The sequence below is a fragment of the Armigeres subalbatus genome, chromosome 3 (genome assembly GCF_024139115.2).
Source record: "Armigeres subalbatus isolate Guangzhou_Male chromosome 3, GZ_Asu_2, whole genome shotgun sequence".
Lineage (NCBI taxonomy): Eukaryota > Metazoa > Arthropoda > Insecta > Diptera > Culicidae > Armigeres > Armigeres subalbatus.
The window spans coordinates 248262720-248334808 of NC_085141.1; the positions used below are offsets into that span (position 1 = coordinate 248262720).

At 40.1% G+C, this 72089-nt stretch overlaps 1 protein-coding gene across 1 annotated transcript; it reads left to right on the forward strand.

Moving 5' to 3' along the window:
• The first annotated feature begins 2028 nt into the window (after positions 1 to 2028).
• Positions 2029 to 45733, forward strand: LOC134223270 (V-type proton ATPase 16 kDa proteolipid subunit c). Its single transcript, XM_062702422.1, has 3 exons — positions 2029 to 2330; positions 22996 to 23185; positions 44065 to 45733. The coding sequence occupies exons 1-3, from the start codon at positions 2252 to 2254 to the stop codon at positions 44267 to 44269; spliced, it is 474 nt and encodes a 157-aa protein (XP_062558406.1). The 5' UTR covers positions 2029 to 2251; the 3' UTR covers positions 44270 to 45733.
• Positions 45734 to 72089: the final 26356 nt, after the last annotated feature.

Consider the following 72089-nt stretch of genomic DNA (forward strand, 5'->3'; position numbering starts at 1 on the left):
TTTATCTTTTTTTTATTACTTCAAAAAATCGAAAACGTACTCTTACCCCACGCGCACTCTTGCCCCACTCTACTCTAATGTATTCAAGCAATGTTGCTGCTATTCCCCGAAAAGTTTGAATTTCCAATTATCCTGATTATCCGAAAAAAAAATCTATAATCCTTGAAATCCGAAAAAAAACCTCGGCAAACCCTGAAATTTCAAGGAGAGGTAACTAAAATGTAAAAAGACAGGAACACCGTCTTTAACCAGAGGTCATACAGACTGAGCACTTAGCATGAGACAACGGACAGGACACTTAACACCCAGTGGACCAGTGGAGAATTTTTCGATCACGAAAAGTTTTCTCCTCACCGGGGGGAATCGAACCCATACTCCCTAGCACATGCGTCTAGACAATTTACGTCGCTAACCGCACGGCCATGAACCCCACAATTACTTGAAATTATTTCTAATGGATATGTAAAACTCGAAAGTCTTATGTATCTAAAGCTCTTAAGTTTTTTATGTATCAAAGTTATTGGGAATCCCACGACATTCCTAGATTTTTATGTCAGAGCTGTTCAAGTCGTTACTGGATGTAAGAATAGAAAAAAGTTAGCCCCCCCTAGATTTTTTCCTTAGTTACGCCAATGCATAGATGGGTAAAATTTATCCGCAGTGCAAACAGCACGTGCTATCAAAGCATTCACCGTCAGAATCCTCCACGTGGTGGCCAAATGTTCAAAAATATCATAGTTTTCGTTGCGACTAAAAATTAGCGGAAGAGCAGCTTTTATTAAATATGAGCGGTACAATAGTAAAGTTTGAGGTGCGTTACTAGACCTGTTTTGAATTGACCTTTTCCGTCAAAAAAAATATTCGCTCAATCGATTCTTTGAAAAGATATTTTATTTACAAGATAAAGCATGTCGCTGCGGTTCCTTTTGTTGTTCTGTCCGAAACATGTTGGGTACCGAACTGTCAAATCATATGTATTTTTTCTTCATTGACATTTAGCACCCTATCCTCGACAGCAAAAGATGTTCCGGACAGCGACGACAGCCACAATCTTTATCTTGTAACTAAAATATCTTTTTTTTTATCTTTGGCTTATTTAAGGTCAACTTTTCCAAAGAACCCACGCCTCTAAGTATTTTTAAAATTTAAAACAAAAATCGAAAAAGTGTTGTTTTTTTAAAGATTTTGAACGAATTTTGAACGGGTGAATTTTTCAGGCCGGTTCACACGTGCAGCACTTTTTCGGTTTTTGTCGATTTTAAAAATAGTTAGAGGCTTCAAAAATATGGGTTCTTGGAAAGTTGACTTAAAATAAGCCAAAGAATCGACTGAGACAATAAAACGAGATACAATTTTTGACGGAAAAGAAAGATCCGGTCAAGAACTGTGGTTTTACTTTGTCGGTGGTTTTACAGCAGTTTTATTGTTTGAAAGCCCTCAAAAACAGACGGAAAGGTTAAAAGAAGTGTTTTTATGCTTTCTATCAAAATTTTTAAAAATCTAGGAATTCTTTTATAATTACCTATAATTGCAAACGCTTTTTGAAAAACAAAGTAATTATTCTGAATCTGAATCTGTTGGAAACGTCCACAATTTAATTGTAATCTCAAAGTTGAAAGATTTCCTTTGCGACGTGACTTTTGGGCTCGTCAATTTTGCCCAATATTTTCTATGCATGCAATTAGTGTGCGACAATAATCACACAATGAATTTGTTTCCGTGTCGTACTATCTTGTTGATTGCACGCTACCAAGGAATTTTCTTATTCTCAAAATTCCAACCAATCAACGAACGGCTTTTATCCGCAGCGACCGTTTCGTCAAACTGATCATGTGACTACATTCGTGTAAAATGCACCCACACTATGCTGCTTACGTCCATCCGTACGCTCCAGACGTCGCAAATACTACAGAAACCGTTTACTACGTTTACGACACCACAGCAAAATCGAATCGCTTCGGCAGCGCATTCTCATACGTCGTGTCGCACACAATCACACAGCTTTGTAGCGAGATTGTTCAGCGGTGGAATATTTGCTAGACTCCGCCAGCCAGTCCAGTCGGTAGTTCATTCAGTTTTGTACAGTGAGTGTGTCGAGTAAGTCATCTTTCTCCGAGACCTCTCGCTCTCCTTGGTGTTGCACCTCCAGAGACCAGCAGCAATCATCATCAGAGAAGCCAAGTTCCAGCGGGACGAACAGCACTCATCTTAGCAAACCAGGAATCACCCAGCAACCAACAACCAATCAAAGATGGCCCTGCCAGAGGAAAATCCCGTCTACGGACCCTTCTTCGGAGTCATGGGAGCAGCTGCTGCGATCATTTTCAGCGGTAAGCCTCATTTTCCAATCTGAAAAATCGTTTTTTCCTCTTCGACCCGTGATGACTGGCGGAACAAGGTTACAACCTGTTCCTGGTCATGTGTCACGGATTGCAAAAGATGAGCGCCGATCGCTAGGGCGTGTGTTTGTGGAAAGCCAGTTCCTGCATTGTGGACGGATTTCGTCATGCCCCGTGATATGGATATGAAAAAGGCTTGCTTTGATGTGCGAAAAAAGTGATATTTTCAGTGTTTCCCATGTCTGGTTCGGCTACTTTTCCACTTACATTTTGGGATTCTTCGCGGAACTGTATGCGTGTGGAAAGTCGATGATTGCCAAGTAAAAATGACTGCTAGATCGCTGTGAGTGTGTTAGTGTGTTTGGACGAATGCGAACCAACATCGCAGAGTGTGGGGTTGATTATTATTGATTTTGGGGCTAATGATGGGAAATGATGGCTAAGGAACTCCCAAGGATTACTACGGTGGACAATGCTCCTGCGGCCAGATTGAATGTGATCGAAGAACGGTGAAGTGATGGGACTTGATGATCACATGCACCGATCTTCCGGTCACGGGACCCCTCATGTGGGGGATTTTATCATTGACGAGTGTTTATGTATTTATGAGGAATATTTTTCTGGTCTCGTGACCACTGCGACCTTAAACATGATGGTGTTTTTGTCATAGCCTTGTGCTGGATGATTAACCCCCGCTGGAGATCACAGCAGTTGCAACATTTTGAAGCTCAAGAATTGGATCATTGGGGCGTTTGCAAGTGATGGATGTGGGGTTTTTTTCCCCATCCAGTACTCTCGTTTCTGGTATCGATTTTGGATGCTCCCACACTCATCTTTTTCATCTTCTTGCTCTCGAGTCGCTGGGAGCGAACGACGTAAAAGTGGGAGTTTTTATCTTGGGAGTGAATAATATCGATTTTTGCCGCATAATTCGCATTATCATACATCTTGGCTTGAATAGAGATATTTGCATTCATTGACGTTATGAACAGCTGTGACCAAGAGAACTCCAATAATTAACAAATTACGAAATCGCAAGACAAATGGGTACAAGCTGCATAGTCGGAACTGCATGATAAAGACGGAAATTCTTGGAATTTGTCTCCTTTATACAATACATATTAATTGTAGAAGGGCATACTTGCAAAACTTGTATTGCGAGTACGAAATAAATATATACACCATGTGACGTCATTGCTTGATTGTCACTCTCCCTCGACTAATGGTAGCTTCAGTCGTAGGTACTTCATTCACTCCCTCTACTAACTTAGTTATAGCTGCAAGACTATTGAGTAGTAGGTAGCGGGCTTATGCACATAAGTGCTGTTGTAGGTACATGAATAACGTGCAGCTTATCAAAGAAAGAGAACAGCCAAGTCTCTAAAAAACAGACTACTATGATAGTTTTCCTTCATAATGGGATTCCCGCCGCACATTATAATGTCGAGCTAATATCGAGTAGCGTAGAGTTCACTCTAAACTAATGATTAGGCGAATACCTCAGTCCGGTAATTTCAGAGCCGCCACTTCCCTCACCTGTCGTGTGTGGTTTAGTCCGGCGAAGGTTGTGTGTGCGTGTGTGTATTGAAATTAGAAGATTTGGGTATGTACTGGGGAGCTACTGTTGGTGTTCATGTGACAGACCACAAGACCAGAGTAGCCAGTTATGCAAACTTGTTCCGTTGATTAATAGGAGCTATGTTTTTAGTAGCGATTCATTCATAGCTCAATAATAATTTTGTGGCTTTTTTATATTTAATATTGGAAGGGTTTTCTTTATTTAATTCTTTAATTTAAATGTCCTCAGATCAGTTGTGATTTTTGTACCCAAATCACATGACTTGCACTGAGCTTGATTATGGTGTATATAAACTTTTAAGTAAAAAGCGTTTGGTTATTTCTCTGTACAAATAATAATTTCCCAGCTTTATGAGTAGTACTTGCTCCACATGATACATATTCATGTAATTGGTGGGCATAGAGAGACTTTCATTCAATAACTGGAAATGCTAATAGGACACTAAATAAAGCATACCAAGTTCGAGTTGGAATATAGAGCCATTGAAGAAGAAGAAAAAATCATCGTTTTCTTCGAATCCTAAAGTGGTGGTTTGAGGACTTTCTCGGGTTAGATAATTCCTTTACACCTTTCGACATGAAGAATCGGAGTGTCAAATTAAAAAAAGACCATTTGGGCAGTACCCCATATTCCCGTCCGCAACGGTTTGATTTGTTGTAGGTCCATACATCACTACAGGAAATCTACAGATACTAACCATGCATCAAAAACGTTACAACGGGAATAGAGAGTCCTACCCAGAAGGCCATTCGTCCTATATAGCTGGCATCGAAAGATTTTAATTACTGGAGAAGTGCATCAACAACAAGATTTAAAATATCGACTAGATGCTATTTGAAAGTAGCTTTTAGCCCAAGCTAGCTCACCCTGCTTTGTCACTCCCCGATTTTGTCTACCCCCTAATTTTATCTCGTTTTCAAACCAATTTTATCACGTTTTTGATCCAATTTAGCCAACCAGAAAAAAATTAAAAAAATTTAGTCATTCATTCTTGTAAATTATATCGCAAACAACAATAATTTTCATTAAATAACTTTCACCGCCAGTGATTTATTATGAATCATTTATAAGTGCCTGTCAAGTTTTTTTCGACAATCACCCCAAATTTCACCAGAAGGGTGACAAAATCGGGATGTTATTGTAATAATCGAATATTAAATAGCGACCCGACCAGTTAGTCATAACAAATTTTATCACAATTATATCAATATGTGTTACAAATAACAAAACTTGTAATAATTTTGTTATAAATTCTCTGTCAAAGTTGGAGGAAAGAAAATTTCATAATCGTCATAACATGATTATAACATAATGTGTTATGTTTTTTTCGAAAAAAAAATTGCCTACATTTTTGGTAGATAGGAATGGAAAAAACGAAGGTACCACACCAAGTATAACTTGAATCTACATTCAAAGTTAAACCAGCTGGACAAAGTTAATTGCCTACATTATGGATAATCATAATCTTTTCAATAACATAATTTGTTATAGTATAAGATATTTTCACCGCTTTTCATGTAACACATCGAGTTTTTGTTCGATTAATAACATATTTAGTAAAGTTTGTTAAAACTAGAAGAGATTTTGTTACATTTTTTGTTATTTTAACTACTAATGGTACATGTTTTATAAATCTGTTACTATCTACTGGCCGGGGAACTTTGTTGTGCATATTGATAAATATGATATTAAATCATCGATTTACCATTATCAAAATCTTCAAACTGGGAACAGCGGAAAAAAGAAGGGAATCTAAAGGCACCGCGAAATAAACACATTTTTTTAAATGATTTGAAATTGATAAAACTAGTGAACTTATTGTCCCTGGGAGCGGCTAGCGTTGTTTTTTGCGTTTTGGGACTTACATTTATTTCTTTTGAACACTTGTGATAGTTTAACTTTGAGCCGGTTATTTACGTTAAGAAAATTATTTTGAGCTTTTTAGTGGAATGTCTTCACTTGTCATAAGACGAGTTTGTACAATCCCATTTAACTCCACCACTTTATGTTATTTATCTCGTTTGAGTGGTATTTGAATGTTTGTTGCAGTTAGTAATCTGCACAAAACACTAAGAAGGAAATATCTTTTAATTAGTTGATTGAGTCGATTCCTTTTGGATTTTATCTATTCTTAATTGAGTATTCCCTAATTGTCAGTGTAAATCAATGCACATTTTAAAATTTATTTAAACGCAACAAACTAACTGGATCAGAATAAGTTGTAATCATACATGAGCTATTGAACATAAAAAGTGAAGACAGCTTCGACATGTCGAACTGATAATGAAGACTTGCTATCTGATGTTTTGTCTTTTGATTCAAAAGTTTATCATTCAAGACACGTTTTGTTAGCTTTATTGAATACTTTGTGATCTTTATTATACATGATCTAAATCAATTTGGGGAAATTTATTGTTAACACACGCAAGAACATACATTGTTCTATGCGACGAACGTCAATTCACTGTTTTTAACGATTTTAACAAAGGAGAATTGAAGGAAACCTACGATGATTCAACTCATGAGTTCTTGGGTGCCCGCTAGAATAAACGCGTTGTGCGATGTGACGCGACGCGCCTCACGTAAAAGAATAACAATTATTATCAATGAACTGTTGCGTCACGTTGCATCGCGCCGTCGTTTTTACTCTGGCTTCACCCTTAGGAGCTGAGTTGGGTGCGTTTCAACTCATGATTGATTTGAATCGTTGATGAGTTTTGAGTTGATCCAAACTTGTTTTGCCTTTCTCGTACAATATACTAGTCCTTAATCGATTTTCTTGCAATAAGTCGCATTCAAAATGGGATGAAGCCTAGTTAATAACTATAACGGTTTTGTCAACGTCGCATGGCAAACCTTTTGATTTTCTTTTGGCAAAATGTTCAAGATTCGTTTTTTTCTGTGACAACATTCCAAAGAAAAGATTTTTAATTTGACCTTACTGTCAAGTGGAACCGCATGCAGAGCAAGTCTCCAGCCAGGATGGTGGCTAAATGACACAATCCACGCACTTCTACACCATGGGACCAAAATTTCAAACTAAAAATTAGGATCCAATATCTGTAGGACAGGAAAACATACATATTGAATTACAAGAAAAAACATTTCTTCCACTGAAAAATGTTTTCGGAACATTGTTTAATAGCCAATCAAAGTAGCAGACTTTTAGTATAAAAAAAGACTCTTTAATCATTTTTTTACAAATGTGCTCTATCGCACCTATTTGGGTGAAAATGTATTGATGAATACGTAATTAAATACAGTTTTTAATGATCTTTTTGTGTGCACATTGTATTGCTTCGAAAATTTTAGTTTACATGAAATATTTGTAATTTAAAAACAGTGACATTGAAATGGTGTCGCGTTACGAAAATAGTCGTATAATTGATACTTGACAAAAGGTACAAACATTGGAAAAGTAATATTTCGGATTCTCTTAGTACTCGTCAAGAGCTTTCTTTTCGTGTATTAAGATCCAAAATCGGACCATTTTCCATGAAGTTACACTAGGTACAAAAATATGGTGTCGCGTTACGCGAATTGAATGCTTCTGTAATAAGGCATAAAATGCTTTCGGTTTATTGCCCGCATAATCATGGACCATACGTCGACCGCATCTGTTATAATTGAAGAGAATAAGTGTTATTGTAGCGATGGTCTCACTAATAGTAGTCAACCATAAATGGACAGTCTCATATACTGTTTCAACAGTACCTCAGATGGTAAACGGCCAAACGACCATATGAGTAATGGGCGGTTAAGTATAATTAACATTTAAATCCGGTCGTTTTTTCGAACTAAATTTTCGATGTACCATACATCAGTTGGGAGATGTACAATTGAAGAACTATATAATTACACATCGACAGCATGGTATGTATTAACAGTAGGTGTTGATGTAGGGTTGGTATGGTGAATCAAGCTTAAAATTGTATGCTAAAAATTAAGCGAATAGTAACAATATATCTTATAACGCATATGTAATTATGACTGCATGGTATGTCGTTTTTCATTATGCGGGTGATACAGTATCACAATGGTTTCTCTCAAGTAATTTAGGGCTTGTACATGAATAGCGTAACAAAATTGGGGGTGTAACGGGGTGCGCCATTTGGTAACTCTCCATACTACAAAAAATAGGTTACCATACAAAAATGTTACGGAGTGGTGGGAAATTACAAATGTTTGGTGTTTGGTGACCCCTTTGAAGTCGTCCGTTAATAAGTCACGTGAAATTGAGTTTTTTTTTCGAATAAATTGTGAGGGTTTTTTAATCCTCTCTCTTTTCCACGCAATATCACAATAATGCCACTCATATGAGTAAACGTAACTAACAGTTTGCTGACGAACACGGTTTCCTTCTACCATGTCACGAACCGTCAAACTTGTTTGTGGATGCCAAGTATGATTATATTTTTTTCAATGGTTCATTTATTTGAAAGACTCATCTGACGTGAAGCGTTACGGAGCCGGAGTTATTTTTTTAATACAAGTTTTATCTTGATTTTCAAACATATTTTTAGCTTTGAGGAACCGAAAGACTCGTGTTTTGATGATTTTTAATATTTTAGATAATTTTTCTTTCGTTCGCTCTCACTAGCTCGGCATTTTTTATTCTTTGATCGTCACAGCCGAGTACGTCAGCGCTCGAAGAAGATGCCGTGAACATACGTCAATTTAGTCGATATTTCATCTTAAGAACTTTAACAGAGATTTTCACAGTCAATATCCGTGAAATAATTTAAGAGTGTTGGTCACCGGTAGTCGAAAATATAATGAATATCGTCAGGCAAAAAACTTCACCAAACCAATGCAAGAAGAAGGGCCTATAGAAAAAGGTTAACAGAGAGTTGCTGAGTGATAAATTGAAAAAAAAAAATCCATTTTATGTTAATCAAGATGAATTAGCATTGGGCTGGTTCGTTAATAAAGACATATTATATCAGGTATCCTAATGAACCTGGCTTTGACCTGAATGAATATACAATAATAAGACAATTATTTTACACCAGGATATAAACACTATTTTCAAAATTGAGTATTTATTTTCTGAGTAGTGTTGTTGATAGCGTAAAGATTGAAAATGTAGTTAAAAGTAGTGCACTCAGGGCACGACGCATACGTTCTTGTGATAAACATTGGTTGAGACATGAGACGTATTCCAATCTTTTCGGAAATAAATAAAAAGTTGAAAACAGACAACGTTCCAGTAGAAACGTAGAATAAAAAACGACAGAAATATTCCTCTTCAACATTGCTGAGCTTCTTGGGCCATCATCACCTTTCAAAATGGTTAACGTCGAAAAAAGACAATATAGAACTTTTCAGTGTAAAAAAACTCACTTCTAGGGGGATCGATCGTCTGACCACGTACTTAAAAACCGATCCGGGTCATACTTGTGTGTGATATGTGATATAAAAATAGGAAAACCCATTACCATTTAATTTGTTTCTAAAACTGAATATGTGATACGAATGGAATTGGTTCAGTTCTATATTTGTGCCGGTTAGTCCCTCAAACTTTAATAACTGAAACTCCAGATCGTAACCACCAACTCGAACTACATTCAACGATAGATAATGTGATAATATTCTGTGTCGAATATAACATGTCGCATCGAAATCGGCTGAAATTACGTATTCTATCAACGATAAACACGTTTGCGTAACGCGACACCATTTGCAGGAGACTGTTTGTCGATCAGCGTAACGCGGCGGTGTTCATATCAATTCAGTTATTTTCATTATAATTTCCGTTTTTTCCTGCGATTCACAGCCTCATTTCTGTTGATGTATACGAGAAATGCTTAGAATAAATCGAGACTCCAAACCGTATACCAGAGCTGAAAAACGCAATTGCATTTCAAAATGCGAAAAAGTGCAATTCAGCGATGGTGTCGCGTTACGAAATGCAGCGCGCTATATTTATCATATTCAAAGCGAAAAATCTCAAAATGAATATTCTATCAGAAAGGAAATTTAGTGAGGATAATTTTACACCTGTTTAATCATATGTCCCCGAGGCTAATTTTCGAATGCAGACCTAATTTCTCGCTGAAAGTCGGCTCCTCATGGTGTCGCGTTACGCTGGAATGTGTCAAATACATACATACATTCCAAAGAGAAGATTTTTTTCGTTTCGTCTTCGAAATAGTTTATTGGATTTTCTTATGACAAATTTCCGATGCTCTAATCTATAAATCCCTTCGTTGAACCACAGTTCCAGGCAGATGGACACTTCTTGATCAAGCCGGAACAACTGTTTAGGACGACTAATGGTCACACTGTGATCTCTCCCGATGATCGAACTACTACACTCTCCTTAAGCCAGCATTTTCTGAAAAAAAAAATGCGGATAAAACTAGCTTTTCTCTATCAGATAAGGGAATTGGTTTTGGAGAAAATTGCTTGCATTTTTCGGAATCGATAAAACAATGTTTGTTAACAAAATAAATTACGCACAAATCGCTATGTAGTCCCGATCCGAGTTCATATAAGATACTAATTGGGAGGTAACATGCGTCCACATTGTATGGGGAAGTATGTACATCTCCTTATCATCGCATATCGCATATAATATCTGATATGGCATTGTTTTGACTGGGTACTTTTTTATCGGCTCTGAACTCTGGCATGTCACTTTTCAATCTTCTGTCTTCAATCTTTCAATCGAAAAAGGTGATGATTGAATCTTCGTTTACACTGGGGATGGGGGCGACCCCAAATGGCATAATGCCATTTGGCATAAGTCCGTTTGGCTTAATGCCTTTGGCATAGCGAGTTGAATAGCCAGGGTCCATTTGGCATAACGACCGTTTGGCATAATAAAGAAAAATAATCAAAATGATTTTAGGGCCATTTGTCATAAAAATTAAAAGAATTATAAAAACTCTAGGCAGAAGCTCGATTTACATCTGTATTATTGACTTATTCTGGGCATATGCGTGTTTTAAGAAGTGAATTACTTTTATGGCTAATTCTGCCGATTGAAAGCAAATAGAAAAACTGCTGTCTTGAACCTACTACTTATCGTGGCGCATCGTCGTATGCAAAGTAAGCAGCATTTGATTTTCGCGGAACATGGGAAGAGGGATTACAATTTTTCGCACCACCGCTTGTGCCGGAGTTTATCGCACTGTATTTTATCCGGATAAAATGGATGGTGGAGCGATCTGTTGTCGCGTGAGTGAGTGAGAAATCCGAACCCTGCATGCATGCTTTCTTGTTATAAGGAGAAATCGTGTGCTTTAAAAGATGGAATCATCAGCTCATTTGTCTTATTCCGTTCGTATGCGTTGAAAAGAAATCATATCAGCACCAACATTTTAAAAGGGCGGTAAACACGAGCTTCTCACGTCGCTATTGGGTTAATTTGAGCCCACCCACGCTATCAGACACCACTGATGGAAGCAGCGAATCCCCTTCTTTCATTAAATGCCGCTGAATTGCGTGGGTGAGCACAAATAAGCCCATCAGAGACGTGCAAAGCTCTTGTTTACAAGAGCAGTTTCGCCCTTTTGAAATGTTGGTGTCAATATACGCTTCGACTTTTGCGTTCTTTTGAAACATGGGTAATCTAGTTTTCTGCCTTCTTCCTTAAAAAAGCGTGATTTTTAGGAAGGGGTCATTTAATCTTTTGCCTTTTGCCGGACAAATGCGTACTTTTAAAGAAGGAGTCATCTACTAATTTGCCTTATTCCGGGCAAATGCTTGCTTTTAAATAAGGAGTTGTCTACTCTTTTGCCTTATTTACAGGTAAATACATACTTCTAAAAATGGAAATCATATATTCCCGTCGTCGGGGGTGACAATGGGTCAAATGGGGGTGATAATGGGTCACTGTTTCTGTACTTAGAATGCTTGTAGAATAGATTGAATGTATCTGAGGGCAAGAAAACTAAAATATAAGAGACCTTTTTGGACGATTTTGTTATCTGTCGTTATGCCAAACGCCCAATGGTATTTGATACATCTTTTCAACGATTATGCCAGAAGAATTTCTTTCACTCATGCATTTTTGCGACAGAAACATTCACGTCGTCAGTAACTTTTGTCAAACCTCAATCTTTTCTGGAGGTGTGATAAATGCGTAAAATTGCTATGCACTCGGTTCAAGACCAACAGTCTTGAATAGATTCAACTACTCAGAGCCTAGAACATAATCACGCAGAAATCAGAAAGGAGATTACGAAACAAGGTGAGATTGCTAATTTGTCAAGATGAACCGGTCCCAAACCAATTGGTTTTCGGAAGATAGATGAGTTACCTGTTCCTCTCGTATTCTTGTACATATTAGAACCGGAGTCAGTTGAAAAGCTGGCAAAGAACTGCATTCAGTGCGAAGACTCAATCAATGCGACACGCTTGTGAAAATAGGATCTGACATCAATCGCATGAGTTTTATCTCCTACAAAGTTAGAATGGCTCTCAGAAACTTGGCCCTAGAGTTATTCTGTTCCATGAGTTCAAAAATATGTGGAAGCCGCGCTTGAACGATTACGATCTCCCCCACTATGGGATCCTCGCAGCTCTTGACGTCCACCTCCGCATTGGAAGCCTACCAACGTTCGAACTAGTAATTTTCCTATCGAGTTATCCACTGCGACGTAATCTTGCAATTAGCTCCGAGGAAGCCTTTTTCCTCTCAAAGCAGTCGAGTCCCTTCTGTCAGCAATCAGCAACTATCTCGGTCCTGTGTCTGACTTTGGCGATGAGGTCTTCCGAACCACCTACAATCAGCGTCTAATCGTTATTCTACCTGCCAGTGTTCCGTTCTCCGGATGATGCAATCTTCAATTGTCCCATCTCTACGACATAATCGTGCTTGTAGATATGTACTTGGCTGGATTATAGAACGCTTTCTGGTTACGTTTTGGAAACGACTAGGTACGAGGTATTTCGATATGCCGCAACTCAAACATTAGCACAAAAGCTATAGGAGGCGGCGTGCTTGTCGCTGTTAGTATGGGAATAAAGGCGGAAGGCATCGAGAATGACACCCGCAATTCCGTTCGACGGGTTTGGGTAGAATGCTCCCAACATCATCAAAGATTCATTTATGGCATTTTTTACTCATATTTTTGTATAGATAATCACGAAATTATAAATGAGGAATTGGTATTTGATTCGATTTTGTAATTAGCATCAGCGTAATAACAATTAGACTTTTAGTCATCGACTCAACTGCGATGAATAGGGCTTCCCAAAACATGCTGTAAGGCGGATCCAGGTCGCTGGTGGGAGGAACTCGATTCTGAGTGAGGTGGTCTTTTTGGTGCAGAGACAAATAGTCTTGCAGTCATTTGCCATACATTTCCTAAACATAAATTGTCTCTACGTATTAATACCGCATTAAACTAACAAGAATGACTCAACGATCATTCTGCTCAAACATCTACCCGCGCACCTAATTACACCTGGCACAAGTATTATCATTTTTAGATACCTACCAGCGCAAGTCCGCCGTGCCGGCCTGTCGCTAGTAACGAAGCCACTTTAATTGCTTGCGTAGGTATATGGCCAGTGATAGCACACCGATGATTGGAGTCTCTTCACAGGTAAAACCCAGCGACGTTCATCCGCCACTTCGTGAATCTCTCGGAATGTGTGCAATGTGCTTGCCTATGGGTGTTTTACGTGTGTTTGTTATGCGACGGTCACCTGCTGTGCAGTGAGTAAAGTAAATACGAACTTTATCAACCCTAGGCACCACATGACGGGCGACGACGGCGAGATTTTTATTGTTTGCGTATGGAATCGTGGAATCGCCGCGAAAGTCATGTGAGCCCGAGTGGCGGGGGAGAAATGCGAACAGTTTGGTTGCGAATCAACAATCGAGTTTCGTACCTGAGTACAGATGTTTTATTCCGATTTCAAGGCTATTGTTATTGGTTTTGGGTTGCAAAATTATCACATGATCGCAGTTTGCATCGAATACGAAACGAATTAGGCACCTCGAGACGATGTGACGATGGATGGTCATGTGGTGCTTAACGTACCTGTGCGTTTATCAACCGGCGATAATTGTGATCACCTGGCCTGACGCTTCTGGTTATCAGTCGCTATACAAAGTCAGTTTGTTTGAAAATTGAGTTCATCACAACTGATATAGTTGGGAAGTAACAATCGTGTGGGACGAATTGTTTTTTCATGGCTAAGTGAGAAGAGCAAGCAAGATTACTTTAGACGGTTATCGATTTTTTTTTAGAGATGTTTCATAGAGAATGTCGGGTTCGGGTCGGGTACGGGTTTGTGAGATGATAAAATGTCGGGTCTGGGTCGGGTACGAGTTTGAGAAATAAAGTTTTTTTTTATTATTTTTATTCGTTTCTGGTAATTTTAAGGCTTGTTTGGGCCTATACTCTGGTTCGTTGTTTGGGTCTATACTCTTTTGGGTGTAAGGAGAAATATAAAATATCTAGTTTGAATTTTCCATCTAAAACATAGTTCGGGTCCAGCTCGGGTTTAAGACTGCAAAAATTGTCGGGTACGGGTCGGGTTCGGGTTCGATAAGATTTTTCATTCCGGGTTCGGGTCGGGTCCGGGTTTTAAAGGAATTTCCAAATCGGGTTCGGGTTTACAAAATGTGAAACCCGACCATCTCTAATGTCTCATTGGTATTGTTGGATAGCATCAGTTATTCTCATAATCGGATGATTTTGAAATTCCGAATTGTCATTTTTATGTTAAACTATGTAGTCGAACCTGCCCGATCTTGCTCGGGTTTTTATTTCGACCTAACTGTCAATCGATTAGTTGATTGCAGCGTCGATTCCCGTTCAAGCTTGATAGTTTTCTTCAGAATTCACGATAACATATTATTTTCACATTTGTTCAACTTTCTCAGCAAAATGTTCTATCTTTTTATTAATATAACAATAATATTTTATTAATATAACACAGCTGATCCCAAGACGAATCGATTAGTGAGGAAATTTTGCAAATCGGTCCATCCATTCACGAGTTATAATGCCTCAAAGGAAATGTTAACTCATTTTTATATGTAGAGAAGAAGAAGAAGAGAAAGAAAAGACAGAAGAAGAAGACGGTATATTTCTCGCTTAACTTTTCAAAAGGACCTAAGTAACCTTTTTTCATGAATTAATTTGAATAGTGCAATCAACAGTACAACATGAAAGCTTTTGATTGCAAAATTCAAATTAATTCATCAAAAAAATGTTACTTAGGTCCTTTTAAAAAGTTAAGCGAGATTTAATTTAATTCTGGAAATGAGATAGAGCCTAGTATAATACGTATTATATGCGAATGTTCGCTCCTGAAACCAGACCCTGTTCGATTTTAGCAACACGTACGTAACATATGTTGCCAAAATCGAATGGTTTTTATTTTATTATGATACCTCATATAAGTGAAGTGAAGATACTGTGAGAAAAAAAATGTGTTGCCAAAATCGAATGGCGTCTGTACATAATTTACAAATCAATTCAGGTCAACACTGTAAGTGTGTCTTGGCGCGTAAAATATTCTGCCTATTTTTTAAATCTTATTCTATGCCTAATTCCCTAAGATAATAGAAAGGCCGCTCGGAGAATTGATCAGGTTATTAAAAAAAGTTAGGTTGATTACACGAGGTGATAACAAAATTACATGAATTTCAAATTTTTTTTTTAAGAAATGCGATTGGTTTTTTTAATGTTATAAGGAAAATCATCCACTCGAAGGACTAGGATATATTTTTTAAATAATATTTGTAAAGGCTTTATTAGAAAAAGAATTTAGATGTAAACATCTATTGGTAGCCCCTTGGATACTTTCACGAGCTCAGAATTACATTTTTTTTCTGAGCCAAGATTTGTAACGTAAAGTACCAAGGTCGCAAAAAACGTGGAACGGCAACTTTGAGCATCCAGATCTCAGCCGTTTTTCATTCAAATCTTTTGATTTTTTCACAGAACAATCTTTGGGATGTTGATAATCGGCTACTGAATGCAAATTACATTTTCATGTAACGGCCACTGAGAACCAGCCGGATAGTTCCGTTCCACGTTTTTTGCAGTCTGTTTTTGGCTATCCAGCATGTTGCATGCAAGTCGTACCACACTGCTTGTATGCAACATTTTATGGAACAGGAGAAACGTTTGGATAAACTCCCATGAAAATATAAGGATTATTTTGTGATTTCAAAGAATATGCGGAAACTAGAATCCCGGAGAATTTACTCGACGATTGACGATTTTAGATGTTCTATGCAAATATCGTGACGAAGGGAGACGGTGGTTTGAATATTGCCTATTTTTGCCTTTGTTTTGCGATGAGATGAATATACGTTCAGTGAGATGGAAATCGGAACAGTTCTCCTTCGAGTCCACGACTAAGGGTTATTTATAGAGTTCAACACGTTCTTAGACCCTTTGAAGAAATTTTTTGAAAAGTAGGTATTTTCCTGAAGAGTTGTTTATCCCGGGCAGGATTGAAATATGTCAAAGTCCATGCAGTGAAAAGCATGGATTCAACATTCTCCGGTCAATCTCATCGCCGCCGCCGTGAGTGCGACTGTAGGGCAGCCAAAAAATCATTCCAGCACCAACCATTCAATTTACCACTCAACCCAATACAAGTCGCTCTGACAGGCTGCTCAGTTCACGTGTTACCGCATGAATGTGAGAAGCCCATTTAAACGCGTGCTGAATTTTTGTCATTTGCTGGGTGAATGCTTATATTTTATTGTGGTGAATTTCATATTCGTGGCGCACTAGGTGATGTGAGTTCTGTTGTTTACGTCTCTCCCTCTTCGGGAATGTGAGATCGATTTCATGGAAGGAAAAAAATAAAAAAATTAAATTAAGGTTCAAATGTCATACATCAAATCGACTTCTTTTTCTTGCTGTTCGCTTCTTTTTCTTTGCGGAGAGCCTACTCATTCGCTCAGATCTGATTTTGAACAAAGTACACAAACATTTCATAAGGTATCAAACTCTATATATTTCCACAAAATATTAACGTCCTTTTCAATACCTGTACAGCGCATAGATTATGGAGATATGTATAAACAACCTCAAAAATACATCTGAGATTGATTTGATGTGCATCCTTCTCATAATTACAAAATTTTCTACATGCATTTTACATGAATGTAAAATTATGATGCAGTTGACTACCTTCTCAAATGTTCGTCAAGATTCAATGGATTGTTTACATGACCATATGATCGGTCTTCTCTCTGTGTACATGAAAAGTGATGCCGTTTTAGCAGCACTACATTATCAACACTTGAATTATGAAAAAATAAATAACCTGCGTTGCTTATGAATGCTTGCGTTTTCACAGTTCTAGCTCACATCCAATATTTAGTGTCAATGTGTAGCATGAAAAGCAACATTTTCATAGATTATTGCTTGATGTTTACGTACATATTCGAGAAAACAAGCATAATATATAAAACAAATCAACACGCAACACTGAACGATGATTTTCGAGTATCTGCAAAGTATAAGAGAGCGTGAGAGTAAAACGACGGTTTCCCCTCCTGGAAAAATATTTTTTCAACTTTGCAATATTTTCTGCAAAATGCAGTTTTTTCAAATAATATTACGAAATTCATCCAGATGAAGCATCCCACGGATGTATTGATGTCACCACTATATGTTGATGTAGTTTTAACACGAGAATGCTTCCCCGATTCAGCTGGGGAATGCATTTTCTCCTCGGTGGGCGGATTTTTTCCTGGGGGTGGTACAAGCACGTGGCTGGTTTTCTTGTCAATGACTGGATGTCGGTAATTTGGGCCTTAAAAAAACATCACGTTCATCCAGTGCTGCCGAATACAGTAATATCCCGATTTATCCCGATATTATCATGAATTTTGGGGTGATAAAACAGGGTATGTGACAAAATTGGAAAAAAAATTTCATTTTTTTTAATTCATTCCACAAATATGAATCATTTTATGCCTTGGAAAGGCCAAATGCGTGAACGGTACGCGTTATTTCTTGTCGAAATTGCTTACAGAATATTTCCCAGGTTCGTAATAAACTACAGGCGGTGAAAGTTATTTCATGAAAATCAATTTTGTTTTTGGTATTATTTACGAAAATAAAAAGAATGACAAATTTTTTTGGGGTGACATAATCGGGTCGAAAACGTGACAAAATCAGGACGTGATAAAATCGGGTCGAAAACGTGATAAAATCGGGGGTAGACAAAATCGGGGAGTGACAAAATCGGGTCAACACTGTATTTACAAGTCTGATCCCGAGTCACAATAGTATCCAATAGTTGCTTTCTAGAGGCATCATTTAATATGCAGAACCAAATTTTGTAATCGATGTAATCGTAACCCCAGAATTCATTAGGAAACCTCTAGGAATTCATTCGGAATTCCCCCAGGAATTCATTCGGGATTCCCGTAGGATTTTGTTCTGAATCCCCTCAGAAATTCGTTTCGAATTCCGTTAAATATTAATTCTGAATTTCATGCTGAATTGCCCCAGACTCCTCTAGGAATTTATTCTGAATTCCCCCAGGAATTCATTCTGAAATCCCCCAGGAAATCATTCTGAATTCCCCTAGGCGTGAGTTATTAAAGAATTCCTGAATGAGCTCCTGGATTAACTCCAAGATACGCTTTTCGAGAGACACAAAGATGATTTTTTAAGAAACTTCTGGAGGTATTCCAAAAGATCTTGAAGGAATTACTGAATAAACTCCTGGATGAATTACTTCCTGGAGGAATTCCCGAAGAAAATTTAAAAAGAATTCCTAAAAGAAGTCTAGAAGGAATTACTGGAAGAGCTCATAAAAAAATCCGAGACAAACTCCTGGAAAGAGTTCTTGATGAACTTCAGGAGTAATTTCTGAAGGAGCTCCAAGAAGAATTTTTGTAGAAACTCCAGGAAGGATTCCTAGATGAACTCAAGAAACAATTCCTTGAAGAACTTCAGGATGAATTTCCAAGGAAGTCTAAGAAGAATTTCTGAAGAGACGCTAGGTGGAATCCCTGGACAAATTCCTGAAGGAACTCCAGGAGGTATTCCTGAAGCAACTCAAAAAGTTAGCCCTGCAGGAACTCCAGCAGGAATAGCTGGATGACCTAAGAAGTAATTTCTAGAGGAGCTTCAGGAGGAAATCCTGGGAAAATCCAGAAGAAATTTCTGAAGGAACTCCAAGAAGGATTCCTGTAGGAACTCCAAAAAGATAACCTGGATGAACCAGAGGTAGATTTACTAAAGGAACTTCAGGAAGAACTCCTGGATGAATTCACAAAGGAACTCTAAGAAGAATTGCCGGAGAGAGGAGAAATTCTTGAAGGAACTCCAGGAGGAATTCCTGAAGAAATTTCAGGTGAAATACCTATTGGAACTCTAAGAGGAATTCCTGATGGATCTTCAAGAGGAATTCCTTGCGGAACTATAGGAGGAATTTTTGGAGGAACTCCAGGAGAAATATCTTGTGGAGCTTCAAATTACTGGGTGATCTCCTGGAAGAGCTACAACAAGGAAGCTCTAAAGTAACTCTAGAAGGAATTCCTGGCGGAACTTAGCATGGATTCCTGTAGAAAGTCAGAATAAATAAATAAATATAATAGTAACTGCCATTCGTTTCGAGTAAATATTTTATCAAATTTATAACAGATATGGATGAATTCGTGGAGCAACTGAAGCAACTACAGGAAAAACTCCTGGAGCAACTCATTTGTATTTGTATTTATTTAGTGAATCCAACTGACCACTAAGGTCTTATTGAAAAACTTATAACTAAAACATAATAAAGCTCATTAGCAACAGATTTCCTTATTGTACATTAAAGTCACAAACTTTACAATTCACAATTTACAATCAACTAAACTACAATCTACAACCAAAGAAGGAATCACTGAAGAAGTTCCAGGAAGATTTTCTGAAGCAACTCTCAAAAATCTTAAGTGAAGAAATTCTTGGAAGAATTTCATTAGACATTTATGGAAGAACTCCAGGAGAAATCTCTGTTGACACCTCCTTAGGGGTAATTCCTTGGTTAAAATCTTGTATACACTTATTTTTTTCTCGGATCTCGGCTGTGCGCTTCTCGGTTTAAGTTCTTTTGCTGAAATGTCAGCTGAATGAACGTATGCTTACGGGCCGCAGTAAACAAATTATTTTTTCAGCTGAGTTATCAGAAGAAAGTCAGAAACGGATCTCGGCAAAGAATAAAAAATGCCAGTGCGGATTTCGGCAAAAGAATCAAAAAATGCCGAGCTGAACTGAGTGTGTAGGATTTTATAGAAAGGAAGTATAGGAAGAACTTCAGAAGAAGTTTATACAGGATGCATTTCTGGCGGATTTTCAGGCATTTTTTAGGTATTCTTGGAGGAACTGAAGAAGGAATTTCTGGAGAAACTCTTTAAGATATCTTAGTAAAGTTCCTGGAGGAACTCCAGGAGGAATTGCTGGCTGAATTCCAGAAGGAATTCATGCAAGAGCTGCAGGAGTAATTCCTGTGGGATTCCTGGAGGAACACACGAATGATTCCTGGAAGGCTTTAGGCTGAATTGGGTCCTAAAGCTCTACCTCGTTTATTGTTGCAAACGATAGTGCATCGGTCAAGAATACTTGTACAGTTGTTATAAAAATTCTGGTAAATTTCTAAATCAGTAAAAATAATATTTTTGTGTTTAAGACATTTTAAGGCAAATTTTGGGCTGTGCAACATTTCAGAACGAATGAACCATCAGCCCAAAACGTCAGCCCCATATATTAGCTGTCAAAGGTTGAGTCAAGTGCCCTGCGGTGTTTTGCTACTGCGTTTGAATCCGTACGTCAAACAAGACCGAAAATGTCGAGGAAGCATTTTTCATCTATTTTTCAATTTCAAATTAAACAATGTTCTTTTCGATTTTTGAGTCTAAGGAAAAACTGACACGTTTAGAATGATTACCTTCATCGTTCCCTGAAAGAAAATCGAATATCGATTCTTCATTTTAGGACCCAATTCTTAAACGAGCTTCATTAAAACTTTCTGGAAGAACTCTAGAAGACTACGAGATAAAATTTTAAATTCCAAAATCCCTCAACTCACAAATTCCTAAATGCATAAATTCCTAAAATTCAAAATCCATTTATTCTCAAATTTCTATGTTCATTTCATGAATTACTAAACCCCAAATTTTTAAATTTCTAAAATCGTTTATTCCCAAGTTCCTAAATGCTCAAATTTCTAAATTCAGGGTCGCACGCTATTTTTTATGTTCCTATGTTTCTATATACCCGAATTCTTCAATTCCTTGATCCCTAAATAAATTCTCACATTCCGAAATTCCAAAATTCATCCTGGCCCTTCTAAATTCCTAAATTCCTTATTTCTAGACCAACATTTGAAAAGGGCGTAACAGCCAAAATTTATTCCTTCTCGTCCACATATGAAGAATCAGAAGGACCGCCATTTTCAAATGTTGGTCTAGATTTGAAACATATTTTGCGATCGTGATTATGGTTGATTTGTTTATCAGCTATGGCAGGCCTGTCTTGGCGTGGTGGTTTCCATAGCACTAATGCTACGTTTAGACAAGGCAAGTGAATTGAGCAAGTCGCTTGAATCGAACGCGAACTGAACGTGTAAACACCTTAATTCAATTCACTTGAACGAAAAGAAAGTTGAACATGTTCAACTTTTGGCAAGTCAATTGAATTCAACTGAGTTGTTCAGTTCACTTGCCCTGTCAAAACGTAGCATAATGCTACTTTTAGACAGGGCAAGTGAACTGAACAACTCAGTTGAATTCAATTGACTTGCCAAAAGTTGAACATGTTCAACTTTCTTTTCGTTCAAGTGAATTGAATTAAGGTGTTTACACGTTCAGTTCGCGTTCGATTCAAGCGACTTGCTCAATTCACTTGCCTTGTGTAAACGTAGCATAAGCAAGCCGCTCACAACCACAACCGTTATGCTACGTTTAGACAAGGCAAGTGAATTGAGCAAGTCGCTTGAATCGCACGCGAATGGAACGTGTAAACATCTTAATTCAATTCACTTGAACGAAAAGAAAGTTGAACATGTTCAACTTTTGGCAAGTCAATTGAATTCAACTGAGTTGTTCAACTCACTTGCCCTGTCAAAACGTAGCATTAGGCAAGAAGATTCACGATTCGATTGTGTGCTATTTACTTGAAGATCTCTATGTCTCCCTTTCACATTCTGTCGCTTCATACTTGTCCGCACCCTAGCGGACAGCTTCCAATCTGTTGATTTTTGAATAATTACTTTCGATTATCTACTCCCTCATACTTTCCCGAGCGACACACGTGTTGCCCAAAAGTGTATGTGACTCAAATGCAATCAAATTTAGTCACATTTGAGCTGCTGGCCAAATTTGTCTGGATTGTGCTGCTAGGGTTGAGGAGGACTGACCGATAAAGCCGATCAATAAATCAATCCCCAAACAAATTCCTGAATTCCTAAACTCACTTGTCATTATTTTTTTTATTTTTTTATGGTTTCAATTTGAACGGCTTTCAAGCAGTGTGGTACAACATAATGCGACTTGTAAGTGTTGCAAAAAGCGTGGAACGGAACATTCCGGCTGGTTCTCAGCGGCCAATGCATGGATTTACAATCTTTTGTCACTAACGAAGTCCTGATATATAACTGGAAAGAATAATAACAATTGAACTAAAAACACCTGAGATATATCGCGACAAAGTTGCCGTTCCACGCTTTCTGCAGGGGTTGATATTTGCAGTACTAAAGGATGCTTGAGATCTGGAAAATAGGTGAAGAAATACTTTGCAATAAAAGTCTAATTTATTTACTTTCTTCAAACATTTTCGTCTTTTCCATTGAAAGGGTCATTTGGGAAACACTGCTCTCCTTTATCACTGTCTCGCATATCCAAACCATTTTCGCTTTGAACTGACCAATCTTCCACAATGCGGTTCAAACCGATTCTTGTTTGGTTTCTGCTTTGCATATATGTGTTGTAAAAGTATTTATTAAATGGACGATGGTTGTGAGCGCCTCGGGATGACGCATACGAAATCTGTCCACGTTGCAAAAATATGGTAGTTTACTATACCACTTCAAGTCAACAAAACAACTAGCCGTGATGACTAATGCTGATTGTCTTTCTCTCGTTTTCCTTTCCAGCCCTCGGAGCCGCCTATGGAACGGCGAAATCCGGCACAGGTATTGCCGCCATGTCGGTGATGAGACCTGAGCTGATCATGAAGTCCATCATTCCCGTTGTCATGGCGGGTATCATTGCCATCTACGGTCTGGTCGTTGCTGTACTTATCGCCGGTTCGCTGGACACGCCAACGAAATACACGCTATACAAGTAATTATCATCCCTCACTATCCCAATGTTATCCATCTAGCATAATATCGCGATGAACTCGCACACGATGAACGGCAAACGGACTGACGAAATAACAGAGTCGCAACGCAATCAGACGGGAGTCCGACTGACCTGACGCCTGATACGACAACGAGCGAAAGCAATCGACGATAAACAAATTAGGCGGAGCAGACAAAGAGTTGAAGAAATTAAATCTCTCCTCGACGTCACACGCTTTTCCCTCTTGCGTTGGGTCGTGTTTGTTGGTTTGCCTGGCATGTGTACTTTGCATACATTGAAAATTTCGTTCATTCATTCTTCGATCGGAGAAGGAATGAAAGCGTCAATCTCGCATAGTTGAAAGTGCCGTAACTCAGCAGCAGGGTTGCCATTTTAGCAGAGATGAAAAATGGCCTACAATAATGAGTAGAAGAACTATCTCAAAAAATTAAATTTGCGCCAGGTAAACTTTCGAACAGTGGGCCACTTTTTGACTTCTTACTTACTCGATATTTTATCCGTTAGTCGGACAATTTCAATGGTCAAATAATTCAGTTGTGAAGTTGTGAATAATTGTGAACCAATTTAAAATGTGAATTCTTGATTCTTGATTTATCATTAAATTGTAACTGGAACACGACTTATAATTAAAGTTCACTTTTTTTGTGAATCGATGCATCTCGTGGCCGAGCAAACTCCAAATCAATAGTTCTGTGCCACTATCGAGAACCCTTTCTTTCGCTGACCTTTCGACGATGAGAAAATCTGACGGTGCCGAGATGAATCCGGTATTATCACAACTCCTATACTCGGCAACAGAGAGTGCGAGAGAGAAGACGAGTATGCGCAACACTGACCCCTCGGGCACGGCAACAACGCTGCCGAACAGCAGCGCTCCCGGAATGGTAGGATTTCACACGTTCATTGTGGACATCGTGGCAGGACAGCACACGTCAATTATTGAGCCGATGATAGAATGTGCGTGCGAGCATGTGTACACACTGAGAGTGTGGAGCATATGTTAATCTTTTGTGGGAGAATTAATTTTGATTTTACTAAAATAGCTCAATGTCTGTTGTTGGATCGATTTATTGTCCCGGTACGTGTGTTTACTGACAATAATTATCATGGAATCCGTACGTGATATAAAATGCCGTCAACCTTGTACGCTTTCGAATGACAATCGATTCATTCGGATTTATCAGAATCAATTGGAAATCAATCTTGTCGCCAATAAGAAAACTGGTGATAATTGTTTGTTTCAATGACTAAATCTAAATATTGAGTTAATAGATAGATGTTAATCAAACTGTTTTGTATGTATCTTTGATTCTATAACATTCCCCAGAAAACCGTTCCCCAGAAATTGTTCCTAACGGGTGGCAACTAAAACCGGAATGAAAAGAATGGCTCGGGAAAAAAACTACAAAGAAGTACATTTCAATCTAATATATCTCATACAAAGAGTTGTTCTTAGTCTTCAAACTTAGACTAATGAATATTAGCATAAGGTCCGTGGTTCGCCATGCGGAGCAGCTTTCTCTTGCTGGTGTGACATGATCGCTGTACGACTCTACACTGATTTTCAGAACGCTGCTTCTGATCCTGCTTATGAGTTGCTTCGTGCCTTAGGCCTTACTATCACCTTTGTTTACAATGGAGCTATCGTAAGTAATGTTGGAGTGAAAGTGGTGTGCAACAATTTTAAGGATTCATTCTAAGAATTCATTCACATAAAGTCATATCTCTGTGAAAGCATTATTATTCTGATAGAAAAGTATTGAAGTCATTCCAATTTTTTAGTTGCCAATCGTTATAAGCTTGAATCAATCATTGAATCATTATTATATTCACGCCGTTTTTCGAATGACATGAATGGTCGCTTCTAATTGATATAAGCAAACTTCTCAGGAACAATGTAGAATCTGCAATGAAACATTAACTCTTTATAAGGCAGTGGCAACTATATTGCCACCAACAAATAATATGTTTTTCTATTTATTAACAAGAGCTCTACTTATTATTTCACATGTAGTGACTTTATTTGCTTCCTTGTAACACCCCAGATGAATTTAAGCCATAAAAAAAATTGAAATGTCAATTTGAGAACAGTTTTTTTACGAACAGATCGTAAGTTTCGAGTGGAAGAAGGATTTTCAGTTATAATTCGTTAAAAAAACGACAAAGATATATTTTTTTCCGTTGGTATCAATGATTTTGAATCTCCTATGCTAGATTACTACGTGATTAGCGTGAAAAAAGCTTTGCCTTTCTGTATATTTGGTTTTTGGATTTTTGACGAAATTGTGTTTTTTTCCCAAGGGTCCCCCCTTGGGAGAAAAAACGCGAAAATTTTTTTTTTTTACTTATAATGCGTTTTCTGACTATGACTCTTCACCAAAAATGTAACGTACCTTGATTTGACTGGTTCTACGTAAAACCAAATTTTTAAAAATCTTTTTAAATTTTTGTTGTTGCCTGTTTTCCCGCTTGCCGGGCAGTTGCAACTATATTGCCACCAATTTTTCAATGTTTCTGAACTGTTTAATGTATAACAAACATACATTTGAGTTTAATACCATGTCAACATTGTGTCCTATTGTTGTTTTTGTTAATTTATTGTTTAGATTCGTCTGCCTTATAAAGGGTTAAACGCATGCTGTAAAAAGTTTGAGCAAATGTGTGCTTCTCTAAAAGCGTTCAATTATGATTCGCCTTATTCCCGGCAAATGCTTATAGTAACTTTTATGTGGATTCTCTTATATTTCTTGTCATAAGTCCGTTTGGCATAACGAGGTGAATGGCCAGGGGCCATTTGGTATAAAGACTATTTGGCATAAAAATTAAAAGAATCATAAAAACTCTGGAATGATCTATTCATTACAGGCCTGGTAGCGGATTACTTTTTAGTGACTTGGTCACTTTTTTCAAAAGATATTTTAGTTACCAAAGGGAACCGAAGCGACAATCTTTATCTAGTAACTAAAATATTTTTTCTTTTTTCGGGCAAGTCACTAAAAAGTCTCTTTTTTCGACCTCAAGTCACTTTTTCTCGCAAAAAGTCACTATTTTCAACTATTTTGAAACTATTGACTAAGATCGTCGGATGATTTTTTGATCATGGCGAAAATGAAATTACGGATCTTGGAAAAATGATCGCTCTGAAACTTCGCCAGCCATTTAGCTCGCTGCTTTTATTGGCATTTCACCAGTTTAGCTAATTGAAGGTGTTTAACGTCACAATTTATAAATTGGTATACAGTCATGCAAGCAATAGATCTGCCGATTCCGATTTTGTTTTAAAGCTCAAACTTTATAGAGTAGGGGAAGGAGGGAAGACTTGTTTTATTGGAAGCACTAATTCTCCGCTGTTTTACCTCGAGACAAATGATCGTTATGTGGCGAGCTATTTTTTTTTTTTTGATTGGCAACCTTATTTACTCTATGTTTTACTGTGTAATGTCCCTCTTAAAGATATTTTTAGTGGCCACGCAATATTTTTAACAACTTCTCCTAATATTGACAAAATGCTATATTTTTTTCATAGCACAAAGACGTAAATATGCTAAATGATCTTCACTGATAAAAATGACAACATTACACCACAAATTTAGGATAATTGGATTTTGTGTTGTTGCCACAATATGAGGAGACTTGATCCTTGAGAATTGAGAAGTTTGGCAAAAAAAATTCAAGAAAATATAAATTGTTCTCAAGCGGCTATTTTTTGCCTTTCTCGTATACAAAGTATACGTAAAGGCTATATGTTCGCTCCAAAAACGAACTTTTTATAGGAGGCCCGGAGACCCATAGCGTTGTATACCGATCGACTCAGCTCGACGAATTGGAGTGATGTCTGTGTGTGTGTATGTGTGTGTGCGCGCAAAAAGTCTAGCTCACTTTTTGGGCACTTATTCTCAACCGATTTGCTCGCAACAAGTTGCATTCGATGCAAAATCCTATCTCATTGTTTTCTATTGAAAATTCACCCGACTATGGGCTTGGAAGTTACGGCCAAAAAAAATTTTTCATATAAATGCACATTAAAAAGTCTAGCTCACTTTTTGGGCACTTACTCTCAACCGATTTGCTCGCAACAAGTTACATTCGACGCAGAATCCTGTCCCATTGTTTCTTATTGAAAATTGACCCGATCGGACTATGGGCTTAGAAGTTATGGCCAAATATTTTTTTTCATATAAAAGCACATTAAGTATGTATTTAACCTTACTGATGTATGACAGTCCTTAAAATATTGTTGTTATTGATACATAATCGATTTTTAGAGTGCTGTCAAAAGTCTACTTTTAAAATATTCGGGGGAAATTGATCCCTCTTCAAGAGCTTGCTTTGTTAAAATTAGAAAGGTGCCCTCAGATTTTTTAAATATTTTTCCTCCAAAACACGCGAAATTTCCGAATTGCTGTGCGTATACATGAACGATTTTTGTTATTGAATTCGACAGCATATGTTATTTTTTAATTTGGGGAGACTTGATCCTCTTTCTATGATATCTACCCAAAAAATAATGTTTCCTGTCAATCCTTCATCAAATCTGTCAAATCTACAAAAAATCAGAAGCCTGAGAACAGATTTATATTTTTTTGAATTTTTTCGCCATATTTTTGTATGGGTGACTAATGGGGGATCAAATGTCCCCACATTGAGGCAATAACTTCAAATCCAAATATCTTAAAACTTTGATGGAATGTTGACATTTCCACCAGTACAAATCATTAAGCACATTTATGGCTTTGTGCTGTGAAAAAACGAAAGCATTTGGTCATTGTTATGAAAAGTTATTCAAATTTTGCGTGGCCAATAAAAAAATCTTTAGGAAGGTCAAAACATACAAACCGCCCTGCAGAATAAATAAGGTTGTCAACCCAAAAAATAACTCACCACATAAAGGTCATTTGTCTAGAGGATCTATACTAAAAAATACGCTAGAACAAAACTACTTTAGTTCTCGATAAAACAGGGGGTGTTCAAGTCTCCCCGGGGATCAAGTCTACCCACCTTCCCCTACTTGAAGGCTATTAGCCCGTAGAGCCTTAGTGTTATATACGAATATACGAATTAAAGTGATGTCTGTGTGTGCGCAAAATCATCTCACTGATTTTTCAGGCACTTATCCTTAACCATTTCATTTCTTAGGCATTTATCCTCAACCGATTTGCTCGCAACAAGTTGCATTCGACGCGGAATCTTGTCCCATTGTTTCGTATCGAAAACCGGCCCAGTCGGACTATGGGCTTCGGAGTTATGGCCCGTTTTTACAAGAAAAATTATTTTTCTCTATTTAGGCACTTACTCTCGGCCGATTTACTCGCAACATTCGATGCATAATCATGTCCCATTGTTTCCTATTAAAAATTGGCCGGATCGGACTATGGGCTCGGAAGTTATGGCCAAAATACTTTTTTTCATACCAAAAGTGCGAAGAAATTACTCACTCACAAGAAACGAGAAAGGCACTATCACCGCTAGGTGGATTAATCTGGGTTTTTTGTAGATTTCACAGATGTAATGAAGGGTTTGCTTTAAAAAAATATTTATTGAGTAGATATTATAGAGAGAGAATCAAGTCTCCCCAATTTTGAAGATTGCATGCGCTATCGAATTCCATAGCAAAACTCGTTCATGAATACGCACAGAAATTTGGAAAATCTGCGTATTTTGGAGGAAGAATATTTAAAAGTACAGAGAGCATGGTCGAGCGTTCAATGTTGTTCCTTTTGCACTGAAAATTCCAATAACTTTCGTGGCACCTATGACAAATCGTACAGTTCTCTGCATCTTTCTTAAGTAGGTGTTCAGCTAATCCAGTGAACGTAATTTTCACTCATTCTCACGAGAAGAGAATGCTCATTCACGAAGATTTTTGCCTAGAAATCATCTTTCGGAAAAGAAAAACAGGTCTTATGAGTGCCATGTTTCGCTCACTTCCAGTGGCGTAAACATTTGATTTGCTCGCAAGACTACTCATAGTTTTGAGTAGTCCTGCTTTTAACTGATATTTAGTAAAATTTCCGTGGGATTAAAAGAGAGGGCAATACAATTGTTACGGTTGGTTTTATGTTGTTCGAATAGTTGTAAATATTCGATCGAGTCTGTATCATTTGTGCTATTTTGTGTATGTTTTATTTGTTGATTCAGTGTCTGGACTGAAGAGGAAATCCTGAAAGTAGGCAATAAAATATTTAGTTGTGATTTGTCCCAAGTTTGTTCCAGACACAGACATTTAATCGTTGATGCCAAATGGCATTAATTGATTCGAGGTGCCCAAATAGGATAAGAATCCTTTACAAAGGCTCAGCTATGAATACAGCAAACTAATTGCTGTAGACAAAAAGCGCAATACGCAATAAAAATATGTTTGCGGGATCCGGCTGATGGACCAAAATCTCATATGGAACTTCGTCATTTCCCGAAGTGGGCACCACCAAGAAAAAAATCATTGTACGCTTCGACTTTTGCGATCTTTTGAAAAATTGATCATCTAGTCTTCTGCCTTCTTTCAGAAAAATGCGTTCTTTTGAAGGGGTCATTTACTCTTTTGCCTTTTTCCGGGCAAATGCATACTTTTAAAGAAGGAATCATCCACTCTTTTGCCTTATTTCGGACAAATCTGTACTTTTTAAGAAGGAGTCATCTACTGTTTTGCTTCATCCCGGGCAAATGGATACTTTTAAAGAGAGAGTCATGCTCTCATTTGCTTTATTCCGATAAAAAGCATACTTTTAATCAGGGACTCATCTACTTTTGCCTTATTCCGGGAAAATGCGTTCTTTTAAAGAAGGGGTCATCTACTCTCTTGCCTTTTTCCGGGAAAATGCGTACTTTTAAAGAAGGAGTCATCTGCTCTTTTGCATTGTCCCGGGCAAATGCGTAGGGTATGATGGGGCAAGATGGGTCGCCTAAGGCGAACCCTGAATATCTCAAAACAGAAACATTTTAATTCAACTTTTCAACATGGATCTATAAAAATAGCTCATAATCTGTAAGCCAGTGGTATGAGATAACAAAAACTCCACTTTTTATTCCATTTCGAGTCATTAAAGTAGAAGTCTATTTTTCTGTCAATCAAAAAATGGCGGGGTAAGATGGGTCAAACAGCGGGGCAAGATGGGTCACCTTTAAATACTGCAATTAATATTGTTTTTATTCTCAATATTGAATTACACACAGATATATAGCTTTATTGCCAATGATTATATTGAATAAAAATTAATTTTCAAGCCTTGGATGAAGAAATGGCTCTACATTAAAAAATGTCTCCAAATTTTTATGAAAACAAGCCGTCCAAGTATAGCTTTCTTAAAAACAAAAAATAGACATTTTCAATAAACAAATTAACATCATTAGGTAAAAAGTAACCTTAAAATGATCAAACCAGCAATGGAAAATATGTTTTGAATACGAACTATGCCCTTCAGTATGTGCTGACCCATCTTGCCCCATTTGTAAGTTCATGTTAGAATGTCTAATTTTGGATCAAATTTATTTATTTCAACGCAGTTAGTATAACATCACCTACATTACTTATAATACGTTCACTATGTTACTAAAAATGTTTAAATTTTACATTGCTCGACGAGATTACACGTTTTATAGATAGTGTGTTTCGCATAAGAAACAATGCTGAAAAATATTTTACCTTGCCATACTCTACCAAAATAAAATTTTATCATCAAATCGAGTGATAATAAAGTAGAACCAAATTATTCCTCCTACAAAGTCATAATCTCCACATTAAAATGTACACAATGCTCAAAAACGGCCCTGACCCATCTTACCCCGTGACCCATCTTGCCCCGCCTAACCCTACTTTAAAAAAAAATGAGTCATCTACTCTTTTGCTTCATTCCGGACAAATGCAAACTTTTAAAGAGAGAGTCATATACTCATTTGCCTTATTCCGGGCAAAAGCATATGTACTTTTAAAGAAGGAGTCATCTACTCTTTTGCATTATACCGGGCAAATGCGTACTTTTAAAAAATGAGTCATTTACTCTCTTTTTTGGGCGAATGCATACTTTTAACCTTCCTAGTGCATTGGGGTCCATTTCGACCCTAGCTCACCTAAAACAATGCCTTAACTTTGTAACGCAACGAGATAAAAATCTGAAAAATTCTGACTTTTCCTAACTTTCGGAAACTAAGATTTCCTGAAAATATCAGTTTCCAGCGACATTTCTGAGAAGCGCCACAAAAAAAGTGACACATTGTGCATTGGGGTCCATTTGGACCCAAGATTTCATCACGATCACAAAAACTCAAATTTCAACCGATTTTAGATCTTTAGGCACCAAACGAAAGCTGTAGGTTTCTAGAACAAGCCCACGAGGTGATTCATCCAAATTGAGCTCTCTAGTCCCCGGGTAACCTGTACTAAAGAGGTACTGTTTGAGCTCCTCAATTTGGCACCTGATTTTCGAGTTTCGTATTATGAAACATAACATTGATTGCAAATATGTTCTCTGATGATCCCAACTGTATTTGCTATCTCGTATATGCCATTTCTGGGCAAATTAATCCAAATGGTGGTATTCATCATCAACACACAGATAGAAAAGAAAAATATTGTTTTCTGAGCCTTCAATGGGATATGGGACCAATTTTCGGCATTGTATCGACTTTTGTCATATTCTACAAAACCAACGGAATTTTGTCACTTTTTTTGGCTTGCAATAAGCCCGTTTGATGCTGTATAAAATATTAATAGTCATATAAAGGGTTTACCTGCACGTCATAGACAAATGGACGCAACACAGTTTTCCTAAAAATATCAAAAAAGCACTATTAACTTCTGGTGTTGAAAATTCACTGAGTAGAACTTATAAAACCAGCAAAGGAGGGTAGAACAGATTCAATTTGCGTCATATTGTGACATCAACGAAATGGAATTTCATTTATTTGATATATCATTAGGATTTCTTTCATAAATATAAAAACGTATTGTGACAAGGAGTTATTTAACACACTACTCATCTACCACGTTATGGTTAAATCTATAATTCGCTTCTATAATGTAGTAATGTCAAAATTGTAAATTTTGAACCCCTTCTCTTTTCACTGCGTGAGACGCTTTTTATATGATAGTTGATTTTTTCTTGAATTAGGCGCAACGTTAAGACATACCCCCCTCTTAAAATGTGATGTAAAATGTGTTCGCAACCAATTTCAATTAAAGTTTAACAAAACACCTGATTAATCCCCCTAGCGGTAATGTTATCTTTCTCGTACAATATAAGAAAATGTAATTTTTGAGCCCATAGTCCGATCCAACCTATTTTAAATAGGGAGCAATGGAACAACGTTCTCTGACAAATGAAACTCGTTGCGAGTAAATCGGTTAAGAGTTTTTGATGAGATAATTTTTGCTCACACACATACAGACATTCACACACACGTACACACAGACATCACCTCAATTCGTCGAACTGAGTCGATCGGTATACAACACTATGAGTGTTTGGGCTTTCTTTTAAATGCTTTTGGAGCGATCATATAGCTTCTACGTATACTTAGTACACGAGAAAGGCAAAAATGGGCAATTTTTCAAATTCATGTATCTTACAAAATGGTGAATTTGGGCAGAATTTTATTCATGATCCTCAAAGCTTAAGAGTTCAATAGTGTAGTGCATGATGTTTTACTGCGGGGTATTGCGGGGTACCAAACTGTTTTGTTCGTTAAATATTGCGTAAAATATGCTTTTACAGGGTGTCTACTACCTAAAACCTGGAATTATCAGGGAATTTCTCCCCACCTGGAAAAAACCTGGAATTATCAGGGAATTCCTGACATAATCAGGGAAATTTCAATACCCGGTGATCATGAGTGAAATTCTCTTAAAAGATGAAAAAATCCTTAAAAATATTTGAATAAATATACCAATCAAATCTACTGAAAATGTAGTGAACGTTAATGGATCGTTGTTCCGCAAAAAACGTTTTGCCATTTTCTAAAGAATTCCTGGAGAATTTCCGAAGCTATTCTTGGTGAAATCTAGGAATTTATTCGGGAAATCAATTAGGGATTGCTTTGTAAATTCTTTTGAGTATCCCCTCGGAATTTTTTTAGGAATATTTAAAAATACTAAATTAGTTAGGATTTTTCAAAGCAATTCCTGGAGGAACTTCCGAAGGAATTTCGGGATCAGTTTTCCAAGGAATTATTCAAAGAAATCACTAAAAGAGTGTCCTTAAGAATGATTAGCAAGTTTCCAAATTATTTCTGGCGGAATTTCCAAGACAAAAATGGAAAAGAATTCCCGGAGGAATTTCAAAACGAATTTCCGGACGTTTTTTCGTATGGTTTCTTTAAGAAATTCCCGAAATGTGCCTAACCTGAAGGGATTTTCGAAAAAAGTGTGTAGGGGTTTGTGAAGGATTTTTGCTAAAGGAATTCTTGAAAGAAAAAGCCGAAGGATTCCCGAATGGATTTTTCAAAGAAGTTTCTAAAGATATTCTCGAAGTATTTCCAAAGAATTCTTAAAAGCAAAATATCTGGAAAAACTCCTCCAAGTGTTTTCTAAAGTTTTCCTTAAGATACTTCCAACGATGTTATCGATCATTTAGTAGTTTGTCAATAACTCATTCCAGACGCTAAATTTCAAAATGTTATATGGCGGACTTCTAGTGCATAGGTTTATCTTCAACTATGCCTAACAGTTCGTTGTTTGAATTTCACTAATAACGGAGCTATATCGCTAGTAGCAGTAACTCAGACTAAATGATTGCATATTTTATTATCATTTAGTATGAGTATAGCAACGAGAACCGTAACTCCTTTAATAGTGGAATTCGAACATCGACCTGTTAAGAAGAGTTGTAGAAAAACCTTCGCACTAAAAGTCCACCATACAATACATTTTGAAATTAGGCCTCTGGAATGAGTTATTGATAAACTACTTAATGATCGAACGCAGATTACCAAATAATCGATAACATCCTTGGATACTTCTGAATGAGTTCCTAAAAAATCCCAAGGAATTTCAAAAAAATATCTGAAGCATTTTCCGAAGGTTTTTACAGTAAAGCAGTAATAGAACGCTAGTAACGCTGTAACCATTGAAATTATTCTGCCAAAATTTGCTTCAATAAGCTTAATAGCCTATTCAGATTACGATTAGATTATTTATCGTAATAAATATCGTGTTAAAGCGGAAAATTGAATGTATGGAGATGGCATCAGGTTGTTGTTTATCATGATATTTATGATCATAAATGGCGTAATCTGAATAGGCTATAACTTGGCCGTTTAACACTTATCATATAGTACCGGTACCTTGGCTGCTAGGTCCAAGCTATCAGGTATCAGGTATCAGAACGTCGGCTCCAGGGGCACGTTCACCTCAATTCGGGAGATTTGTGCCATCGCCTTCACAGCCTTTCTCATCACGCACCTGACGGAAAAGGAAGTGAACAAAAAGGAAAGGAATATGGATGGGAGAAAAATGGGAAGTTGAGGAAAGGTACCCTTGAAGAGGGCATACAACGTATACAACACGTACAAAAGCTCATAGCTCCTTACTACAACGGGTTATGAACAACAGAATGCTTTGAAGGTTCAGGTTTCTGTAGTCAATTTCACTTAGTAAGTGTTTACCAAATATTTGGAAACGCAGTTGCGCATAAACTGGGCAGTTACATATCAGATGATAAGAAGTTCCATAATCGGATTCACAACCATCACAGACAAAGGATTCAACACGTTGAATATTTGCCATGTGATAGTTGAGTCGGCAGTGACCTGTCAAGGCCTTGACTAAGACACTGCAATTCTGTTTAGACAGATTAGCTAAATAGTTAGCTACTACCGGAGATGGCTCTCGGATATACAATTTTGTTTGTCGACATGAATCCAAACTACTCCAATACCGTTTGTGCTGAGTGGAAGCCCAAGAGCTAATCAAACGCTTCACCCAACACTTAGATATTGGAATAGCTGGCTCAGGACCAAAAAGTCTTGTGATGCTCCAGTGCGAGCTAACTCATCAGCCAATTCGTTTCCAGCTATGGACGAATGGCCAGGTACCCATATAAGGTGCAATGTATTAACTGAATTCAGTTCCTCTATTTGAGTTCGACATGCGATTACTAACTTCGACCTTGAGTTGGCCGAAGCGAGGGCTTTGATAGCTGCTTGACTATCTGAACAGAAGTATATTACTTTGCCCATTATGTGTTTCTGAAGTGCAGATTGCACTCCACACATAATGGCAAATATTTCCGCTTGAAAGACAGTGCAGTGTCTACCCAGTGAGTGTGACTGTTCTAATCTTAGCTCACGCGAGTAGACACCTGCACCCGCTCTACCTTCGAAGAGGGAGCCGTCAGTATAACAAACAATGCTGTCCGACATACTTCTCTCCAAATAGCCAGATGTCCACTCATCCCGCGAGGGGAATTGTGTTGAAAATGTCCTATAAGGAAAACTACTAGCGAGTGTGAGATCACTTGGAGCAAGGACTGTTCTGTCCCAATCAACCATGAGTTGTAACAACGAAGTGTGTATAGAACTGCGGTTTACAGGATTCTCTTCCAAGAAACCGAGAACCCATAATCGGTAAGTACAAGAAAGTGCTTCTTGTTTGAGATGTATGTGTAGTGGGACAACGTCGAGAAGAACCTCGAGAGCAGCCGTGGGAGTCGAAGAGAACGCACCAGTCATTGCCATTAGGCACATCCTTTGAAGATGGCCTAATTTAGACTGAATTGTCCTCACTTCACCCTTTTGCCACCACACAAGACATCCATAAGCCAAAATTGGTCGTACAACTGTTGTGTAAATCCATTTGATATATTTAGGTTTAAGACCCCAAGTTTTACCAAAAGTTCGTCGGCATTGGCCTTTTTGACTCTGAACTCAATGTTAGGAGTCCAGGAGAGCTTGGAATCAAGAATTAGTCCCACATACTTTACCTGATCCGTTACATTGATTTCAGAGTCAAAAGATGTAATGGGCGAATACCGTTACGGTTACGTTTTTCCGTGAAAAGAACAATAGATGTTTTATTCGGATTAACCGAAAGGCCATATTGGCGACACCAACTTTCGACTGCCTGAAGAGCGTTTTGCATCAGGTCGAATAAAGTAGTAATACACAAACCGACTATCAATATTAGATAGTCGTCAGCAAATCCATAGGTAGGAAAACCGCCATTATTGAGTAATCTCAATAGCGTATCTGCAACGAGGTTCCACAAAAGTGGAGATAATACTCCCCCTTGGGGGCAGCCACAGACACTTAATTCCCTAATCGCTGCTTGACGTAATGTCGAGTAGAGATGTCGGTTTTTAAGCATCTGGTGAATCCATTTGGTAATTATATTAGGTAGCCCATGACATCGTGCGGCTTCCAATATTGCATCGAAAGACACGTTGTCAAAAGCACCCTCAATATCTAAGAACGCACCCAAGCATGATTGCTTTTGGGCAAATGCTTTTTCGATGTCGTAGACAACCTTGTGTAGAAGAGTCACGGTGGACTTTCCAGATTGGTAAGCATGTTGATTAACATGAAGAGGCATGTTTGCCAAACAGTCATCACGGATGTGATGATCGATAATACGTTCTAAGCATTTCAGAAGAAATGAGGTCAGACTGATGGGTCTAAAACTCTTTGCTTCTTCATACGAAGCACGTCCTCCTTTTGGGATAAACTTTACAGTGACATCCCGCCAGGATATGGGAATATACCCAGTAGCAAAACTGCATACTAAAAGTTTTTCAAAACATGTTTGATATGCTCAAAACCCTTCTGAAGAAGAACGGGATAGATCCCATCTTCCCCTGGAGATTTGTAAGGAGCAAAACTATTAAGAGCCCATTGAATCGATTCAGTAGTTATGATTCTACGAGCCTGAGCCCAAGACCCATAACTACATGAAAAGACATCAGGAACATCCGAAGATGCAATATCTACACATCCAGGGAAGTGTGTATCAAATAAATGCTCTAACGCTTCTTCGTCAGAAGAAGTGTAGTCGCCATTTGGCTTGCGAATTTCGCCAACTTGGAAATCCTTGGATCTCGCAAGAATTTTATTCAATCGAGTGGCTTCACTCAAATTGGAAACATTTGCACAAAGGTTTTTCCAGCCGAATCGTTCAGCAGATCGTAGAGCCTTCTTGTAAGCTTTGCGAGCCAACTTGAAAGAATCCGTCCCTGCTGAATGGCGTCTGTTCCAACTCCTTCTACACTGCTTCCTGAGCTTAGCCAAATCGGAATTCCACCACGGGGTTCCTCTTGAGGTTTTCACAGAACGCAAGGGCAAGCTTCTTCAAAAGCTTCCACGATATGCAACGTTGTAGTATCAACGGCATCATCCAAGTCGGTAGGAGTTTCAATGGATGGTAGATATCCATGAAATTTTGTCGAGAGCAACTCTGTATAGAGATCCCAGTTGGTTGAACGGGGATTTCTAAAACGCAAGGTCTGCGAAGAAACATTCAACTGATCAAAATAGATGTAGCGATGGTCAGATATGGATTCCTCATCTGACACATGCCAATTCGTCAACTCGTGACTGATTCGATTGGAGCAGAGAGTTATGTCTAATACTTCTGCTCTATTAGATACCATAAAGGTTGGGCGATTGCCTATGTTAAGTAAACCAAGTTCGGTACTACTTAAGTATTCCATCAAGCTGGAGCCTCTCAGATTGATATCCGAGCTACCCCAGATGATGTGATGAGCATTAGCATCACTACCGACAATTAGCGGAAGGCCTTTTGACGTGCAATAACTGACCACTTGTTTGAAAGCATCCGTAGGGGATGGTTCATCATGTGGTAAATAAACCGAACAATAGACGTATTTCCTGACGGGGGATCCGCCAGTTGCATCAATTGTGACAGCACATACATCTCTGGTTGTTAGTTCAGAGATAAGTGTAGCAACGATAGCGTTGTTAACAAGTACACATGCACGCGGCATTGATCGAGAGTTTGCCATTTCATTACTGAAAGCAGCAAAAACCGGGTTCACTAGGTTACCTAGGTAAAAGCTACCCTTGCGAAAATAGGGTTCCTGCACCAAAGCCACTTGGGATTTGCCATTTTGCATAAGTCTACAAAGATTAATCGTTGCTGTTCTTTTGTGCTGAAGATTGATTTGAGCTATCCTAACTGTAGCCATTGTGAATTACGATAATACACTCCACAACTTCAACATTTATGTGAACAGCAACGATGAAACCAAGTCGGTATCGTATCAAGAACGTCAAAGACGAAACACAGAGTACACTGTGAAAAACGCATATAGCGAATCCATATAGGTGACAATTAGATGAAAAACTAAATAAAAACATACTCATAATCCCACCCTTATTTAACCTCAAGTTGAGATTGAATAAGAGTAGCCGATTATTCCGGAGAAGCAAAATTCAACTACGCCATAGCTCCGGTTAGCGCAATAAGGGCTCAATACTGTGAAGGGTGCCCTGGTGCTTCACAGGCTCCGTTAGCGGTTAGGTTCTTTTTAGACCCCCCTAACCATTCATTCATAGGCACGGTAAGCATAAAGCCGCATCACACCAAGAATTAGGGGTCACCTGTATGGTGGACTTTTACCACTGGAACAGGCAATCCGTAGCGTTATTCTTAGCCAGACAACCGGCTGCCGACACCACACGGCTATCTAGGCTGTTCGTGGGGAGAAGTTGACATTGACTTTACGTCAACTCTCAATGTGGCCGTAACTTGGTCGTTTAACACTTATCATATAGTACCGGTATCTTGGCTGCTAGGTCCAAGCTAACTATATTTTGATTAAAAACTAAAACAAGCTAGATGTTGGTCATCCGAACAGGTATACGGACGTTAGGCATGAGTACGTTAGGCATAAAGGATGTTAAGCATAATATGCCCCAAAAACAGCCCACGACATAGGGAAGGTATTATGCCTAACGTCCTTATACCTAACGTCATGGACCCAGCAATCTCATATTTTTGCACATTTCCTGAAGGAGTTTTCGTAAGAAGTTCTGAAGGATTTTCTGGAGAAATTCCCAAACATATTTCCGGAACATTTCCTTAAGAAGTTTTCTTAAGTTAAAAAAACAGCTGAAATAAAATTCAAAGAGATTTCCGATAGAAAACTTAACCAATATCTGAAGAAATCTGCAAAGTATTTTATATAGGTATTTCCGAGGAATTTTCATAAGACATTTTCGAACAAACACCTGAAGGAACTTAAAAAAATCGTAAAGGAATCGCCAAATGCATCTCTAAAGGAATTTCCGAAAAAAAATCCTTTAGATGTTTTCTAAAGTTTTAGCAAAGAAATTTTCAAATTAAATCCGGAGGAATCTATGGAGAAATTTTTAAAGGAATACCTGGAGGAATTTCCTATGTGATTCCTGAAGGAATTTTGATTGAATGGCTTAAACAATTTCTGGGTAAACTTGCGAAGTAATTTCTTAAGTAATTCACAACATTGTTTTGTGAAGCCACCAAAATATTCTTTAAAATAATATTTTTCGCAATATTTACTTTTTTAAATTGATCTTGCTAAAATCTATATATGGTTCGTTTGTTTTTACCAGGAAATTAATGTAAAACACCTGAAAAAAAAACTGGAAAAATCAGGGAATTTTGTTTTTACAGATGAGTAGACACCCTGACAAAACTACTAAAAACTAAATTCGGGACGGAGCTATTATTACATTATCAAGCCAATTGCATAGATGTGTTCAAACGCTTTGTAACGATATATAATTATATTACTTTTGAGACGTTTTCCCAAAAAACATAAAAATATCATTTCTAGGAGGGGCTAGTTTGAACGCCCCCCGCCCCTCCCTAAATAAAATCTAAAAAATAAAAAGCGTTCTGATTATAAAAATATAGGTTATAAGCTACGTATTCATCACATTCTATTCGCCCAGATCGAAAATTGGCCTTTTGGTAGTTTTGGACACTCCTTTATTTGGGGCTGTCCTATTGTGAACTCCCAGAAGAACTTTCGGAGGAGTTCCCGGAGCAACTCCGCGAGGAGTTACTTGATGAACTTCTGGAGGAAATCTCAGAATTCTCAGAATGCCATTAGGAGGAGATTACCATTCCGAGGGATTACTTGATGAACTTCCGAAGGGATTACCGGAGGAACTTGTAGAAGAACTTCCAGAGGAGTATCTGGAGAAGCTTCGAAGGAATTAAAGGAGGAACGCCAGCGTCGCCGGTTAATTATGATCTATTACTCTAACTTTTGGAATAGGCCACTTTTACGGATGTTCCGGATTTTACGAAGGACTTTTTATTATTGACAAGAAAATTATTTTGAGCTATCAGTGGAATGTCTTTACTTGTCATCAGACGAGTTTGTACAATTCCATTTCATTCCACCACTTGATTGTATCTTTGACAGATACGTATTGCGATCTCAAACGTAAGGCTGGCGGAGGCTTTCCACTATTGATTGCATACATAATTCACCCATATGAATGAAAGCGAAAATTAGCAAAGCTGTGGGATGAACTTTTGGACGTTCAGACGTTACAGAAAATTCTCACTATTGATTGCACAGTTACTTCCGCGCTATGGATGGTTTCGAAATAAAATAGGGAGCTCTGGGATAAACTTCTGGAATTAATCATTTTAGCGGATGTCCCAAATTTCCCGGAGAACCGTTTTGTTACAGGTCACAGATGACTTTCATTATTGAATCCGTTACTACGTGAACACTAACAAAAATGCTCAACTCTGGGATCAACTTTTAGGATAAACCTATTTTACGTATGTTCCGGGTTTCCTGAGGACCGTATTGTGGTCATTTCGGGTCACAAAAGACTGTCACTATCGATTGCATAATCAATTATATTATATACCTATAAACAGTTTCGAAAATTTGCTTTGAGATGAACTTTTGGAATTGGCCACTTTTACAGATTCTTCTAAGTGTCATTTGTGGTCACCTCAGAAGACTTAAGGTGGTTATACAACAAAGCCACAAATCGGCCATCTTGGAAACCACGTGCTTTTTCTAATAATTTTTCAAGAGCACAAATTGAGAGAACCACAACGCCCATGGGGATGAAACATTCGTAGATCGTTTCCATACTCATGCTAAACAATCGACTTTAATTTCAGCATTGTACGACAATTATTACGCTAGATTGAATATTTGATAATAGGAGTAGAAACTCGTGTGGTGAATTTGAAATTCACCACATGGCTTGATTGTATAATCACCTTAAACGATTTATTGCGTGCACAGTTTGCCCGTATGGATGGTTGCGAATAAAAAAGCAATGCTCTGGAATGATATTTTGGTATCGGCCACTTTCACGGATGATCTGGATCTTCCAGAGGACCGTATCAGGAGCATTTGCGGGTCGCAGAAGAATTGCACAATTGATTGCACAGACAATTCGCCATAATGATTGGTTATGAAATAAATGCGAAGCTCTGGGATGTATTTTAGAAATTGGCCACTTTTACGTATGCTCCGGATCTTTTGGATGACCCTTTCGGGAGCTTTATGGGATCATGGAAGACATTCACTACTGATTGCATCCATTATTCGTCAGGTTGGATGATTACGAAATAATGCGAATCTCTGGGATGAACTTTTGGAATAGACCATTTTTACGGATGTTCCAAATCTTCCGAAGCACCGTTTTGGGAGCATTTGGTTTCAGAGCACTTTCACTAGTCACAAACCTACACACTTTTACGGAAGCTCCGGATCTTCCAGAGGGCTTTCCGATGACTGCTCGAGGCGTTCGAGGTCGTGGGTTCAATCCCAGGTCCGTTCCATTCTCCTACTTTGCATCTTTCTCTATATTTCTCATGTTCTAGCAATCGCTAATACTGGAAATGGACCTCCATACCGTTTCCATTTCTATCCTATTCCTTCAACTTGACTATTCTAGCAGTAGCTGCTAGAATTGGAAATGAACTTAAAAGCTCGTTTCCTACATCCAATTAGAAATTCCACCAGTTGCTTTCTTCTATCTTTAACATTGGCATCTCGTTAACCAAGACGAACCTCTGCCTCTCGAACCTAACCCAAAAAAATCCAATAAGTTCCGTATGAACTCGTGGCAAGTGCGGAGGTATATTCGGCTTGCAGTGGGCGAGTGATTACATCATCATTTCCTTCCCTTTCCCTACATTGACTTGCATTCTAACGTGGCAGGCGCCAGTATGACTTAGCAAATGAGATCACCAGTACTTGAACATTGAAGATGAGTGCTAGTCCCAAGCAAACATCTTTTGGTTCTCTGTGCAGGAACAGCTGATCTGGTCATAATGGAGTAGCAACTACGGGCAGTCAATCAAGCTCAAGCTCAAGCTCGTGTTGAAATCTTGCACAATGTGTAATTTTTTTTCTTTATTTCTTTATTTGGTAACTATATTTATCTGACTGTTGTCTACATGAATTAAAAATTTTAATCTATAGGGGAAAGTGGGGCAAGATGGCCATACTAAGCGGTAACTCTTGTAAAATAGTGACACTACTTCAAATTCTGCTGATTTCTCCATGAAACACCTTTATGATGACCCGTCTTTGACATAAGTATCAATAAACACTGATTAATAAAGTTTCAGTATCTTATAAACTGGTTTTAAAAAGGCTGTTTTTATGATGCCTATATTTACCATATGGGGCAATATGACCACCCCCTCGGGGCAAGACGAGCCTGGACCAAAAACTATATCAAAAGTGTGCTAAATTTATTTAGAATAGGGGACACATTTCTTGCACTTCTATGGATTATGTTCAAATGATGCTTCGTTTAAAAATGTCGTATTTCATGTTGATTTCTTGACAACTGGCACTACGACAATATCAGAATTTGCCTAAAACTAATTTCTACTGTTAAAACCATATCCTTTGTTTTAAATCTCGCTTAACTTTTCAAAAGGACCTAAGTAACATTTTTTTCATGAATTAATTTGAGTACTGCAAACAAAACCTTTCATGTTTTTCTGTTGATTGCACTATTCAAATTAATTCATGAAAAAAATGTTACTTAGGTCCTTTTGAAAAGTTAAGCGAGAAATCATCTCTGATTCAGGTAGAAGCTATTTGGATGATTTTTAAATGCATTGAGGTGTTAGGCGACTTTTAATCCTGGAGATGACCTTGTTCCTATACAGTTGACAATACCGCCCCAAGCCGACATATATCCAAAGATTTATATCCTATCAAACCTAATTACTGTGAATCTCCTCAAATTATTATTGTATATATGCTATAGTTATATAAAAGCTTCGGTAAATATCAATTTGTCCTGAAAAATGAGTAATTTAGGCTTCACTTGTTAAATTATGTAACTAGAAAATTATAAGAAAATTCGAATTTCAACTAAACCATCTTCAAATCAATATTACAAGAACAAGTGAGGTTGTCAAAGTGCATTTTTCAGTTGTATAGCCCTTTTACATTATTGTGAACCATCCCTTGTAATAATAATGTGAATATAATGCTCACTTAAGGCATAATTAACGTTGGCGATCTTGCCCCACTTTCCCCTAAGCACGTGGATCTTTTCAATCTGGACATGAAACAATTAAAAGACACATCAAAATCGTGGAGTTCCTCGACAGCCGTGAATGTACGAATCATTGAAGTCATCGGCTCATGATATCCAAAACCAGTTCGGTGAAACCTCGGTTGCAGTAGACAACCACTTCGTAGAATTCTTGGTGCAACTCGGATGTGCAATAATGATAACAGCCTAGAACAATCAATTTCGCCGTTCAAGAGATTAGAAATGAAGACTTCTAATGCATTAGGAAGGTTAAAACATGGACGAATGCGACTACGACATGCAAATTACGACATCGTTTCTGTCACATATTTTATAATAAGTTACAAACACTGACAACAAAAACTAACTCATATCTTCCATTTCCCCAGGGGCTTCATCCATCTCGGTGCTGGTCTGGCTGTAGGATTCTCCGGTCTTGCCGCCGGTTTCGCCATCGGTATCGTCGGTGATGCCGGTGTCCGTGGTACCGCCCAGCAGCCAAGACTGTTCGTCGGTATGATTCTGATCCTCATTTTCGCCGAAGTATTGGGTCTGTACGGTCTGATCGTCGCCATCTACCTGTACACGAAATAAGCTGTTCCCGCGCGCGCGCACGCACGAGGGAGAAGAGAGAACGAACAACCAACAGATGGTCCATACGTGTTACGCCCGTTTGTCATCTCCATCATCAGAACCCGTCATATCACCACCGCCATCGTCATCTGTTAGTTATCACCACCCTCGTTCGTTACCATTAGGAAGAACATCGTTTTACCATCAGTCGATGTATGAAATTCGAGAGAGATAGTTGAAACAGCAACTGCCACCAACATCGGCAGTGACAATATTTACCAGAAAACATCGATAAGCGAACTTTTTAAGAGGAAAAAGATTGTAAGTAGAAGTCACCAATTATATGCGCTCTGATCGTGTTGGAGAAACTGGTATCGATAAAAATCGTCCACCAGATGCCCCCAGTTAGAACTTCCGGAACTAAAACAAAAGACTATGTAATTTATGTAAAATATTGTATTTAATTGTTAAATCTAATTTATGTACATGTAAATTTTGTCCCCACAAATGAAAATGATCGTAGAAAAACGAACAAGATGCAAGCGGGTGCCGTTTATGGGTTATTCGGTTGAAGCAATTGTACAAAACGAGCCCGTAAATCTAGATAATGTCAGATGAGATGCATCACTTCATAATTTATTTATCGCCCATATTGGACGACGAGGTGAGGCAGAACCGGTAAATGACTTTCAAAGTAATCCGTAAATTGTGCACAGCGCTCACTTAACTCAAGTTGCAAACATTCGGTTTAGGTTGTTCTACACACTCACAATGATAATTATGGTTTTCAATCCCACCACAAACGCGATCTTTTCTGTGGCTTTATAACATCAATCCGTGTTTCCGGCCTGGTGTCGTCCACGTGCCAGTTGGTAACAGTCTGACACCTCGATGGCGCTGGGTCCGAGTACACCTTGAGAGAAGAAACGGAAAATAATATCCCTCGAAATTTTCCACCCAACATCCTGCAATTATTACGCAAGTCACGAAAGGTTGAGTCTGTGATAAAAGCTTCCATCACTAACAAAAAGAACAAATGTCATCTTGATCACTGAAACAAGCAGCTACTAGGGCGAAACGGTTCCCATCAACTCAACCGAACACCACCCATTGCTAACATCTGGGAGGCCGTTTCGTGTGCTCAAACTTGCTTAAGGAAAACGAAACGTGTTTTTTGTTTTACGTACCGGAATGTTTCTCCCGCGCGATGCTTCGTATTATTAAGGCCGACCAAAAGATAGGACGAAGAAAAACGATGAACTACAAACACTACAACATCAGAACACATTTTACTTTCGCGTTCGTTACATACAAAATGTTCACAATCATTGGTAAGGCAGAGAGAGTATATTAGAAAAAGGAAGATCCTACAAACAACCGAAACCTGTTCTATATTCTTAATGTACATGTTCGTAAAAAGAACTTTTTGTTTTCTACGCGTAGGTTGAGTTAATAAGAAAAAAAACACACCCTGTATATTACAAATTGTGATGATTTATGATTGTTTATTAAGAAAACTAAATACTAAACTGACTAGTTAGAAGACGTTGAAGACCATCTCATCAAAACTTAGAGCAAAACCGCCAAGTCCAACTGGCAATTTGAAGTTTAATGCTCGTCATCGGCCTCATACCATCTATCGGTCGATGGCAATAATCTCATAAAAGACAAAAGACACACACACCGATACAAAACGACACACACACACGCTGACAGTAGATTTGATGGAACCCACCATCCAACACCTCTCATCAATCACAGTCAATCAAAAACTGAAACTAAGCGCCCCAATGCTAGCAAAATTGGTTCCTTCACCCTACAGTGGCGGAGGCCAAAGTCGTTCCTGGACGTGGTCCGATATGTTTGGATGCTGAAACATGGAGGTTGCGTGCCACAAACGACTCTCCGTCTAAATGGGACCATCGATTGTCGAGGGTCCTCCACCATCCACACCGACCGACTGTATAAATCAACATCCTTTTTCTCTGCGTCGGATGTGGGCGATGGAGCCCTTGGTCTATCGGAATCAGTTTTCCTCAAACATTGGCGGCAGCACCCGTAAATCTCTCAAGAGAAAAACCAAAATTATTATTGTTGGAGGGAAACCACCTTTGAACAACATTCAACATCTACCAATCAACCAACATCTGAAGAAAGAGAAAAAACCGCATAAGATACAACATCAACTTATAAGAAAAACGTTTGCCAACAATTTCATAAGATCTTGAAAACGAAATAAGCCCCCCTTGTTTTGTTGTGAGGAAGCTTTAAGATCCTATAAACACATACTTTAAATATTGATAAGTTGAACATAACAACAAAAAAGAACACAAACAGAAGAAAAGGAAAGAAAGAAATCTACCGAAATGACATTTGACAAAAAAAAACATCTGAAGATAATTCAATAAATTTAACTGAAAAAAATTGAGGCTTTTGATTGTAAATTATTGAATTGGAAGAAAATCCTATTAATTCATTTACTAGGGAAGAGTAACATTGTTACTCGTCAACGTCCTCATCCTCCATAATCTATTATTATCGTCCGATCTAGTGGGTCGTGAGATGATCGTCATAGCAGGAGATTTTAACGCTTGGGCAGTGGAGTGTGGGGCAGCTGCTGCACCAATCGAAGGGGTCAAGCGTTACTAGAGGCGCTAGCGAAGCTTGGCGCAGAGCTAATCAATGATGGTTCCGCAAGTACGTTCAGAAGACAAACGGGGTCGAGTCATGGATTGACGTAACGTTTGGCACCAGACTTGGACTGGAGGGTGGATTAGTGGATAGGGTGGATAGTGATCATCTAGCAATTATCTTTAAGATCAACTATGGCGTGCAACATCCGAGGTCCGGGGATCCCTGTCAGGTCCGTGGGTGGATAACCAATCACTTCGACAGAGAAGTTTTCACCGCGGGCCTGGGACTGGAAGCCAACACTGAAGGTCTAAGCGGGTAAGCGTTGGTAGCTGTCCTATCACGCGCGTGTGACGCCACCATGCCGAGGAAAACCCTGCCGAGGACGCCCGGTATACTGGTGGAGTGCCGAGATTGCGGCCCTTCGATCAACCTGCCCCAGGGTTTGAATCCAAAGGAGAATGAGAAAATCTCTCACTTATCATGTCTGTATACACTTTCGATAGGTAGCATACCGTGAGAAACGTTTTTCGGTAGCTGTTACGATAATTAACTGATTCGGGGGACTGCAACCCATGATAAATTTCTTTCAATAAGTCCCAATTGCGGGGGGCACGGGTTCTAATAATGCATTTCAACTTGTTTTACACAGCTGTGCGAAAAAAATATGGTCCCCAAAATCTATCCAAATCTGTTTTTTTTCAACTTGTATTTTTACAAGTGCGTTAGTTTTGTTTTCATGGCTTGTTATGATTCGAAGAGGGTTTTGCCTCTCTTTTATTGTTGTTCGTTATATTTTGAGAGCGATTTCTGCGAACCGTTACCTGCCCCAACAAGGCTAGATGAAGGATACAACGTTCCCGCACCAAGGATGAACTAGCGGACCACCGTGAAGTATTTCGAGCTGCGAAGCTGGTCTTTAACATGCCCATCAAGAGCAACAAGAGAGCGTGTTTCAACACGAATCCTTGGGATGACGCCTACAGGATAGTGATTGCCAAGTCCAAAGGGAGCTCTTCACCCCTCGATCAATCCCCGGATAGGTTGGTGAGGATTATCGAGATACTCTTCCCGTCCCGAGTCCCTGGCCTCTTGCACCGCAAGGCACTATGGATGCGGCCGAAATGGTAGCTCCGGTGACGAACGAAGAGTTATTCGCGGTGGCCAAAACCCTGGTAACGAACAGAGCTCCAGGGCCTGATGGAGTTCCGAACAGCGCTATCAAGGCAGCAATCCTAGCGAATCCGAACATGTTCAGGGTAGCTATACAGAGATGCCTTGATGAGTGTAGATTCTCTGATAGATAGAAAAGGCAGACATTGGTGTTGTTGCCGAAGTTCGGTTTTCGCAAGGGTAAGTTCACGTTGGACGCTATTAGTTCGGTGGTAAAGACCGCCGAGATAGCGATAGAATAGAAAAGGCAAGGTATTGGATACTGTACTTTAGTAACACTTGATGTGAAGAACGCATTCAACAGCGCAAGCTCGGATGCCATCGCGCTCTCGTTACACCGGCTTAGCCTGCCGGTGGGCCTGTACCGGATTTTGGAAAGCTATTTCCAAAACCGTGTATACTATTATATGAGACCGATGCCGGTCAGAGAAGCGATCTCTTTTTCCGCAGGAGTTTCGCAAGGTTCAATACTTGACCCGGTATTATGGAGCCTTATGTACGACGGGGTTCTGAAGGTAAAGTTCCCTCCTGATGTTAAAATCGGCGGCTTCGCCGATGACGTAACCTTGCAGGTCTACAGGGAGTCAATTCCCGAGGTAGAATTGGCCGCAGCACACGCAGTCAGCACGGTGGCGGATTGTATGAGCGCTAGAGGCCTGGAACTCACTCCACATAAGACGGAGGTGGTTATCGTCAACAACCGCAAGTCGCTTCAACATGCAGTGATTCATGTGGGTGAAGTCGTGATCACATTAGGGCGAAGTTTGAAGCTCTTTGGGGTCGTATAGACGACAATCTGACCTTCGGCAGCTATGTCGACTATGCGTGCAAGAGGGCTTCGACTGCTGTTGCGGTATTATCGAGGATAATGTCCAACAGTTCCAAGGTGTGTGCCAGCAGACGTAGGCTACTGGCAGGCGTTGCCGTATCTATTCTTAGGTGAGAGGCGAGAGCTCTGGGAGTAACCAATTACTAGCGGGAGCTAGAGAGCACGTACCGCTTGATGTGTCTTATAGTGGTATCTGCCTACCGCACGATATCACACGATGCAGCCTGTATGATAGCGAGCATGATGCCAGTCGGGCTGGTCATCCGGGAAGACGAGGAGTGTTTCGAGCTACGTGGCACCAGAGGGGCTCGCGAACGCATCATGGTGACTTCGGTTTCCAGATGGCAGCGCAAGTGGAATAACACGAACAGGAGCGACCTCGATAACAGAAATTGGTATGAACTAGCCTTGCATAAGAGGTAAAATACCAAAAAATAATACCAAAAACTTATATGCAGAATATTTGAGGCATAACATGCTTAGGTATTTCAATACCAAACGAATAATAATTTGTTATGCATTTGGTATTGAAATTGAACTTAATAACAGAGAATGTTATGGCTCAAGTATTGTACATATTTAATTTTGGTATTCCTTTGGTATTTTACCTCTTATGCAAGGAATTGCAAAAAATCTGGCGCACCGAGCAGCAGTCGACAAGCATGACTAACTTGTGATTGGTTAGTTAGAGCGAAAGCAGGCTGAGCGCGGGGAAGTGAATGAGAGGTTTGCACATGTCGAGGTAAGAGTGTCGCAGCGGGTGGCAACCGCAGTCGCCACCTCGAGGCATGGCAGAAGAGTGAGCGCATAGGTGTGAGTATGGACTGCACATGCCGAGGTAGGAGGGTCGTAGCGTAGAACTGTTGGTACCTATCGCTATCAACACCTCGAGGCATGGCAGAGGAGAGTAGAGTTGGTGTCTTTGACACACGAGGGCTTCGTCATTGCCAAAATCAACGGGGTCTTCTTCTGCAGCTACTATGCGCCTCCTCGATGGTCGATCGAGCAGTTCGGTCGTATGCTAGATTGTTTGACGGCTAACTTGATGGGGCGTAGGCCGGTGGTGATAGCGGGGGACTTCAACGCTTGGGCCGTGGAATGGGGAAGCCGATCCACGAATCAACGGGGGCAGATCCTGCTGGAATCACTGGTCATGTTGGATGTGGACTTGGCTAATGTCGGTACCAAAAGTACCTACAGCTGGAACGGGGCCGAGTCGATTATCGACGTTACGTTCTGGAGCCCTGGCCAAACGAGTAGTTCGAACTGGAGGGTAGATGATGGCTACACTCACAGCGACCACCTGGCGGTTCGCTACAGTATCGACTATAGGACCAGCATTCAGCGGACGGAAGAAGGGGCGAGGCCTAGCCCTCGTATGTGGAAGACATCATACTTCGACGACGAGGTGTTTAAGGAAGCACTCCGCCGCGAGCACAATACTCTCGGTCTTAGCGGCGAGCAGCTGGTAACAGTACTCTCGCGTGCATGCGATGCCACTATGCCTAGGAAAGTCCACCCTAGGAATGGGAGGCCACCGGCTTACTGGTGGACTCAAGCAATTGCGAACCAGCGCCGCGCCTGCCTACGGGCAAGGAGGCGGATGCAGCGAGCACGCACAGAAGAGGAGCGTGTTGAACGACGGGTGGCGTTCGTGGCTGTTAGAGCCGCTCTGAAGACTGAGATTAGATCAAGCAAAAAAGCCTGCTTCGAGGGCCTGTGCCAAAGTGCCAACGCGAATCCATGGGGTGACGCCTATAGGGTCGTAATGGCCAAGACACGTGGGGCGATGGCCCCTACAGAGCGGTCTACAGAGATGCTGGAGAGGATTAACGCGGGGCTCTTCCCACGTCACGACCCAAGTCCTTGGCCTCCCTTTGTGGAGCTGCCAGGGGTCAGGGTGACCGACGAAGGAAGAGTAACTGTGGCGGAACTTGCGGGGATTGCACAGTCCCTTAGTGTAGGTAAGGCGCCAGGACCGGATGGTATTCCGAATCTGGCCATCAAAGCGGCCATTGCTGAGACTCCCGAGATGTTCAGATCTGTCCCTGAAGCATGGGAAAGGCAGAGCTTGGTCCTATTGCCAAAGCCGGGGGATCCGTCGGCATATAGACCAATATGCCTGCTTGATACGGCGGGGAAGGTGCTCGAGAAGATCATCCTCAACAGATTGTTGATACGCACGGAGGGTGCGGATGGTCTATCGAGTAACCAGTTTGGCTTCCGAAAGGGTAAGTCGACCGTAGACGCTATCTTGTCGGTTACTAAATCCGCGGAGATAGCTATCCAGCGTAAGAGGAGGGGAGTTCGCTATTGTGCAGTAGTGACTCTTGACGTGAGGAATGCTTTCAATAGTGCCAGTTGGGGAGCTATTGCAGATGCGCTCCTGCGTCTTGGAATTCCCGAGTACCTGTACAAGATTCTCGGAAGCTACTTCCAGAATCGAGTACTGGTATACGACCAGAGGCGGGTCGGAAGTGTGTTGACATAACCTCAGGGGTTCCGCAAGGTTCCATACTGGGTCCGATGTTATGAAACGTCATGTACGACGGTGTCTTGAGGTTGAAGTTCCCGGTGGGCGTGGCAATCGTCGGCTTCGCTGACGATATTACGCTGGAGGTCTACGGCGAATCGATCGAATTGGTAGAGTTGACTGCAGCCCACTCGATCGCAATTGTGGAGGAGTGGATGAGTTCCAGGAAGTTAGAACTGGCTCACCACAAGACTGAAGTGGTTGTTGTTAACAACCGAAAGTCGGAGCAACAAGCGGTGATAAGGGCAGGCAACTGCACGGTCACCTCTGAACGCTCCATCAAACTCTTGGGGGTAATGATCGACGATAAGCTCACCTTTGGTAGCCACGTCAATTACGCCTGCAAGCGTGCCTCCACAGCTATAGTGGCTTTGTCCCGGATGATGTCCAATAGCTCTGAGGTTTATGCCAGCAAGCGCAAGCTTCTTGCTAGCGTTGCTCTGTCCATACTGAGGTATGGGGGGCCAGCTTGGGGCACGGCCCTGCGTATTAACTGCTACAGAACGAAGTTAGAAAGTACGTATAGGCTCATGTGCCTAAGAGTTGCGAGCGCGTACCGTACCGTGACGCACGATGCACTTTGCGTCATCACCGGTATGATGCCTATTGACATCGTTATCGGTGAAGACATAGAGTGCTTCGATATGCGCGGCATGAGTGGCATCCGTAGGACTGTCAGGTTGGCCTCAATGGTCAAATGGCAGCCTGCGTGGGACAGTTCCACTAAGGGTAGATGGACACATAGGTTGATACCGGAGATAGGTACGTGGGTCAAGAGGCGCCATGGGGAAATCACTTTCCACCTGACCCAGGTCCTTACAGGCCATGGTTGCTTCAGACAGTACCTACACCGGTTTGGACACTCGGCCTCGCCCGAGCCGTTTTATCGGCTATCGTCCAAATCGTCTCGGAGCTACACATAAGGTGGCGCGTGGACTCGAGGAATGGCTAGTGCAGGCGCAAATAAGAGGTGGTCCAAGGGTTCGGAGTCGGCTTCATGGGTCATACCGGTGCCCTGTGGTCGAACTCGATCCTTTTATAGAACAAGTGGCCGCGCGAAGAACAACATGGTATCGTCGCTTTCGCGGCGTCGGTCAACCGGGCGGGTTCCGAGCCCGAGGACGGAAAGGGGTCCTCGTCAAGACTGGGGCAGGCGTAGGCACCGCGTCGGCAAGTCCCTCTGGACACCTCTCCGAGGACATCGGGCGTTGTAAGACCACCTGGAAAGCCGGCAATGCGCTGGCACGATACCATGGTGTTCTTTTAAAAAAGCGAGTCACGATGTTCGGTGCTGCAAGGACACGCAGCTAACCTCGAGGGTGCGTTGTGCACTGGACCCCCTTGGAGGCATTACTTTCATTACCGAAGGGACGATGGGCTTGGCGGCAATGGAAACGGTTTAGCGGGTCGGGGATGCAGTCCTGCCTCCCTCGTTTGCTGTTGGAGGTGGTCCCTAACCCCGCACTTCCTGGACAACCCAGGATGTCTGTTGAGCAGATTCCCCCTCCATTGCTCAGTAAGAAAAAAAAGAGGAGGAGAGTGTAGTGAGCACTCGAGTCAGACTCACATGGTATGTTAAGGGCGAGCACCCAAGTTAGTCTCATATGGTGCATCAGGGTGTGTTAGAGTGAGCACCCAAGTAAGCTTCATACGGGATGAGTGCCTGTGGGAGCGTGAGTGAGCGAGTACATTGAGTACCGGTTGGGGGTTAGGCACCCCAGAAGTAATGCTGGAGGTAGTTCCTGGGGGGATCAGGTATTAGCAGAAAAAGGAACTTACTTATGGATCCTGTACACCTCCGTTGGTGCAAAGAGCCGACTTGAAAGATCTCCATCCTGAACGTTATCCAGCTATCGCTTTAACCTGTTGCCAGGTTAGATTTCGGTCGAATTCTATTATTTCTTTATTGAGGCTTCGCCGCCATGAGCCTCTAGGTCTGCCGCTGCTGCGATGTCACGGTGGGTTCCAGTCTAATGCTTGTTTACAGATTTTGTTTCCGCCCCTACGTAGAGTGTGGCCGACCCAGCCCCACTTCCGATCCCGAATTTCTGTTGCTATCGGCCTCTGGTGACAAATACGATGGAGCTCGTTGTTTGAGATCCAGTTGTGTGGCCACCAGGCCCGAATTATATACCGCAGGCATCTGTTGATAAACACCTGCAGCCGTTCTCCACTGATACACACCATGTTTCGCTAGCGTATAACAGCACAGATTTCACGTTAGAGTTTTTGGTGTATTTTCGTATTTTGGTGCGTTCACTTATCTGCCTGTTTTTCCAGATATTTCTTAACTTCCAAAGGCAATCATTGCTTTCTTGATCCGTGCGCCTTTGTCGATCTTGGTACCGCCGTCTGACGCCATTTGGCTACCAAGATATTGGAAGCTTTCAACATTCTCCACTGGTTGCCGGGCTACTGTGAAACTGGAAGGTGCCACCGTGTTCATCCAACGATTTGGTTTTGATGACGGTGATTACTAAGACTGTCGAAGAGGAGCGCTCGGCAAGGTCGTTGAGCTTACTCTGCATATCAGAGCGCCGTTGAGTGAGGAGTGCAACGTCATCAGCCAATTCAAAGTCGTTTAGGTGCTACATGGTTATAGGCTGCCAAAACAGCCCGCGATTTGGTTCACGGTCAATCGCACCTACTAGAATCACGTCAATTAAGATGAGGAACAGTAACGGTGATAGAATACATCCTTGCCTCACACCAGCAACGACCCGGATAGGGTCGGACAAGACCCCATTGTGCACCACTCTACACGAAAAGGCCTCGTACTGTGCCTCGATGAGGCCGATGATTTTCTCAGGAACTCCCTTGCGTATCAGGGCGCCCCACATATTCTCGTGATTGAGACGTTCGAAAGCTTTTTCGTAGTCAATGAATACCAAGTAAAGGGACTCTTGGAATTCATTGACCTGCTCCAGAATGATGCGGAGCGTGACAATATGGTCCACACAGGATCTTCCGGCACGGAATTCGGCTTGCTGCCGCGGGAGAGTCGCATCGATCTTCTCCTGAATCCGGGCTAGGATAATTTTGCACAGAACTTTGAGAGCGGTACACAGCAAGATAATGCCTCGCCAGTTATCGCATACAGTCAGGTCACCCTTTTTGGGTACCTTCACTAAGAAACCTTACATCCAGTCGACCGGGAAAGTTGCGGAGTCCCAGATATTATGAAATAAACGATGCAGTAGTTGAGCGGATGCCATGGGGTCAGCTTTGACCATCTGCGATCGCTGATATGCGATCGACCCCTGGGGCTTTATCCGATTTCATGCTTTGGATGGCTGTTTGAATCTCTAGCAGTGATGGAGCTTCGGTATTGACGCGTGTTATATGTAGAATCCTAGGCAGATCTGTAACCGTTGGTTCCAATTTGTAGCTTGTTAGCTCCTCCACAAGCATCCCCATATCTCGACCCCCACGCCAGTAAGCACCTAACGCCTAGTCCGTTCCAAATCAATGTAGTAGGACAGCCTTACTGGTGGCGATCCCAGCTGTTCGAAGCAAAAAGATTTTATGTACTTCCCGTAATTTCTTTATCACCAGTTCTATGAGCTCCCTCCACACTTTTCCCTCCGTGGGTGAGATAGAGCTCATACCCGTTACCCACGGGAGTTGACCTAATTGTCACCACCGCTATGAAGTTGCTGCCAACTTTTGAGAAGTGCGAAGCTGTCAAACTTCGGCTCTTCTCAAAATACTCAAGAACCAGAGAAAGAGGGTGTAAAGGCTAAAAGATTGGTCCTGGTCGTTCTCTTCCGTATCGACTGCCACCGACGGCAGAAGTGCGCGCCGATCAGATTTCATTTGTTTAAAATTTATAAATATATTACCAGAAGTGCATTTCTAGCGAAATTGGGAACAATTTAACAGCCAGTGGATAGTAAGGCTTGCGTAAAATACGAAAGTAGAAACATAGTTAGTTCATTGTTTTTCTTTGTATAAATTGTATAGTTGAAGTGAACACAAAAGAAAAAATATCAACCCGCACCGATAGCCGGTGAATAAACACAAGAAAAGGTAATTGTCTATGCTATTGTTAAAATAGAAAATGGTGAAGTATAGGGCATGGTGAGAGAGTGACTAGGTGGTACTAATCCTGTGGGACAGGTCTATGTCTGTTTCCGGGCCTTTTCTTTATTTTCGGTGGCCTCGGGTGCAATTTTCGGAGGACTCCTTTTCGCCCCCAGCGACAACGACGACCAGTGACGACCAACCTTGTAGAAACCTCGTACAAAGCTCGACGGACGGTCTGAAGCTAAAATTCGCTGGCGGAAAGCGTAGGACGTTGCGAATCCAGGACCTGGTAACCACGCGGACTGGCACGACGCCATTTCTTTTCCGGGGTTCGGAGCGACGTGGGTGGTGCACGAATAAAGGAAATCCCGCCGCACGGTAGTGGCCCCATTCCGCCTTCGTCCAGCGACCGTAGCCCCATCGATCGGTCCGTGAGTGGCCTTCCCACCGTTCAACCAGGCAGAGCTCCTAGATACGACACGCCGCCGCACGGTAGTGGCCCAATTCCGCCTTCGTCCAGCGACCGTAGCCCCATCGATCGGTCCGTGAGTGGCCTCCCCAACGTTCAACCAGGCAGAGCTCCTAGATACGACACGCCGCCGCACGGTAGTGGCCCCATTCCGCCTTCGTCCAGCGACCGTCGTACCCTCGATCGGTTCGTGAGTGGCAGCCGCAACCCAGATTCCGTCGGAGGGCCCTCCAGCAGCATGCTAGCCAACGTGAAACATCAAACCATACGCAAGTACCCTTGTCCCTCTCACCATAGAAAGGCTTAATGGCCAAATAAACCAATAATGTTAAGATAGTTATTGCGTATAGCCATTTCATTTAAGAACGCACTCCCTGGATATATATTGTAATTTTCTTTCGATTCGTGCCCAAAACGGGTATTCAAGCCTCGGTCTGTGGTAGTCCGCCCTGGAAAACGACCATTTCTGAATTTTCTTCCTCTTTCGTCCGTGAACTCGGTTGGCTTTCTCCTCCGTGACGTGACGCGACAATAGATGCTCCTACCAAGGTAAGTGCTAGGTGGTGCAGTAAATATAACGGTGCTAATTAAATTACGACCCAGTGCGTGACAACTTCCTTCCTCATTTCCCTTCTGAGCAGCCGAGAGGCTACAGATCATGCCGAGGTGGTGATGGCCTGGTTGGCACTTGAAAAAGTTGTTCGAAGTGCTCGAACCAGCGTTTCACCTGGTCAGTTGGGTCGGTCAATAACTGATCATTCGCGTCTTTCATAGGCATCGTTGCATACATCTTCGCTCAGTTCTTCAACGAAGGACTGTTTCACCGCATCTTCCAGTCGGCGTGTGCCGAACCGTTGTCCAACGCTCTCCTCCTGCTGACGAATCCGCGCAATGCGCAGGCGTATTTCGCCGATGAGGAGGTGATGATCAGACGCGATATCGGCACTACGTTTATTCCGTACATAAAGAAGGCTTTCCATTTTCGGCTGATACGGATGTGGTCAATTTGATTTTCTGTAAAGCCGGCAGAGTGTGCCTGAGCGCTTAGTAGGAAGCCAACTCCACGATGCCGGGGAGCGTGTTCGCCTCCCAAGTAACACTAAAAACATCTACTTTCGTAGACAAATAAAAAAACTTGTTGTATTTAAGTTGTAATAGTGACAAGGATAAACTTCTTTGTTATATAAAAGGTTTAAAAGTGTTTGAAGTAAACATTTTCAAGCGAAATTATTCTTTGTTACATTTTTGTCAACAAGAAGTAAATATGACTTCATTATAGCATTCATCGAAACTAACATTGTGAATGTTTTATTGATGTTATATAAATGCGGTTGTATACATGATATGCATTTTTTGACGAATATATAACAAGTTAATTATCGCATTAATTTCTGCAAGAATAAAAAGACGAAGAAAACTAAAAACATTTATATGGGTAAGAAAATAATGTTGAGCTTTTAGTGGAATGTCTTTACTTGTCATAAGACTAGTTCTTACAATTCCATTTAATTCCACCTTTGACAGATACGTATTTCGGCCTAAACAGTAAGGCAGTTTTCAGTTTCTCGTACTTGACCCGTCGATTTATATGAGAAAAAGATGTCATGTCAACAAAAATATGATTATATGAAATTTGTATTCAATCATTTGAAAATGATTTTGAGATTATGCTCGATATATTAGAAAGGACACAGTCTAGAATGTACCAATAACAAAGGATTTACGCTCCTGAGCTCAACGTTCAAAATTCTGTTCAACAGACTGAGACTGTTTGAGCAGTTCTTCGGCGGCGGATGACATGCACATTTTATATCTGCAATTACTCATCGCATGATCTCTCCTCCTTGGCAGTTGTAAGCTAAATGGGAACTGTTGGCAAGGTTCGTCAATTTTTATGATGTGACTTCCTTCTACATTCTGAAGTTACCGAAAAGAGTTATATCTATGTTAAAATAACTTACTCATAACAAATATGCAACAAGTTTTAAATATGTTATTAAGCCGCATCCGAGGTTAGTTTTGAACGCAGTTATAACATCCTTGTATAACAAAGTAATGGTTCGAATTCGAACTAAAAAATACAGTGTTGGCTGAACAATAGTAACACATGACCAATAAATATTCCAATTTTTTACCTTTTGTTCGCACAATAGGATTATTTCAAAAAAGAACTTTTTATGTAGTGCTGTTTTACCAATCAATTCAGCGCTACAAACAAGTTATATCTGTTGTCGAAACAGAGATTTGCATCACGATTTTTGATGATTTTTTGTGCTCCCCTATAACTTTATCTTAGCATGTTATATTTAATCCCATTTATATTCCCACTTCTTGTACTTCTCCATTTTAGTTGACTCTCTAATATGAGTCTATGAGCTTAAATGGGAAACATCGAGATGTACATAGAGCTCAAAATTATTAAAAAGGTTTTAATTTTTTTGAGAAGTCATTTTTTTTGCGGTCAGTAACAATCATTTTGATTGACACTGTGATGTCACCCAGAAAGACTTCATTGCCTCGTCCATTGCAATGGTTTCGGATATTCTTCAGAATATATGTCAGTAAATAAAAATGATGAATGCTTTCTTTAATTTTGCAGGTGGCGCAAGAATTTACACTAAGTGCAGTCGAAAGTTACACAACAAATCTCGAATGGAAAGGAAAATTACATATAACACACTCATTTTGCAGTCAATAATTTAATTGAATTTGTTGAAAATCAACTTTATGCGCATTATGGGTGACCATCAAGATATCGAATTATAAATATATAAATTGAATAGAATGTCATTTTTTTTGTTAAAATTATTGCGTGGTCAAAAATTTACTTGCGTTATTCAAAACATTTGTATAACTCAAAAACAACTTAATAGTTTTAAAAATGTAAATAATAACTAATATACAACATATATGCATGTAATATAAAAGCATTTAATAAACGTTTTTATTACTTTACTTGTTATAGTATGTTATATAATACTCATATAAGTCATATACATTGGTTATACTGATGGAATTTAAAACATATTTTATGACATGAATGATGTTTTATTAGACGCCATTTTTTGCGCTTTTTTGGGCTTATAAGCGTTAGAAAAAAGGTAATGTATTCATGAAGAAATACATCATACTATGCATTATATGTGCATAATAAACTTCTACAAAACAAGTTGTGTTGCTTGGGCTCGTAAACCAGAGTATAGCAGAACTTGTCCCGACGGCGTTCTGTGTTCTCCAAAGTTTGGCCAACGGACTTCACTCAGTCCCAGGATCTCAAGCTTCCTGCGGCGTGCCTCATTGGCAAGTTGTGCCCATTTACCCTGCTGGGCTAGGGTTAAAACGTTCCACGTTCCTATTCGTGTCCGTTGTTTCAAGAATGCCCAAGTGCTACATGCCCAACTATGGAGGGGCAGTATGTCAATATTGGATAGAAACTTGAAGTGGTTGGCAAGTATTCGAACTTGACCCTGGTGAATAACTCAGGATTTAGGCTAAGAATGCTCAGGTGCTACTTGCCCGACTATGGAGGGGCAGTATGTCGATCCTGGAGAGAGACTTGTCCTGAATAGCTAAGCTAATCAATTGAGTGCCTTGAAGATGAATTTTCGGAAGAATAATCATCCACGACTTGATCGTTTTCCAATGAAGAACGAACTGATTTATTCTGGTCAAACTTTTCTTATTTATAGTCAAAATCGGGATGGGTGCTCAGTATGTAAGTACAGTCTAAACTACCCACGCATAGGCCCTAAGCTCACCTTTCTCTTTTACACTTATAGCTAATTCTTGTCCCTTCGTAAATTGGTGAGGTGAAAACCTAACGTGTCCTGACTTCTAATGTGGGGAGCACCTCATGTTATCTTATTCACATACATTTCCTTATTCTGAGCTGGACCTTAAATACACTTCTACACTTCACTCTCTATTTGCTCACGCCCTAAGGTTCAATGTCAATACATAGGGCATGTACAACTATTTCGAATAGCCGTCTTCTAATCACGATTCTGGTTGGTATTTAAGACTTCCTTCAAAATAGCCTTTTAGCAACGTTCCCATCGAAGTGCATGTCCAATAAAAACTATCTTATCTCGAGATGCCAAAAAACGAGCTGCACTAGGCATCGAGTGGTTTGGAAAGGCACTGAAGCAGTACCGGAATTGACGGCCAGTAGCTCCAGAATCTTTAGCGGATCGTTCGGATTCTACCTCCAATATATACGCTGCTTGTGTGTGTGTCGTCGGGGTGCACATTAATCTGACGGTACATCTTGCTAATGTCCGCCGAGAAAACAATCTGGTGTAGTCAAAAGCGAAGCATGATGGAGATGATGTCGCTTTGAACCACTGGACCTATCAGAAGCACATCGTTAAGCGGCAGATTCTCGTTGTAGGAGATTTAGCGCTTGCGTCGAAAACAACCCGACATGTTGTCGGCGAGCTTCCAGGACGCCTCCACATTTACCTCTCGGCAATGACCGAGTTGCAGATACTCTCGGATGAAGTCCACGTATTGCGCTTTCAGTTCAGGGTTGCACTGTAGCCGATTTTCTAGTATGAAAAAGCGTCGCATTGCTAGATTTCGGCGTCTGTCCGTCTGATTGGCGTTCTCTTTGAGCGGTAATCGAACCACAAATCGTCCAGTGTTGTCTCGGAAGAGTGTTGATGTAAAATGGTCTTCACTTCATTGTTCTTCGGTCGAAGTAGTGGCAGCTTTCGGAACATTTCCAATTTCTCAGAATTGGCGAATCATTTCTCGCTTAATTTTTCAAAAGGTCCTAAGTAACATTTTTTTCATGAATTAATTTGAATACAGCAATCAATAGCTTTCATGTTGTTCTATTGATTGCGCTAATCAAATTAATTCATGAAAAAAAAATGTTACTTAGGTCCTTTTGAAAAGTTAAGCGAGATTTGTTCGACAGATTCGAGAGATGCAACATGGGAATACTGGATCACTTCTTCTTTTTGTGTTGGCCGATAAGCACCAGTTACTAGCCATCCTAGGTGCGAGTTTCGTAGCTCGGGAAGATCGTCATCGAGTGTGATGTGTCCTGGTTTCATCGGTGCAAAGAACAACTCTGCACCAATGTTGGATTTGAAAAACGACGGATCGGCTAGTTGAATACCATCTCGGATTACCCAATCGGTGACATCGATGTTTGTTGTCGGGATTGATCCAGTGACCTTGGGGGTCACCAGGCATTCAACTGCCGCACGGAAATCACTGCATCGGAATTGACAATTTCACCTTGCCTCGTGCCAAACTCCTGACGTTGTTGATGCCACAGATGGGAACATTAGCACGCCGCCTTTCCATTCCAAGAGTGTTGGCCATGCTTTCAGTAATGACGTTCGCTTGGGATCCACTGTTCAGAAGGGCTCTGCACTGATGGATTCGATTGTCTCGGTAGATCGCTAGAACTACTGCAGTTAGCAGTAGCACTGTCTTCGGAGCGTGGTCGTTGCTCAGGTAGCATGTTGTCGTTACATTCTCTGACGCATCTTGTTCCTGTGGAATGCATAATGAGGACGTCGATGTCCTTCCGAGATCCGCAGTTCTTGGCTCAGTCGTTACGATAATGGTTTTAGACTCCAGCTGGTTCGTAGTGCCGTCATGCTGTTGCATGTGGTGTCGCTTTTGACATTCCTGGCTGGTCTTTGATGAAGGGTAGGCACTAGAGCGGTGTCCCTTTCGGAGGCAGTTGAAGCATCCCGAGTAACACACATGTTGCAGACATGGGCGTAGCCAGGATTTCGATTAGGGGGGGCCAAATTTTTTAGGTCTTCTGATTCGTTGTTTTATAGTAGTTTTATAAAAACACATGAATATTAGTGCTTGGTACTTTTTCCTTCTAAGCTCCAAACACTTTGAAACCAAATCCACAACCAACAGTAAAGGCTGAATCTCAACAGCGCGTTGCGCGTCAGCGTTTTGTACTAAAACGTAATGCCAATAAACGTGACGCATTCACGCCCGGATTCTTCAGGAATGCCTCCAGCAATTTCTTCGGCAATGTCTTCAGGAATTCCACCATCAATTTCGCCGGGAATTAACCGAAAATTCCACCATTATTTACTTCAAGAAATCCTCCACGAATTCTTTTATAAGTTCTGCAGGGAATTCTTCAGATAATTCTTTCGTGCTGTTTCTCATAAAAAAAATCTGAAAAATTGCACCGTGGAATTCCTAAGAATATTCCGTGAAAATTCCGCAGAATTGCCAATAAACATTCCTGAGAATGCCGCGAAAAATCTTCGAACTTCCTGTGTAAATTCCATATTTTTTTCCGTGAAAGTTTCGAATAATTTCTTGTGAAAATTTCAAAGAATTTCTCCAGGAATTCCACCGAAAATTTATACAGAAATTATACCGAAAATAAAATCAACAATGGAATTTTTGGAGGAGTTCCTAGATTAATTCCCAAAGATATCCAGAAAGAATTCCGGTGGAAACTTCAAGATTTCCACTGGACATCCTGCAGGAGTTTCTTCGAAAATTCCTCCGGGAATTCTTCCAGGAGTTCAACTTGCAGATCCTCCAAGAATTCCTCCAGGATTTCCTCCGAGAATTATTCCGGTAGTTCTATCGGCAGTTCCTACGGGGGCTCTCTGAAAATTCTTCCGGGAATTGCTCCAGAATTTCCTCCGGGAATTATACAGAAATCCCTCCAGAAGCTCCTCCGAGAATTTCTATGGGAGCTCTTCAAGGAATTCTCCGGGAGGTCCTCTGATGATGATGATGGTCCTGCTACATACCCCTACAAAGGTTTCAGCTAGATGAGATTTGTCTATAAGATGAATTCTCCAAGATTTTTTCGGAGAAGTCTTCTGGTAGATTCACTGGCAGTTCCTCCGGAGGTTCATTTAAAAAAATCTCCCGGGAGTTTCTTTAGAAATTCCTCCGGGTATTCCACCAGTAGCTCTTCCAGGAGATCATTCAGGCTTTTTTCAGGAAATCATTTAGGCTTTCTTCAGAAAATTAGCTGGAAATTCCTCCCGAAGTTCTTCCGATAGTTTTTCTGGGAGTTCCTCCGGGAGGTCATCTAGGGGTTTCTCCTGAAATTCCTCCGGGAGTTCTTACGGGAGCTCCTCCGGCAGTTCCTACGTGAATTCCTCCGGGAGATCCACCAGCAGTTTTTATGAGCATTTCTCCGGGAGTTTCACCGGCAGTTCCTTAGAGAAGGAACTTCCGGAGTAATTTCCGGAGGAACTCCCAGAGGAATTTCTGTAGGAATTCCCGGAGAAAGTATCAGAGGAATTTTCGGAAGAACTGCCAGAGGAACTTCTAGATGAATTTATTGAAGAACTACAGGAAGAATTTCCGGAGGAAATCCTGGAGGAACTCTCGTAAGAACTTCTGGATGAATTCCAGGACAAACTCCTGCAAGAATTCTTAAAGGACCTCCCGGAGGAGCTCCCAGAGAAATTTTCCGAGGAACTTCTGAAGGAATTTGTAGATAAATTCCCAAAGAAAGCCTTAATGAACTCCTGAAAGAAAGTCTGAATGAATTTCCGGAGGAACTACTAGTGGAACTCCCGAAGAAATTTTCAGAGGATCAGCCGATGGAATACCCGGATTTGAATTTCTAGAGGAACTTCCGAAATCCCATTTCCCTTGAAATTCCTGCCAAATATCCTCAAAGAATCCCCTGTAAAGTTCCTGGAGAGATTACTAGAGGAACTTTTGGAAAAACTCCTGGGGGAGTTCCCGGAGGAACTCCCACAAGCACTTCCAGAGGCATTCTCACAAGGTAGTACTGACATAATTATTGGAGAAGTTCATGAAGGAATTCCTGGAGAAATATCAGAAGGAATTCCCGAAAAAATACCAGGAGGAATTAATGCAGAAATTACCAGATGAAATCCAGAAAGTATTCCCAGATGAATTGCTGTTCTTTGTTTGTTCTGAAGAAATTCCTGGAAGAACTCTTGGAAGATATCTTGGAGGAACTCTAACATTAATTTCCGAATGAAATTCTGGAGTAAATTCCGAGTGAAGTCCGGAAAGAATTCTAGAACAATTCCGCGGAAAAAAATCTGGAGAAATTCCTGAAGGTGAGAAAAATTTCCGGGGAAATACATGGACGAATTCTTGGAGAAATTTCTAGAGGAATTCTTGAAGGATATTCTGAAATAATTGCGGAAAGAATTCCAAAATGTAATTCTAGAGGATTTCGCTATTGAATTTATAGAGGTATTCCCGGAAAAAAGTCCTGGAAGTTAAGGCTACCTCACACCTCGGGAAGATTTTCCGCCGGATTTTGGTCCCCGTGCATTTTAAATGGGGCCGGGATTTTGATTTTCCATGCCCAAATCCCGAAAACATCGCATATGCAAAAATACATGGGGAAAAAATCCGCGGATCAAATTCCCGAGGTGTGAGGCTACCTTTATCCCGGAGGAATTTAAGAAGAGTTCTTATAGATTAGCAGAAATTATGGAGCGAAAACGGAGGATTTCCGTCATAACCCAACTAACATTTAATGTCAATGTAAATGTTATTTCAACTCGTCTATACGGCTTCAAACTGAATATGTGTGCTATACATATGATCAAGAACTTCTATTCAATGCTTTTACCAGCAAATCTGGTGAATCTATTCAGCTGTTTTTGACGTGTCTGCACAACTACTTTACAGCATGTTACACAATTTTTTCTCAATCTTTACTAAACCATTTAGTAATATAATTCGATTCAATGGCGCTTATTCAGATTTTTTGAATCTGTTAAATAAGTTTAATACAGCCATTGAATTCAATTTGATTAAATATTATTTGAGAGGAGAGTAAATTTCGGAAGTTTATTCGATGTTTTTTTTTGTGAAAACTCAAATATCAATTTTGTTGCTACGTAGATTCGAACTCCTGATCTCTTGATTCAATGGCCGCTGCTCTGTCATCACTGTCACTTTGACATATGTAAATAACAAAGAAAATTATGGATGTGCTTCTTCGCATACCCTATAGGTTGTTTTACTAACGCTATTTTCAGATTCATGCTGCATAAACGTTAGAAAGAGGCCTACATGCTGCTTTTAGCACATAAGCTTAAAATTATGCTTTCAGCATTATTTCAACCATTATTCGAACATTTATCAGCATGTTCTGTTGGCTAACTTTTTTTCATCGTCAATCGCTGACATTGTTTTTAGGCAACATTTTCTCGATCTGTATGGATGCTACTCTGCTGCTAATCGTTTAACAGTAGCCGTCAACAGAAATATCGCTTCTAAATGGCTAGTTTTCTTACACTAGCTGCTAGCGTTATTGACAGCGCTTTGTCAGTTGCTATAAGAGCAGGTGAAAACCTTTGTAGCTGCATTACAGAAATCAATAGCTCATACACAGCTCCGGCAACAAAAATCAAATGTAAACATTGCGGTTTTGACGTTCCATACTGATAAGCTATTGGAAGAAGCAGTATAAGGTTTACTTAAACGTTATGTAATCTTCAAAGATACAGAAGTTGCCTAAAAGCTTCGTTAGTTCATTTATAGCGCCATTACGCTATATTGTTAGTGCTATAACAACAGCGAAAACGTTTTCATTGTGAATGCTACTCACCGTATTATGGGAAGTTGCTAACAAGCAACTCAATTACATACATGAGCTCTTAACCGATGAGCTTTGTTGCTAATGGATCAATCAAGGTAACTCATTTTGCACTCACCGCATCAAAACAACGGCGGCACTGTATACGCATATTTCTATTCATGTGTGTTTGACAGAACATGTCTACGGTGGCGCAATCTGTTCATTTCATAGCGGCAGTTTTTGCTTATTGATTGGTCCATTCAGACAGAGCTGTTTTATGAATAGGGTAAAATGCCCAATAGTGGACCCCTAACCAATAGTGGACCCTCCAGCCATTTGGCATTATTACAGCACAATGTCAACATTTTCCTATGAAATTCCATCGGGAGAACCTACCATACAGTCCTATGATTTGATTACATGCATTGGAAATGCTATGGAAAGTAAAATTAGATGATTTTTTACAATTCTATAAAAAATAAACACGAGAGTGTCCATTATAGGAATATTTTGGAGGGTCCATAATAGGGAAGAAGAACGTCCCGAAACGGGACATGAAAATCAAATGAAGTGTCGACTATAGGGAAGCAATTTCCTATTATGGACCCCCAAGGGGTCTACTATAGGACGAATTCAGTTAGACTTTAAAATGATAATTTTGACGAATAACGTCGTGTATTTGGGTGTTTTATGTATGTATCGAGAAGAGGAGATGCAGAGCTTGTTGTTCGATATCAAGAAGAATTAATATGTTGAAAATTTCTACTCCTTATGACAGGAAAAGCAAAATTCCGCTACTAGGGGGTCCACTATTGGGCATTTTACCCTATATGAAAGCTGCATAAACGATAAAAGATGAAATATATTCGGTACAAACTGACTAGCTGATAGATATTTGGGTAATAGTCGAGTTGCAGTTTAATGGATTATTTGCGGAGGCTTTTCTTTTATTCAGCATTGGCTGCTTTTATTCAAATATTATACAGCCAAAGGCTAGAAGTTGAAGCTTTTAGCACCAAAATTGTTAGTTGGGTTGTTTATTTATGGTGTACATCAACAGATTGTTCGTAATCCTAATGATGATTTAAAACTAGTATGGTCACTACAATAATAACTAATTAACAAAACAGTAAAATAACAAAGAAAAATAAAATTGTCATGGGACTTAAATACACTTATCTAGCATGCGCGTCAGCTACTACGACGAAAAACATTTACGAAACTACGTCGAAGCGCATCTCTTGTCAAGTGGTAGTCAAATACTGATGCCACCCTATTAAAAACTCTCTGTAGCCCGTTCAGTGCGTTGCCCAAACCATAGTTGGTGCGGCGAAGGGGAAGTCTCAACATTATGCTATTCCGCAATGGCCGATGTTGCACGTTAATGTTAATTTGTTGCAGAATGTCTGGACAATCGATCCTTCCTTGTATAATATCAGCGACGGTCAGTGCTCTGCTTAAGTCCCTACGGATACGCAACGGAAGAAGGTCGATCAGCTGGCAGCGGTCCTCGTAACTAGGGAGGCAAAATGGATCTCTCCATGGTAGTTTGCGCAATGCGAAACGAACAAAGCGGCGTTGTATTGATTCGATGCGCTCCTATCCGTTGTTGTAGTGAGGACACCAGACCGCCGAGCAATATTCCAACGTCGACCGGACGAGAGAGCAGTAGAGTGCCTTCAAGCAATGTACGTTGGTGAAATTTTTCGCCACCCTGAACACAAAGCCAAGCGTTCTGGCCGCTTTATCTGGTTTTGAAGGGATTGGCAATCGACTATTGAGCAGATGCGAAGAAATATCTCCAGATCGTCCGCAAAGGATAGCCGTGGTTTATCGATTACATGGTGAATATCGTTGAAGTAAAGCAGGAAAATTAAAGGCCCCAAGTGGCTGCCCTGCGGTATACCAGACGAAGCGCGGAAACTATCTGAGCGACAATCGCCTAAAGCAACCACAAGCCGGCGTCCGGTCAGATATGATCGAAACCAATCGAGAAGATTTCCACCGACTCCAAGTCTGTCAAGCTTGGCGATTGCAATTTTATGGTTCAGCTTATCGAATGCGGCAGAAAGATCCGTGTAAATCACGTCCGTTTGAGTGCGTGCAATCATGCTATCCGTGACGTAGTTTCAGTAGACCGGAAACATATCTGCAGTCTTCCAGCTAGATGGGAATGTGCCGCTGGATAGAGAGAGTTGGAATAACAGGAGAAGGGGTTCCAGCAGACAGCTGACTGGATGGAACACCGTTAAGCTTAGACATCGCTCTTGAGATGGCTTCGACATTCACCCCGATATCACCGAGCGATTGATTAGCTAATGGGACGTTGCTGGCAGCGGTGGTCACGACATCAACAGGTAGTTGTTCGTCTTCAAACACACTGGCGAAGTTAGCTGAGAACATATACCTTGTTGGGTGCTTGCAGATTCACTATTGAATACCATGGACGATGGAAATCCAGTCTCTTTGCGCTGTTCATTTACGTTAGCGTTAGCGTTAGCGTTAGCGTTGTTACGGTATACTTCGTAGATTGGACACTAGTGATACTCATGTTTTTCTTTTGAAATCCCTATGTAGAATGCTATCAGAAATCAAGAAGAGGAGGGATTCTTGATTTCAGTCTAACACAAAAATAACAAAAGCATGAGGATCACTACTCCCGGCCACGCCCATCTTTACCGTAACTAGGGATATGGAAGGAATTGTTGATGTAGAACTTACTTAGTGAGAGGCCCCCGACTTGGCGACGCCCTCATAAGTTCTACGGAGTTGGTGTTTGGGTAGGGTAAGGTAGGTCAAGGATGTTTGCCTCAAGCTGGCAATTCGACCCATAGCATATGTTGTTTATATGTTTCTAATTTAAACTCTTGCCAGCCGGCTGTCGAAAGAGTATATACTTATATCTATTCTATTTATTGTTTGTTCTTTAAACGTTCATGATTTATCAAGCCAATAGAGGCAGCAATATTTAGTTTTAGACTATGTATTCACTCGTGAAACTCTGATATTCCGACTTATTTTGTGGGGATAGATTATTAAAATATAATTATTAAATTTTGATTTCTATGTATAACGTGAACGATTTCTATGTATAACGTGCAGTTTGACTATCGCGCACTAATTAGTTTAATTACTGACCGCACTAAGTAGAACAAAAATTCCGTGATCGCGAGACCGTTCTGTTTTAAACAAACCCGTCCGATCGCGCACTTAATTATTGAAATAACTTACTGCACAGAGCAGAACAAAAATCCGTGGCCTCGAGACCGTTCTACTTTTAAGCGAACACTAATTTAAAAAATCTTTTACCTTCATGGTATCGCGACGAAGAAAAAACTAACACAATGAAGGTCCGGTGCCAATGGTTATTTGACTTGATTACAAACTTTCACTATTCTTATGTTTGGAATAATTATAAATTAAAAATTATTAATGTCAAGCAATATAGCAGTATTCATCTTGGAAATCTTTTTGTATGAGAACTCCGATGTTATTGAAGGCGAAGGAAGTTGTGTTTGTTGCGTGGGGTAAATCAAAACATAGATCAGGATTCATCATGTTTAGTGATGTGATCTATTTTTTTATTAATTAGTAAATATATTTAATTGTGCAACAGTGTTAGAGATTATTTGTAACGATATCCATGGTTCAATAAAATTTCCATAAGACCTTTTAGAAAATAATTGCAAGGCTCATGCAACCAATTTCTGCTTGTTAAGCAAGATCGATCCCTCCAGGGTCATCGAAATCATAACAGGTACAGATCGATTGTTCATCAATTTTTAATTGTAGCTTTTTTTGCATTCGTTTACATATCTCATTCGATGCAAAAACATTAAACTTGTTTTGCTCAGAGACGATGGTATTATATAGAGACACGCGGAGAGAATAAAAGCAATTCTGGCTTCACGGCCAGCAGACAAAAAAAAATCTGTGCGATCGGCAACATAAAAATTTGTGAGAACTTGAAGTGACTCTCAGTGTGAGCAGTTATTTCGTTTGCTCCAACTACATATTTTCTCTTCTTTAGCACCATTTCCTTATATTCAATAATAAATATGATTAAATATAATATATAAATTTGCTATGAGTACTCTGAAAACATCTTCATTAACTGAACTTTTCAAACTTTTTTTATAATTTCTATAATGTTGATTACAATACCTATCTTGCATTTAGTACCGATTGGTAATGTTTGTTTACTTTGCTCGTTTGGTACCGCGTTTGTCGGTTCGTTTGGTACTTTCGGCTTTACTGTTTGCGGGTCTCTATCTATTAACAACGTCTCTGGTTTTGCTCTGTCTCAATAAAAAAAATAGAGCCAAATTATTGCGCAATTCAAGCATATTTTTTTTAAAAGGACGCATGTAACAAAAGTAAACAAAACGAGGTTTTTAATACAACATAACAATCACACGCGACTTTATATAATACACATCGATTTTACTGATTTTAAATCCTTAAATTCTTTAATTCAATCTTTCTACGATCCGACAAATATAGAAATTTCTATTTTTGAAGTCTCACTGTTACATACGTCGGATTAACATATGGGAACTAAGAGCGACCTATGTAACAAAAAAGCAAAATAAAATAAAACTGCAGTTGCCTCAATCGTGCACTATTCACACTTAATTTTTTTCGCCGGGGCCGGCAAAATAAATTGCCGAGAATCCAACAGCTGATATTTCGGTAAAAATCTCGGTGAAAGTTCAAAATGCCGAATGGTCGTAAAATGAGCGATATCACCCAGCTGTCAAAATTTACCGTACTGTTCGGTAGTGCATTGCCGAATCGATCGGTGAAGTTCTTTACCGAGATTCAGTGAAGGATTATTTTCATTTATTTTCAGATGAATTAAAATAAAAATGAAAAACGTCAATCAACATGAAAGTAGAATATATTCTCAGGTGTTTATTATTGCCTTTATTATTGTGAAATCAATACTTATATTATAATAGTATACTAAAGGAAAACCACGGCAATCTTTGTGTTGTGCTAACACACTTTATATGAAAACGATTTTCAATCCGGCAGCTATCTAATATTTCGCGATTCCATAAATCTTTTCTCATACAATTTTCCCAACGATGATTATAGTTCGGCCTCTTCACGCGTGGGAAGCGACTTCCGTCGAAAATGCTTCGTTTGAAAAGTTGTTGTTCTACGGCGTGAAAACACAGATGAAGCGAATCCGCTGAAATTAAATCCGTACATTATTTCAAATATTTTTTATGATCGATTCAGCATAAAATTTAGTTTTAATTTGTAAACGACAAATTGAAATCGGAATGAATACTTACAAAAAAGTAGTGGTAAAGTACTTTTTCCCGTTTTCCTTACTTTTCACGTGCTTCTATCAAGATGCATAAGATCACAATGAGGTTAAACGTTTGACAGATGACTTTACCGAAACTCGGGTATATTTCAAACCACCGAAAACTATGGCAAACCTAATTGCTGAGTTTCAGTAACGTGAGTAAACGTCATATATATTAACGAGATATCGGTTAAAATATACTTTAACGATCATGTTCGTCAATTTATTTTACCGAGAGGAAAATTCTCGATTAAGTGTGTTGAATACCGACCAAAGTACACACACTTAAAAAAATTCACAGATTTCGGTGAATTTTTCTTCAATTCACCGAAATCTTAACAGCAGAATTCCGATTTTCTGCGGTATTTACCGTTGTTCAACTGTCAAAACTACCAAAAAATCTGTAAAATTCCCACCGAACAGTTCTGCTGTTAAGATTTCGGTGAAATCTCACAGAAATCTGCGATTTATTTTTGGTGTGCAGCGACGTATGTGCAGCATACCGGTGTATGTATAATTCTATATAATAATAAATATATAATAATTGTATAATAATAAATATTGAAAATAGATTTAGTTTTAAAACAGTTTTAGAAAAAGCTTTGCCAACTTTCTGCAAAGGATTTCTCGAATCCTCACAATTGTTACATACGTCGTTATGAAAAATTAGGCTTGAATTGACTGTTCAAATAAGACCTGTCCTCATTGGGAAGCATTCGGCTTTCAGCGCACAATTCACGCACACTTTTACTCGGTTTGTTTGCAACTACGAGCAGCTGTTACGGCAAAATCAAATGGGATTGTTTGCAACCACGAACCGTGCGTTCGTGTTTGTGATTAATTTAGGCGAGAGCCTAATTTCCCGACGAAAACTAACTCCATCCCTTCCATGCCCCTGAAAGGGAAAGGCGACTAATGACCCGTTTCATACACGCTAGTTCCAGCGGACAATGCACTATACGGCAACACCACCGCGACATTAGCATAATGTAAACACTATTAACAGATGACAATTTCTGTTTAGATGATGCTAACCCCGCACCAGCACTGTCGGACAGCGCACCGCCCGCCAGAACCAGCGTATATGTAAACGTTATGGCCCGCGCCAGCAAACCCTAAGGCACAAGATGTGTAGATAGCATGTATATTTTCATGTATATGTGACCACTGAACGAATTCAAAACATCGCACAAATCACCCATTAGGCTTTCAGCGATCGTGTACGTACACGCACGTTTCACTCACACTTTTACTCGGTTTGTTTGCAACCACGAGCAGCTGTCACGGCAAAATCAAATGGGATTGTTTGCAACCACGAACCTGCGTTC

Excerpts from the sequence above, each read along its gene's own strand:
- LOC134223270 (XM_062702422.1), top strand. The coding sequence starts at position 2,252 with ATGGCCCTGCCAGAGGAAAATCCCGTCTACGGACCCTTCTTCGGAGTC. Across the intron at positions 2,331-22,995 it reads TGCTGCGATCATTTTCAGCG|CCCTCGGAGCCGCCTATGGA; the intron begins GTAAGCCTCATT and ends TTTCCTTTCCAG. Across the intron at positions 23,186-44,064 it reads ACGAAATACACGCTATACAA|GGGCTTCATCCATCTCGGTG; the intron begins GTAATTATCATC and ends CCATTTCCCCAG.